General features: G+C 41.8%; 1 protein-coding gene across 3 annotated transcripts; it reads right to left on the bottom strand.

Moving 5' to 3' along the window:
• Nucleotides 1-47,648: 47,648 nt before the first annotated feature.
• On the bottom strand, nt 47,649-66,652 carry LOC117535476 (histone-lysine N-methyltransferase SUV39H1-like). 3 transcript variants are annotated; one of them, XM_034199954.1, is made up of 6 exons: nt 66,292-66,652; nt 63,610-63,771; nt 59,623-60,282; nt 50,165-50,311; nt 49,601-49,730; nt 47,649-48,662 (listed from the first exon to the last, which is right to left on the bottom strand). In XM_034199954.1, the coding sequence occupies exons 2-6, from the start codon at nt 63,733-63,735 to the stop codon at nt 48,529-48,531; spliced, it is 1,197 nt and encodes a 398-aa protein (XP_034055845.1). In that variant the 5' UTR covers nt 63,736-63,771; nt 66,292-66,652; the 3' UTR covers nt 47,649-48,528. The 3 variants fall into 3 exon arrangements, with proteins under 3 accessions (XP_034055845.1, XP_034055842.1, XP_034055844.1); XM_034199951.1 differs by having other exon boundaries at nt 63,610-63,755; XM_034199953.1 differs by having other exon boundaries at nt 59,623-60,279; nt 63,610-63,755.
• Nucleotides 66,653-72,089: the final 5,437 nt, after the last annotated feature.

Here is a 72,089-nt window from a genome sequence, read left to right as displayed (position 1 = left end):
ACTTTTGTGTGAAATTACACTTTTTGGTCACAAATTGAGAAAACATCAGTCTAAATTTGAATAATTTGGCCTGTAAAGTTTTGGAGAGGTTCTTTATAAATCAAAAACTGATAGAGGAGTCGGTATGTTAATGTGGCGACAAATGTTCCCCTTTCTGCTCTGTGTTGGTCTGTTTGACTTATTCAGCAGCATTCTCCACAGCCTGTGAACAAGTATTGTTCTCCTTTTACTCGTGTTTGGTTTGGCTCGAACGGATTAGACACCAGCTCAGTTTACACCAAAAGAGGGGAAAAACCTGATTTTATGCCCCATTGTCAGTGGGTATGTTGGTTATTTGCAACCTAAGTGACAAATTGAATGAAGGACAATTGTGTATATAGCACAAGAAGCCCTTTTAATATGTTATAACATTTCCAGTGTTAAGAGTTATTTTGCTCAATAGGGTAGAAAAACACAGAAGATGGTTTTAGCGGAATAAAAAACAGAACATAAAGGATGGACTGATAATAGAGGTTTACATATATTTTGATTCATGCAAGTCAGTTAGCTAGCATTTGTTTTTATTAATACGTACTTGGTCCATTATATCCTGTGCAACACATAAACATGTTCACCTTATGTAATAAATTGTAAAACAATGCATGTCATGTGTAAGAAACAGCTGTGAGCGAAACGACAGGACAGGATAATTCAAGGTTAGCAGGAAAAATATGAAACGTTTTGCACTCAAACATGATTTCTTTGATACTAAGTCGATTTTTAGATTTTCTTTGCCCTCCACATTTTGAGGAATGGGGGGTTTGCTCGTTCCATGGAGCGCTACCTTGTTCCATAGTGCCCAAGAGGGCCATATCTGTTAGCACATTCCAGTGTGCAGGCATTTTGTGATTTTGAGGCTATTTCAGTGAAGCAAGGCTGTTTTGAACATTTGACAGATTTATGCTTAAATTCTCTGAGAAAGTTACTGAAAGATACACTTTTGTGTATAAAAGCTGAAAAGTAGATAATAAAGTACTTTGTATTAGTAGATTTGGTTAAGATTCTCTCTAAATTTGATTCAGGGTTTGTTTTAAATGATTTGTGCTTTTTGTGTACAGACATACAGAAAAACCCTGAAAAACACAAAAAAAGAAGGACTGTAATACACATGTATCAGACACGCTCCCCCTTGCTATAATGAAGACAACAGTTTTTAAATGTAAAAAAACACTTTTTTATTTTTTCACACACAAAAATCAAATAGTTATACTGATTGCAACATCCGCAGGACCGTCTCCAGCTTAGAATTCCCCATATTACTGGAGATATCGTGATGGAGTTTTTTCACTTCAGTCAGAATATTCATGTGTATGCTGCTTTCTACACAGAGAATACACTGAGAGCACATGATACACTTTTGATGTTTGTTTCATTTCTGAGAAAGTTACTGAAGGATACACTTTTGTGTATAAAAGCTGAAAAGTAGATAATGAAGTACTTTGTGTCCGTAGATTTCGTTAAGAATCTTTGACAGATTTATGCTTAAATTCTCTGAGAAAGTTACTGAAGGATACACTTTTGTGTATAAAAGCTGAAAAGTAGATAATGAAGTACTTTGTATTAGTAGATTTGGTTAAGAATCTGACGCTAAAAGGCAGTTTGTATTTTTGAGACTTTTTACAGACACTCTGCAGATTTATGTGTAATTCTCTCACAAAGGAACAGTAAGTCTCTTACTTTTTTTATATGTATGACAACTTTACAACTGGTAGAAAGTTAAGTACTTTTTCTTTACTTTTTCTTTTCTTTTCTTCTAATTGTCGTTTGCGATCTTGGCTAGTGGTATGAGATATACTGTTTCTATACAGGTTATCTATAATACCATATTTTAAAGAAAGATATTCTTCATATGTCATGTTATCGTGGTCCTCTTTTGTCCTAAAGACCTTACATGGATATGATATAGAGGAAGGCTCTTCTTCGGGAACATCCTCTCCCCTACTTTGTAACATCCAGTCATTAAGCCCATATCCGTTATCCTGGTGATAATAAGGGGAGGCTACATCAGACTTGTTTTTTCTCAGATTCATGGCTACTTTTCAACGGTCGTCTTAGTGGGGGTCCTTAGTTTTATATGATTTGCTGAGTGGGGTGGGACTTATTATGTTGAGTGGGAGGAGTCATCTGTAGAAAATACTCTGTTTTATTAGATTCCGTAAAAGCATCTGACTCTTAATGGCAGTTTGTGATTTTGAGGCTATTTCAGTGAAACAAGGCAGTTTTGAACATTTGACAGATTTACGCTTAATTCTTTCAAAAATATACTGAAAGATACACTTTTATGTTTAAAAGCTGACCACTACCATGAAAGTACTCTGTTTTATTAGATTCCGTAAAGCATCTGACTCTTAATGGCAGTTTGTGATTTTGAGGCTATTTCAGTAAAACAAGGTTGTTTTTTGAAACATTTGGCAGATTTATGCTTAAATTCTCTGAGAAAGTTACTGAAGGATACACTTTTGTGTATAAAAGCTGAAAGTAGATAATTAAGTACTTTGTATTAGTAGATTTTGTTAAGAATCTGACTCTTAATGGCAGTTTGTGATTTTGAGACTTTTTACAGACACTCTGCAGATTTATGTGTAATTCTCTCACAAAGGAAACAGTAAGTCTCTTACTTTTTTTATATGTATGACAACTTACAACTGGTAGAAAGTTAAGTACTATTTCTGACCAGATTTTTCTTTAAGACTGTGACTCTTAACACACCATCCCCCGAGAGCCAAACATACTCACCCCTTTTCAACGCCCTCCCCCCGCAGCAGCTCAGGTGTGAAACCCCCCATACAGAATGTCAGTCCCTGTGTAAAACTTTTTAGTGACACTCTGCAGATTTGTGTGTAATTCTCTCACAAAAGGAACTGTAAGATACACTTTTTATGTATGCAAAACCTTAAACATTTCTGAAAATAAAATACTTTTATCTGAATACATTTTCTTTAGAGGCACTTTTTGATTTTAACGCTATTTCAATGGAGATTTTGAGACTTTTTACAGACACTCTGCAGATTTATGTGTAATTCTCTCACAAAGGAAACAGTAAGTCTCTTACTTTTTTTTATATGTATGACAACTTACAACTGGTAGAAAGTGAAGTACTTTTTCTGACCAGATTTTCTTTAAGACTGTGACTCTTAACACTGTTTCGATGAAACACAGCAGTCTTGATAACTTGACATGACTAACATTACTTTTCTAAAATATATGTTTTTTAGAAGCGTTACTTTGATTTCAAGGCTGTGATGGCGAGAGTTTAACAGTCAATGGCATCAAGATGGTGCTCAAGAAGGACATTGTCATCCACCTTATTGATCAAGTGCTCATGCCAGACTCAGGTTAGACTTGCACATTTTCCCCTTATTAATGATTACCCGATTTACTACATTAATACATATATTGTTTTTCTGTAATCCATATTTTTAATGGTGTTTAAATTCCCTTTGTGCCTCAAGCTAAACAGGTGATGGAACTGGTTGGAAGTTCCCAGTCAACCTTTGGAGACATGGTGTCTGAGCTAGGCCTTTCTGCTTCCATGCAATCTGCCGCTGAGTACACTTTGCTTGCCCCCCTCAACACTGTCTTCAATGGTGAGTAACATACTGGTGATTCAATAAAGCACGCCCCTATTTAGTTGGTGGCTGAAGACAAAGCCTGGGTCCATTCTCTAGACTCTATTCTAGTCACATTCTGGAATAATTGGTGATATTTAGATTTGTTTTGTATTTACCCCTCATGTGCTGAGTCATTAGTCAATATGTGTAAATGTATGGAGCTTTAGGGAAACTATACATTTATTGGCACACTGCAGAAGCTTTATGCCATGTAACAGCAAGTGCCCCACTCCCCCCGAGAACATTCCTGGACTTCACCCAAAGGGAGTAGAGATGATTTGTTTTTGCATTAAGAACGACAGAGAACATTTCTCTTTTAAATGGTTTTAAATGGGTCCCAAAAAGTTTCCCAATGACCCGGAATAGTACTGCCAGAACTAACGATATCCAAAATGTCTAACTACTAATTATTGTCGTCTTTCTTGAAACTGACGTGCTTAAATTCTCTGAGAAAGTTACTGAAGGATACACTTTTGTGTATAAAGCTGAAAAGTAGATAATGAAGTACTTTGTGTCCGTAGATTTCGTTAAGAATCTTTGACAGATTTATGCTTAAATTCTGGGAGAAAGTTACTGAAAGATACACTTTTGTGTATAAAAGCTGAAAAAGTAGATAATGAAGTAGACTTTGTGTCCGTGTGAAACCCCCATACAGAATGTCAGTCCCTGTGTACAACTTTTTAGTGACACTCTGCAGATGTGTGTGTAATTCTCTCACAAAAGGAACTGTAAGATACACTTTTTTATGTATGCAAACGTCTTTCTTGAAACTGACGTGCTGTCCGTTTTACAAAACAAGTTATGTTTTCTGCTTCTTCATCCTCTGAATTTTCCTCCCCCGTCCCTCTTCCTTCACCCCTCACAACAACAATCAAGGTGGATCTGTGAAATGAAACACCTCTTCCCAAAGCGTGACTTCCCTATTGAGACATACGTCTAGGGCAGTAGGGTCTAAATCGATTGACCAGATATACTAACATGCAGAACGTACGGTATGTTTGAAAAAAGACTAACCATGTATCCAGTTCAAGATGTCTTTAAGATGTGACATCGCGCACTGACTATTTCCCGTAAAATCGTGATAAACTATTACTTATTCTTAAATTTGATCTCTTGCTGCATGGTTGAAAATGATAGATGAAAAAATAACTTTTTTTAAAAGAGTCAAGTTTTTCAAGATCAGATACAGGTCAAGAAAATGCATAGAGGAGGTATGGTGCTGGCTCATTAGCCCTCTCACTCTTCTTAGAATGATCCTGTGCAATTATAGTTAATACAAGTAATTACACATTAGTTCACAAATCCATACAACTAAAAGAGAATATCCTTAGGTATCACTATTAAAACCTAAATAAGATCTTTTGAAAATAACCTCTTTGCAAAACAGATACTTCTTAACAGTTTCACAAACACTTGAAAAGAAACATCCTTAGCCAGCACAAACCATTTAAAAACAAACCCTGAATCAAATCTAGCGGTGTCTCGCAGATTACACCCATATCAAGACGTCTCTTTGTCATTTCTCTCGACTTGAAAAAATATTGAAGAGTGACAAAGACGACTGGCTCTTATTTATCCAACCCCCATAACGGAAGAGGGGGTGAGGGGCGGGGGATGTGTGTGTGTGTGTGTGTGTGTGTGTGTGTGTGTGTGTGTGTGTGTGTGTGTGTGTGTGTGTGTGTGTGTGTGTGTGTGTGTGTGTGTGTGTGTGTGTGTGTGTGTGTGTGTGTGTGTGTGTGTGTGTGTGTTCCCCCTCCCCATCGCCCGCCATTTGCCTGTAGAGGATGTCGGGGGTTTTATGATTTCTCTCACACGTGTCCTGGCTTGTCTTCAGACTGTTCACAAAACTTTTCACGGCACTCTTTAGAGCAGAGAGAGAGAGAGAGGGTTAGTGAGATTGACATTACTTTTTTAAATATATGGTTGCTATATTTCATGTTATTTGCAAGTATTTGTAAGTTACAGTCAATACTGTATACAGGATTAGGGGCACAGGAAGTGGTTAGGTGGCGGGACATTGCTCTTTAGAGCAGAGAGAGGGTTAGAGAGATTGACATGACTTTTTTAAATATATGGTTGCTATAGTTCATGTTATTTGTAAGTATTTGTAAAGTTACAGTCAATACTGTATACAGGATTAGGGGGACAGGAAGTGGTTAGGTGGCGGGACATTGATCCTATGCATACTATGTGATTCATTTTAAAATTATTATTTTGTAAAAAGTTCCTGTTGGACTACAAAACTAGTCAGTGTGCAGGTCTTTGTGTTACAATATAAGTGTCTCTTAGTGAATGTCCTATACTGCTCTTAAATCTCATCACATCAGCTTCTCCTTTCCCTCTTGGATGTTCTTCTGGACCCTCAGAGAAAGAGAACATGGTGAAGCAGTCTTGTCTCTCAGGCCTGTCCTTTCCTAACAGAAATATCAAAAAACACATTATTGCAGAGCAAGTGTGTTATTTAAGAAAGAGGTGTGTTTGTTTGTTCAGGGGCTATAAATATAATGATTTTTTTTTATTTGAATGTGTATTTTAAATCCAACAGTATACTACAAAGATAATCAGATTATGAATAAACCGTTCTAAATTCATCAACATTGAAATAAATGTATTATTAAAATAATATTTAACTGTTATCAAAACTTAGTGCAACTGTAGAAGCTTGCTATGTGCGGTTGTCTCACTGAAAGAATCACTTTTAACATGTTTTGTACAGTCAGTATGCAGAGACAAAGGGTCGCAGTTCTATGTTCAATAATATTTGCCTTAAATACATTGAAATGTGAAAGTTGAACAAAAAAGTGATGTTGCTTGGTAAAATGTAAATGTAACCTTTTGCTAAGAGAGTACACTCAACATCACTGATGTGTAGGTGATCTAGTATTCAGTCATGTTTAATGGCATGTATATCAGTGTATTAGAGTCATTACTTTATGCATTCTTTGTAAAGTATGAAAAAGGTGTACTTTGGAATCCGTGCTGAAGTTCTCTGCTGTTAGGAGTCCAGATCTGTCTCTCCTCCTCTGGTCCAGCCTGTCTGGATCACCTTAAGGACACTTTGAACAAACAGATGTAAAGTTACATGTGTGGGTTACAGACTTCTTTACATGCGAACAACTTTTTATCTTCTTTTAAAAACAGGTCATAATCTTATTGTTATACTTAAGAAATTGCTGGATATCACAGTCCTTATACTGTATCAGTTTGATTGAGTATTATTGTGTAGGTCCTTTTTATTTTACTGTTACTTTGGATGAGTTTTTCATGAGTCAGTCAAATTAATTTGTTTTCATATGCCATATTCATATGTATCACACACGTAAGGGTAAGACACAAATCTATTGAACAAATGCAATGCAATGGATAAGCTTAATTTTCACTGAAGTCACAGATAACGTCATATCTAATATTTAAACAAATCATTTGTCACTAAAGCATTGACTACGCTATTTATCGTCCTTAAATGCAGGCATTAAGTTACATGCTCCGTTCTACAGCCACGATAAGGCTGTTTCTCAAGTGTGAGGATAATACAATTAAAAGAGGCATTGGTAATAATATTAAAAACAACAATGTTTGGGTCGTTCGTCGGATAGGCGGTTAGCTGCAATAAATAACTCCAGTTCAACAAACCATATTACAGTAGGCTTGTTTGAGACAAGCGAGACCTGCGCAGACCTGCGCAGACCTGCGCAGTTGCGATCAACGTCTTGCTAGTGCGTTGCATGATGGTTAGTCACAAATGAGTTTCAACAGTCACATTAAAACAGTTACTAAATCAGCCTACTATCACCTAAAGAATATATCTAGGATTAAAAGACTAATGTCACAGCAGGATTTGGAAAAACTTGTCCATGCTTTTATCTTCAGTAGACTCGACTACTGCAATGGTGTCTTCACAGGTCTCACTAAAAAATCTATTAGAAAGCTGCAGCTAATTCAGAACGCTGCTGCTCGAGTCCTCACTAACACTAAGAAAGTGGATCACATCACTCCAGTTCTGAAGTCTTTACACTGGCTTCCTGTGTGTCAGAGAATAGATTTCAAAATACTGCTGCTGGTTTATAAAGCACTGAATGGTTTAGGCCCAAAATAGATTTCTGACCTCCTGCTAAATTATGAACCATCCAGATCTCTCAGGTCTCCAGGGACTGGTCAGCTTTCTGTCCCCAGAGTCAGAACTAAACATGGTAAAGCAGCGTTCAGTTATTATGCTCCAAATATCTGGAACAAACTCCCAGAAACCTGCAGGTCCGCTACAACTCTGACTACTTTTAAATCCAGGCTGAAGACTTTTCTTTTTGTCGCTGCTTTTAATTGAACTATTCATATCTTAGACTGCACTGTAACTTTTATCCATGTACTTTTTTTCTTTTAATGTTTAATTGACTGCACTGTAACTTTTATCCATGTATTTTTTTCTTTTAATGTTTATTTTATTAGCTTTTCTTTTTAATGACTGATTTTAAATGCCATTTTCTTAATCTCTTTCATTTTTGTAAAGCACTTTGAATTGCCTTGTGTTGAAAAGTGCTATATAAATAACTTGCCTTGCCCTGCCTGCCCTGCCTTGCCCTGCCTTGCCCTGCCTTGCCCTGCCTTGCCCTGCCCTGCCTTGCCCTGCCTTGCCTTGCCTTGCCTTGCCTTGCCTTGCCTGCCTGCCTGCCCTGCCTTGCCCTGCCTTGCCCTGCCTTGCCCTGCCTTGCCCTGCCTTGCCCTGCCTTGCCCTGCCTTGCCCTGCCTTGCCCTGCCTTGCCCTGCCTTGCCCTGCCTTGCCCTGCCTTGCCCTGCCTTGCCCTGCCTTGCCCTGCCTTGCCCTGCCTTGCCCTGCCTTGCCCTGCCTTGCCTTGCCTTGCCTTGCCTTGCCTTGCCTTGCCTTGCCTTGCCTTGCCTTGCCTTGCCTTGCCTTGCCTTGCCTTGCCTTGCCTTGCCTTGCCTTGCCTTGCCTTGCCTTAGTCATTTTGTCCGACTTGCTCTGGAGGCTCGCCTACATGAGACGTTGAAATCTCGCAGGACAAAGACGCCCGCAGCCTTGAGAGCAAGGCGAGGCGGCGCAGTTCCTCTCCACGGGCTGCGGAAGCGAAATGCTTGATGGGAAACGACTCGCTGGTATCTCGAGCTGAGCGCTCATTGGTGGTTTTTACCCCGTGCTGGTGATGAAACTCTCCAATTGGCTCAGCAAAAATGTGTTGTTGTTTTGTGTCAGTTTTACGCTTTTACGTCGCCACTTCCATTCACATTTTTTATCATTGTTCCACAATTTTTATCATCATGAAATTAATATCCATATATTTTATACTATACTTGCACTGCTTACCGTTTTCATACTTGATATATCTTAGCATATTCATACACACTGTTCATACTGCTCACAGGCTGATATCTAGTGTATGCATACCCCTCACTGTTTATTCATCATTCAATTCATTCTATATTTTATTCTGTAGATTTTGTACATTACTTTTCACTTTACTGCTTGTTGCACTCCTGGTTAGAAGCTAAACCGCATTTCGTTGTCTCAGTACCTGTAATATGTGCAATAACAATAAAGTTGAATCTAATCTTGAGCAGGAACTAATGTATTTACTTAGTATATATCTCACATTAACGATTAAACATGGATGTGTGCATTCTTTATAAATGCAAACAGAGTCAAGCCGACTCCGGAGGCAGCGGTATGCACCTTAAAGTTGTTTGCAATCCGCCAAAAAACCGAGAGAAGAAGAAGAAGGTGAAGAGAAGATGAAGAAGAAGAAGCCGACTCGGAGCTGTTCGACTTCAGGCGAGCTTTTTGAGACCTCCCCCGGCTGCGATCGGCTATTCTCATCTACTTTCGAGGCGAGCCGCAACGCGTCTCAAACAAGCCTAATATCTAAGGGAGCGTTATTTCGTTTGGAACTAATTGAAGCAGGTCACCATTGTAAAAGAGGTCTATGATCTCAATGGGTTTTATCTGTATAAATAAAGGTTTTTAATTGAATTGAATTGAATTTCTGGACCATCTTGAAATGTGACGTTCATATTTTAAAGATACACACATTTTATTGTGAGGTTGATTTAATATACACTAAGCCTCTCTTCAACAATACGTTGACGTTAGCTAGTCTATTTTATGCTATAGTAGAGCATAGCGAATTTAAATGAACCTTAACAATGCATACAGTAACCTAACTAGCAAACTAACTATCTAACGTACAAGGATGACCTTATGTTACCAACCTCGCACAGAAGCCTTTTGGTATACAGTAGCATCCCACTTAATGTTTTATACTTCTCTATTACGTTTAACTTGGATGCTACGCATAGCATCGTTAGCACAGATGGAGCTACCGATTGCTCAAATGCTAACCCAACTCTAAACATTCATTAACGTTAGCTTAATAAAATCTCCGCATGAGCTGAGCCCCTGTAGCATCAAAGAACCGTGGTAAATTTGGTTTTATATTGGACGTTGGATATTCGACACATTCGAAAAATCTATTTAACACTGGCTTTGATGGACGAATTTTTGTCAAACCAACTTCGATGTGTTAATACAAGGCCTGCCTATATAATACAAAGCTTCTTTTGTCAAAAAACCCACCTTTTGATTTTATACTTTTTTTTTAATGTTAAAAAATACTATAAATCTATTATGCGGCTTGGCCTTTTCACCTACCCATGTCAAAACACATCTGATGAACCCAGCTAACTGCCCTACACTTAACACAAAGCTTTTTATGTCAAAAAAACACCCTTTGATTTGATATCAATCAATGTTTATTTATATAGCCCAATATCACAAATGTTACATTTGTCTCAGTGGTCTTCACAGTGTGTACAGAATATCAGTATGACAATATGACACCCTCTGTCCTTAGACCCTCACATCGTACAAGGAAAAACTTCCGGAGAAAACCGACAGTTTAAAGGGAAAAATGGGAGAAACCTCAGGGAGAGCAACAGAGGAGGGATCCCTCTCCCAGGACGGACAGACGTGCAATAGATGCCGTGTGTAAATTGAAAAGATAATACATTTGCAACATAGGTAGTCCAAATGTTTGGAAATGCATGTGTGTATAATAGGAAGATGAATCCACGAGGATATCCATCCAGGACCTATGATCCAGGACCACAGCCACGACTCAAGATCCAGGGCTCGCGATCCAGGACACAGGACCGCAGGATCATCCATGACTCCGGATCCCGGCGTATATAGACACCAAAAAGAAAGAAATTTGGGGAAGCTGGGTTAATCGGAACATGAGAGTACACAGGTATAGACAGAGAGAAGGAAGAAGTAAGATGTCCCCCGACAAACTAAGCCTATATCAGCAAAACTAGGGGCTGAATCTAATCAGCCCTAACTATAAGCTTTATCAAAAAGGAAGGTCTTAACCGCACTCTTAAAAACGGATAGGGTGTCTGCCGCCCGAACACAAACTGGAAGCTGATTCCACAAATGTGGAGCTTGATAAGAAAAGGCTCTGGCTCCCATTGTACTTTTAGAGACTCTAGGAACAACCAACAACCCTGCATTCTTGGAACGCAATGCCCTAATAGGACAGTAGGGTATAATGAGTTCTTTAAGGTAAAATGGCACCTGCCCATTAAGGGCTTTGTAGGCGAGAAGAAGAATTTTAAATTATATCCTGTGTTCTATAGGGAGCCAGTGTAAGGCAGCCAGAACAGGAGTAATGTGGTCCCTTTTCCTAACTCTGGTTAGTACACGAGCTGCAGCATTTTGAATCAGCTGAAGCGACTTGACTGACTTCTTGGTACACCCTGATAATAAGGAGTTACAATAATCCAGCCTTGAAGTAACAAATGCATGGACTAGTTTCTCTGCATCGTTTTGTGGCAAGATATGTCTGATTTTTGCAATGTTACGTAGATGGAAGTAGGCGGTCCTTGAAATTGATTTTATGTGGGCGTCAAAGGATAAATCCTGATCAAATATAACACCAAGAAGTCCAAGATTCCTTACAGTCTCACTGGAGGCCAAATGAATGCCATCCATAGTTAGTATATCCTTAGATAATTTGTTTCGTAGATTCTTCGGGCCAAGTACAATAACTTTTGGTCGTGTTTAACATTAAAAAATGTAAGGTCATCCATGTTTTTAAGTCTTTAAGGCAGTCTTGAATTTTATTTAGATGATTAATTTCATCAGGCTTGATTGATAAATATAGTTGAGTATCATCCGCATAACAATGAAAGTTTACAGAATGATTCCTTATAATATTGCCTAACGGAAGCATATATAATGTGAACAAAATAGGTCCGAGCACTGAACCCTGTGGCACTCCATGGCTAACTTTGGTGTGCGTGGAAGATTCATCGTTAACACGTACAAACTGAGAGCGTTCAGATAGATAGGACCTAAACCAGCCTAAAGCAGTTCCCTGTATGCCAACTAAGTGCTCTAGTCTTTGCAATAGGATATCATGGTCGATAGTATCAAATGCAGCACTGAGATCGAGCAAAACAAGAATAGAGACAAGTCCCTTGTCTGAGGCTATTAGAATGTAATTTGTGACTTTAACCAGAGCTGTCTCTGTGCTATGATGTGTTCTAAAGCCAGACTGAAAATCTTCAAATAAATCATTGTTTTTTAAGTAATCACACAGCTGTTTTGCGACCGCTTTCTCAAGAATTTTTGAGAGGAACGGAAGATTAGAAATAGGTCTATAGTTGGCTAAAACCTCTAGATCGAGGTTGTGCTTTTTAAGAAGAGGTTTTATCACTGCTACTTTGAATGATTGTGGAACATAGCTTTATAATAAAGACATATTCATAATATGTAATAAAGAAGTGCTAATTAATGGAAAAACTTCCTTCAACAGCTTAGTTGGAATTGGGTCTAACATGCACGTTGATGGTTTAGAAGAGAGAATCATTGAATTTAATTGTTCAAGGTTAATGGCTGAAAAGCATTCTAGTTTACTATCTAGTGTAATATTAGAACTTACGTTTCCGGGAGCTGTTGATAACACTATACTGGTCAAAGGCAAGAGGTCATTAATTTTGTTTCTAAGAGTAACAATTTTATCGTTAAAAAAGCACATCAAATCATTACTACTGAGTGCTATGGGAATAGAAGGCTCAATCGAACTGTGGCTCTCTGTCAGCCTGGCTACAGTGCTGAAAATAAATCTTGCTTTATTCTTATTCTCATCTATTAATGAAGAGTAGTAGGCTGCCCTCGCTTTACGCAGTGCTTTCTTATATTCATTGAGAGTAATATGCCAAATTAAACGAGATTCTTCAAGTTTAGTGGAACGCCATATCCTTTCAAGTTGTCTCGACTTTTGCTTTATTTTGCGGGTTTCGGCATTATGCCATGGAGCTAATCTATGTTGTTTTATTTTCTTCTTTTTCAAAGGAGCAACAGAGTCTAATTTTATTCGCAGCGCATCTGTAGCACTATCAACAACATGATCAATTTGGGGTGGTGTACATTTTGTATAAGTTTCCTCCCTTACATGCAGACATGCTATCGAGTTAAGTATTGGTGGAATCTCTTCCTTAAATTTGGCTATAGCACTAACAGATAGGTTTCTGCTGCAAGAGCTTTTGACTAATGCTTTGTAGTCTAGTAACAGTACTTCAAAAGTTACTAAGAAATGGTCGGATAAAGCAGGATTATGCGGTTCGACTAATAGTTGCTCAATTTCAATACCATAAGTCAGAACAAGGTCGAGAGTGTGATTATAGCAGTGGGTTGGTTTATTTACACTGACAGAAACCAACAGAATCTAATATAGAGTTAAATGCAACAGTAAGGCTATTTTTATCATCGTCAACATGAATATTAAAGTCACCTACGATAATTACTTTATCTGTTTTAAGTACCAAAGTTGATAAAAACTCAGAGAATTCTGATAAGAATTCTGAATAAGGACCTGGTGCACGGTACACTGTAACAAATAAGATTGGCTGCAAAGTTTTCCAGGTCGGATGCGTAAGACTAAAAACGAGGCTTTCAAAGGAGGTATAATTTAATTTTGGTTTAGTATTGATAAGTAAACTTGAGTCAAAGATTGCTGCGACTCCACCTCCTCGGCCCGTGCCTCGGGCAATATGAGTATTGATATGGCTGGGTGGAGTGGCCTCATTTATGCTGACATATTCTTCATGTCTCAACCAAGTTTCAGTGAGACAGCATATCAATATTATAATCTGATATTAAATCATTTACCAATATTGCTTTAGATGCTAGAGATCCTATGTTTAAGAGACCACATTTAATATTCCTGTTTTGTTGCACTGTAGTAGTTGTTACATTTACTTTTATTAGGTTATTATGTATGACACCTCTATTAGGTTTTACCTTAAATTGTCCTTGGGCAGACACACACACCGTTAATATTGGGTATTTTATATTGGGTTCGGGATTCCTATGGATGACTGCCTAGGAGAGAGCGCAGAGAAGCGTGTAAGACTGCGACTCCGCCTCCTGGTCTCAACTCCAGTTTGTCATGGATTAAGTCCACAAAGCCCTGAAATATTTGCCGAAATGAGATCTGCACCATCCAAAGTAGGATGAATGCCGTCTCTCTTAATCAGACCAGGTTTTCGCCAGAAGGCTGTCCAACTATTTATTTATACAATTTTTTAATGTTAAATGCTATAAATCTATTATGCGGCTTGACCTTTTCACCTACCGATATCAAAACATACCTGTGAACTATATATTATACGAGTTTAGGCAGGCTATACTTGATTTATGTCTACTTTTTACACACACTAAGTAATTCAATAAATACAACTTACAACGATGTGAAATCTTTACATATGAACAGGAAATCAAATAGATATATTGGTTATCGCACAGGGTACATTGCCATTGTGCCAGTTCTTTCGGAACATGTACCATCTGGGTTGCTGTTAGGCACATGTCATGGAACCACCTTCCACATGAGTCACACTGGGTCTACGAAGAAAAACAAATTGAACATTTCATATTGGTGATATGATTTTTTTTGTGCATAATGTAAATGACAACATTTTTAAAAAATCACAGATTTGTCATTTTTTGTCCAGAATATTTTTTAATAACAATAATATATTTTGCACAATATCAGCATAGTGTAATTTTGTGAAGGTGCATATGTATCCTATCTTTTTATGTAACTACTTCTGCTCCTTTAACAAAGTGTTCCTTTAACAACAGTTCAAACCGGAGAGACGTGATGTATGGAATACATATTTATTGTTACACGTCATATGAATGAAATGATTGCTATGATAATACAACAGGAGAATGGAATGGTGTTTGGCGATTAGGCCCCGGTTTGCAGGATAATCATTCAGGAGGGAAAGAACCGCTCCGATGAAATCCCCAAAACCAGTGAAGTATAGAATACTGAGATAAACTGAGTTTCTTACCTTGTAGGGTGACTGTGGTGATCTGGGGATGAAATAATAGATTCCGGCAGGAGGCCGGAATCACTGCCGGAGCTTACGGGTCATGCTGAGACTCTGACGGCCGAAATCAGTGCCGGTCTTATCTGAAAACGACCTGAGGGTCGCCTGCCTGGCTAGCAGGGCTTGACTACGCCGCCCGAAGGTCGAACGTCCTGCCGAAGCAGGGATCTTGTTTTTTAACAGAGACCGAAGTCTACGGGGACCCACAGTCCACAAGACCGAAGTCTACGGGGACCCACAGTCCACAAGACCGAAGTCTACGGGGACCCGCAGTCCACAAGACCGAAGTCTACGGGGACACACAGTCCACAACCTGACGTCTCAGGGTATACATTTTACACAGACACATTTGAGCACGGGCCTGGATTTAGATACCTGCGTGCAGGAGGATGTAGCCCGTGACATGTAGATGCAACGTGAGACGAGACATTATTCCCTGTGGGCGGGGGCCCGTGGACTAGGACAGGAATGCAGTTTGAAATCCGATACCATAATGAGACATGTATAAGTGTAAACGTGTTATGAACCACCACCAGTTATATGCATAGATACCATAGTTAGGGTCTGAGAGATCTTTGGGAAGCCAGTACGGCGCTGATGTCCGGGCGAATGTAGGTTGTGAAGGAGGAGGAGGACCACCGTCCTAGTTGTTGTAGGGATGAGGTAGAGAGACCTTGATTAGCAGCAGAGGTGGCTGCACCTATCCTGAAGGAATGTCCCGAGTATGATATAGGTGATAGGCCGGATTTAATGAGAACTGCTTGAGGTAGATTATGGAGGACCGCGTGATGCTTCTCATGAATGGCATAATGTCACTGCACTGGGAGCGCGCCTTGTTAATGATTCCAACCACTGATTGGTTGTCGCACGCACCGAGATGCGTTTACGGAACCAAAGGTGACCCTATGCGTGGCATGCAACGGCGATCGGAAAGATCTTGTGCAGAGCGGAGGATGAAGCATGATTAGGGAATGACGGGGGCCATGACCCTGCAAACCACTCTCCCTGGAAGAAACCCCAAAACCCACGGATGGAGCGGCATCCGTGAAAAACCTCATTGAGTCGGAGGAACACACAAGGTCATCGTAAAAGAAAGTAACTCCGTTCCAGTGGGCGAGCAGGAGGGACCAGAAACGTAGGTCTGAGCGGCAGCTTGCGTCTAAGAAAACGCAGTCATGGAGGTTGTCGACCGCCGATGCTGCGTCCAGGAGGCGGGAGATGAACGAGCGCCCCTGGGGGATGACGCGCATGGCGAAGTTGAGGTGTCCGAGAAGGGAGAGCAACTGTTGTTTTGTGATAACTTGTTGCTCGCAGTATGACTTGGTGATGTTAATGGGGGTGGAGGGGTGATATTTCAAAATGTTTTTCCACCACGAGGTTTCTGGCGCGGAGCTACTGTGAGGCTGCGGCTGCGCCTGGGGCAAACGGACTCCGGGTGTGCATCCCTGCAGGAACTGCAGATATGAAGAAATGTACAGTAGGGGTGAGTGCAAACATTTTCGATAAAACTAGTACAAATCCTATCTTCGTGTCTAATCTGCACCTGACGGCTTGGTCTATCGTTCCCAGCATACTGCATGTGGGAGGCTCTGGGCGCGGAGAAAGGCACTGAGGGGCAGAGGGGAGCGATATGGCCCTGCGCTCCGCAGCTGTTGCATGAGATAGCAGATTGGCCGCCGGTGGCCATCACGAGTAGCTCAATGTCCATCACTGACCAATCCAGGCGGATATTGCTATGTGCTAGGTGGAGCACTGCTTTGCTTGAAAAGCTTTTGTGGTACTGATAGAAGACAGATTTCCCGTATATAATGTTAATGTCGCCGATAATGGCCATGTACGCATCTAATTCTACTCTTCTCTCAGGGTAGACGGAGCAGAGAACGTCACGGAAGATGCCGAAAGCGACCATAAATTGCCCTAAGCTGATATCTCTGATAAGCCTGGGGTCTGCGGCCTTAAAGACGGCAGTGATATTTCCTCCTGTGGCGATGGCTTTATCGCACTCCGGGGAGGGCAGAATAAGGCTAAGCAGATTAACATCCTTCCCTTCAAGAATTTTCGATCTAAGCCGTGAGGAGATGTTGGCGGCTTGGGAAATAAAAGGCCTACCTGAAGTGGGGGCTGGGAGGGCCGAAGCCAGAGAATAAGGGGGAGCTACTGCTGGAATGCGTGGAACGCCCTGACCCGGCAACCCCGGCGGGACTGAGGCAGAAAGCGCTGCTCTGAGTGCAACAGAAGTTGAAGCTCCTATGCCGGAGTCTTCCAGGGCCTGGAGGCGAGCATCGATAGCTATCATGGAGCTAGCCAGGGATTGCAGGGAGCCGGCCACGCTACTCTCCATGAGGGGCGTGTTGGTGACACTCCCGGCCTGGCGAGCCTGGGAAGGGGTGGATTTTGGAGGCGGACGGGATCCTGGAGGGCTCGACTTCCTGCCCTTTTTACCTCCGCGGCTGTGGCCGCGTCCTCGCCCTGATCTCTCTGGGGAGCTGACTGGAGCTGCTGCCCCGGACTGGGGAGCTACGCTGGAGACCTGGTCTGAGAGCTCTCGGAGCTGAGAGAGAGTGAGGCCTGGGGCTGTGGGAATGCCCTGCTGCAGGAGCTGGGCGATGAGGAAGTCTGCCTCTGTTGATAAGCCGCTGTGGGCAGCCGAACCGGGATCGAAGACTTCCCGAGAAGGTTCGTGTTCCGAATTGTCCGAGTTGGACATCTTGAGCTAATTGATCCTTACGGTTTTTCTCACGAGGAGGAGTATTGTGGTACTACCACGGCGTGTGGTCACCTGAAATGACAACTGACAGGAAGGAAGAGCAGACATTTAAGGAATTTAACATGTGCAGCAATTGGCTGCTGTGGGGTGACGCCCAGGGCCGCCCCTCCCTACAGGCCAATCACGCAGGCTGCATGGGGCCCCGCCTTGCGCAGGGGGCCCCGCCCAGAGGGCCTCAGCTGCTGTGCGCAGTTCTCCGCTCAGTTCTCCACTCAGTTCTCCGCGCACCCCCCGCGAGAGTGAGAGGTGACAAGGGGAGCACGTGTGTAACCCGACACCGTTGCAATGAATCGACATCTGACCAATCACGGCTTTGATACGGCCACTAGTGCAGGTGAAGACATGTCGGTGAAAAGACAGTTTCAGTCCGGGGCAAGCAAGAGGGTAAAAAAACAAAACTTGAAGAAACTAGAGCATCACTCGAAGGTGGGTTATTGTATGAGTCAAATGTACAACTTGTGAATGTTGTATAAGTCAAATTGCCAATTGCCATATTAAAACATCAGCTGCAATTCACGACATGAAGAAGGCAGTCTCTGCATAGCATACAGGCTAATGGAGATGCAGTTATTTCCAGCATTCTTTATTTAACATTAATTCAAGTATGTTATGCCTTTTATCTGCTAATGTACAAGAGGAAGAGTGATACACTGTCTGTCTAGTTGGCTTACATAACAGTTAAAGTTTGCAGCCTAAAAAACATGGAGCATTTTTTCCCCTTTTATTCATTTTTATGTCAATTTGCACATTTCATGGTGACGCTCAGCCTCTCCCCTTAAGGCAAGGCAAGTTTATTTATATAGCACCTTTCAACACAAGGCAATTCAAGGTGCTTTACAAAAATGAAAGACATTCAGACAAAGGCATTTAAAAACAGTAAAATATAATAAAAGAAACATTAAAAGAAAAAAATACATGAATAAAAAGTAAACTTTTACTCCTAACAGTCATCATCATGTCAACCACAACACAGAGAAATACTGATAGAAATGTGTGTGTAGTTGTTGATACGTTGCTGACAGAGGGAACTACATTTGAATACAGATTTAAGAAATATCAGTTTTTGAGCATGTCATAAGCATGTTTTGTCTTGACTATATTACAACAATATTATAATAAAAGAATATATTTATATTATTGAATTGATTATGATTATTATTATTAGTAGAAGTAGTTTATTTGCATTAATTATATTTTAATCTTTTTGAGGCTAGTATTTGGCAGGAAATGCAGACGTATTCACCTGTAAACGCATACTGAACTACATGCACATTTACCATTTACCTTACAAAAGTAACTGTGTTGATAATAATAATAAACAGGAATTATATTTGCAAAGTAGCCTACTTTGTTTCCAAAAACAACTGTCGGTTGGGGGGGGGGGCCTCATCTCACAATGTCGCTTGGGGCCCCAAGTTGGCCAGGGGCGGCCCTGGTGACGCCCATGCATTTAATGAGGGGGGAGAGAGTAATAGAGTGACGTGTAAGTGACTCATTGTTAGGTCTTCCTTATTGAACTTGCGCTAAGCTTTCATGTTATTCCAACGACTAATGCTTTCTGATTTCTTTCTAATCTCCAATACACATTCCTGCATTTAAAATGTTCGTGTTGTTGGATTTCAGGCACCTACCCAGTCAATTACTACTGCCTCAATGTCTTTGTCTCTTGGCACCTCCTTCAGGCCGCACATTGAACAGTAGTCTTTCTCTACAAGAACAACAACAACATTCATTTATGTAGTGCTTTAAAATTGACTCCCACACTGCATTACTGAAGGGGAGAACCTCAATAACCAAGTACCAGCATGCAGCAGCTTCTGAGTTACATAGCAGTCAGTTAAAAACATTTATTTAGCAGAATTAAGCAATAGCTCTTAATGATAACCCTAATAATTGTATGTATTTACCTGATGTGGACAGTAGCTCCTCTGCCATCTCTTCCCGGAGACTACACATATCCCTTGGCGAGTTCTTCATATTGAATGAAGGAATCGCCGGGAAAGACTGGATTGCCTCTTTAGCCATCTGATAGACATGTCAAAATAATATGCGTTACTGGAGTGTAGTCAAGTACTTGTCAAGCGTGCTTAGGTGTGTTCTGAATCTTCTTGTAATACCTGCATCACAAATACCCCGCAGCTTGTTGTGTCCTGCTGAACTGTGTGTGGAATTGTTGCAGCTTTCCACTTGAGGCTGCCCCACACCTGTTTGCCATAAAGGTTTTGACGCATCCGAAAGTAGCGGCTGGAAGACACAATGCAATGCACCAATGTCTAATTTTCTGTAGTCTTAGAACTCTGGCATGTATGCAGATATTATGACAGTGTCATCCAGATACTGTTGAAACATGAGTCATGATGTCCAAGTTTGTGCTCATTTCTGACGACTTTACAGATCTAGAACCATTTGACAAGGTTTATTTCTGAATCGCAAAGTATGTTGAACTGTGACACATCACATCTATTTCAGTTTGCGGTTGTATTTTGGTTAATTTATTTCCACCCACAATTGAAATGATGCTTCACTGGTAGTCGGACAGGTAAGTTATATTTTGCATTATTTTCTTACTTGTAGCATTGAACAGCAGTTGTGGAGAGGTGAAGATCTTGTTCTGCAGCAGCAGGATCCATCACAAATAAACTCCTTGAAGGCACATGAAAATACTGGGAAAACATAAGGAAAAAGCAGAAGCACATTACGAAATCCACAATTATCCTCTGCTAACGTTCTTTGCAAATCTTTGTGTTGTTGTAGCCTACTCACCACGAACCGCCAGTGGTTCCATCCATCCATCTTCTCCCGCTTATCCGTGGTCGGGTCGCGGGGGTAGCAGTTCCAGCAGAGAGCCCCAAACTTTATTTTCCCTGGCGACATCAACCAGCTCTGACTGGGGGATCCCAAGGCGCTCCCAGGCCAGCGAAGAGATATAATCCCTCCACCTGGTCCTAGGTCTACCCCTTGGTCTCTTCCCAGTTGGACGTGCCTGGAACACCTCCCTAGGGAGGCGCCCAGGTGGCATCCTAACTAGGTGCCCGAACCACCTCAACTGGCTCCTTTCGACGCGAAGGAGGAGCGGCTCAACTCCGAGTCCCTCCCTGATGACCGAACTTCTCACCTTATCCCTAAGGGAGACACCAGCCACCCTGCGGAGAAAACCCATCTCGGCAGCTCCCTTTTTCGTCACAACGGTGCGGTAAAGCGACTGCAGTACCGCTCCCGCTGCTCCGATTCTCCAGCCCATCTCACGCTCCATTGTTCCCTCACTCGAGAACAAGACCCAGAGATACTTGAACTCCTTCACTTAAGGGGGGTAAGGACTCATTCCCTACCGCCAGTGGTTGTTATTTACATTCACAAATGACACAGCAGCATCAAAGGTATCCAGGTTCACCTGTGTAAAAATTAGCACAACAGCATGAGGCATACTATGTCTGATACAGATGTAGCGCTCCATTTCAGACGCCTACCCGTGCGGGTCCGTGATCGGCACGGGGTGGGCCCCTGCTGAAAAGGAAAACCCCCCCGCAGGACTTGAAACGCCCCCTTGATAAATACATTTAATTATAATGAAACCAGCTGCAATGGATCATGGATCCACCAGGGGGAGCCTTGAAAAGCTGCCACACTGGAACTCATGTGAAATAAACAGCTGATCTTCAGGTATCTGATATAGCGGATATTTGTTAAGATCCATATGTCACGGATAGGATCATATTCTGTGCTAAATAAGAGACATGTAATCATTTACTAAACATCCCCATGTTTTTATTTAACAAAATAATGTTTAATTCACGTTGGCGTAAGTACAAAACCATCGCTATGTTTTTAGATCAGGAAATGCATCCAGGCTCAAACAAACGATTTCCAATCATCATCCTCACGATCATTTAATGTATCATATGTTCGCGAGTTGAAATGAATGCACTCAATTTAATCCACGTGAGTTTACAACAACAAAAATAATCGCTTTGTTTTTATATCACATCCGACCGGAGGAAAATGCAGCACGGGTCTCACTACCGATCATCCTAATCCCACGGGCAAACAATAATATGTACAGTGTTAATAGTTTACTGTATTATTAGTGTCTAATATTACTGGGGATTTCAGAATGGTAGCCTACTGGATTTTGATTTATTGTATCGGCTTCATATCGTAATATATTCCCGAAGTCTGAAATGCAAAAATGTCCCACATTAGGGCAATTCACCCTACATTTAATCATTCAAACAAAATCATATTTCGTTTCTTTTTAACGAAATAAATGTGGTTTAATCCACATAATTTACTGTGTTAATTGTTTACTGTAGTATTGTGCACATTACTTTTCGCTGCTTGTTGCACCCCTGGTTAGAAGCTAAACTGCATTTCGTTGTCTCAGTACCTGCAATATGTGCAATAACAATAAAGTTGAATCTAATCTTGAGCAGGAACAAATGTATTTAGGCTACTTAGTACATATCTGACATAAACGATTAAACACATTTGTGCATTCTTTAAACCGAGTCAAGCCGAGTCCGGAGGTGGGCACATTAAAGTTTGCACCTGATTGTTTAACTTGAAGGTGCCTGATGACATTTAATCATTCAAACTAAATCATATTTCGTTTATTTTTAACGAAATAAATGTGGTTTAATCCACATAATTTAGGCCTACTGTGTTAATTGTTTACTGTAGTATTGTTTAACTTGAAGGTGCCTGATGTGAACATTTCCAGAAGAACTCTAGCTTGAATGGCCTTTGTATGTATACAGTAGGCCTACAGTATAGCCCAACCATGTACACCTTCCTTTTTTCCCATCCAAAGTTTGAATTGGATAAAGGTAATGGTTATCGATGGTGCTTTTATAGCCTATTGTATAATAACTGTGTGATTTATATTGCTTTTCAAATGCATATGGCCACCCATTTACACTGCTCTTCCCGTCAAGAATATGAATATAACTTAGTTAGATCACAAATTTACATTTCTGCAAATACATTTTTAATCACACACGTCTCCCCACGTCTCCCCGTCCCGAAAATGATAAATCAAATAAAAAGAGGAAACAATTTTCAAGTTCAGTTTTCAACGTTTTATTTAAAATAACTGACATAACAGACACCATACTGTAGGCCTATCTGCTGCGGAAACCAGGACGAGCTATTTCGGGATCTGTTTTCCGGGGGCTCCTCAGTCTCTCATTTACCCGGTTCCTGATCTTATGCCACTGGTCAATGTTCAGATTTGGTAACCAATTGGAAACATAGGACTCAATCTTTTTCAACCTCTTGACGGGAAAAAAGGAAGGTGTAAATGGTTGAATGATTAATAAACAGTGAGGAGGGGTACAGTATGAATACACTAGATATACACAGCAGCCCAGCCTGTGAGCAGTATGAACACCAATGAGCGCTCAGCTCGAGATACCAGCGAGTCGAGAGAGAGAATGCTATCTGCATTTTCTCTTTTGGTTTGATTAGGACACATCCTGGGGATTGTGTTTACAAACATTGACCAGACCGTTCACCAGCCCCCACCCCCCATGTTGCCCATGCTGTCCTGTGTTGCGAACTCTTTGTTTAAAACGAATTGGCCATCGGAATGTGTGGAGGAATTCTCCCAAGGGTCACATTCCACAGCTCCCCCCCCCCCCCAACACTCCTGTGATCTCCCATCCCCCAGTCTGTAGGTTTGTGTTTGCATATTTATATGCCGTAATTCCTACTGGTCCTCTCACGCACATACATTCTCCTTACAGTATACATACATAGGCTATATGAGTCCGTGTATCTACGGACCATTTGTTTTCTTTATTAAAAAAGTTAACGGAAGAGCGTCTGAGAGGCGTTTTTGCCCTTTTGCTTGTTACCTTACTAAATGGTCTAATGGTCAGTGGAGCGAGGGGGGAGGCCCGCGAAACTCGCGGAAGTGATTTCAAAACAAAAAGCACTCGTTTGCTTGGAACAAAGAAAACGGCCAAGACACACATTGAGTCCAGAAAATGAATGTCATTAAGGGCTGTAAATATAATAAGCCTGTGTCTAAAATTGACAACAGGCTTATTATATTTACAGCCCTTAAGATACACTTTTGTGTTTAACAGCTGACCACTACCATGACATACTTTGTTTTAGTACATTTCGCATGAGAGCAAAATGTATAAATATGAGCATTAAATTATATGAATATGAGAACAAAATGCATGAATGTGTGCATTGAAATATGATAATATGAGAGCAAAATGTATGAATGTGTGAGTGTAAATATATACGTGTGTGAGAGTTAAAATGTATTTATGTAAAAGGAGAATATATGTGTGTGAGAGTGAAAATGTATGTATGTAAAAGGAGAATATATGTGTGTAAGAGTGAAAATGTATGTATGTAAAAGGAGAATATATGTGTGTAAGAGTGAAAATATGCTGCATTTTGAATGTCCGATAGTCCACCATTTCCACCGGAAATATCAAACATTTAATAAAAGTGAAAAACAATGAACAAGACTTAACGTATTCATCATAATTAATTATATTTATTTCGTTTGGATGTAGGATGTTTGACTTTGTTTAGAGCAGTGATCTTCTACTATATGAACATTTTGGACCCAAAATCACAAAAAAAACGTAAAAACAGATTTTGAAAATGATATTATTTTTCATATGCAACACAAACATACACAACGAAACCATTTAAAAGCTGGAAATATATACATGGGATGTCACTATGATAATGTGAAAGTTTGATTTAGGTAGCATGGGATTTCATTCTGATAAGGCAAAAGTGTTATTATAAATATAATACAAATATATATATACACATTATGTACAAAAATCAGTTTTTTCTGTCTTTATCTGTGCCACGCTTCAAAGCGGTTTCTGTCAACTACGACACAGAGGGCAACATCACAGGTTCCTCCATGTCAAAAAACAAGCTTAAAGCTTGACTCACGTTCAGAGTTCTCTTCATCATAGTTGAATCTTCAAAACTCTAAATCTATCTAACTATATCTAAATTCTCAATGTTTGTCTGTCACTTTGCTTCAATCGCAGTCTCCCGCCGTCTCTTTTCGTCTCCCGCCGCCTGTCTTCGTATATCTTCGTCTCTCTCCATTTCCCGCCGTCTCTCTTCGGTTCCCGCCATCCCTCTTCGTCTCTTTTCGTCTCGTATCACTCCGTTTACATGATTACCTCACCCCCTCCCTGGTAAATACATCCTGTTGAGCAGAATCTATAGTTTCCAGTATTTTCCGTTTCGTAAAATGATAAAATACGGCGAAGATATTAAAATATGTGCTTCCATTATTCATACTTCTGAAATATATCTGTATTAACTTTATATCATCATATGTCCGTGTTTATTGGGTCTTTTTGCATGAAACAAAGACTGGCATATAGTTTCAAGCCAGTACTTTCGACAGAAATACACATATACATCCTGTTGAGCAGAATCTACAGTTTCCAGTATTTTCCGTTTCGTAAAATGATCAAATACGGCGAAGATATTAAAATATGTGCTTCCATTATTCATACTTCTGAAATATATCTGTATTAACTTTATATCATCGTATGTCCGTGTTTATTGGGTATTTTTGCATGAAACAAAGACTGGCATATAGTTTCAAGCCAGTACTTTCGACAGAAATACACATATACATCCTGTTGAGCAGAATCTACAGTTTCCAGTATTTTCCGTTTCGTAAAATGATCAAATACGGCGAAGATATTAAAATATGTGCTTCCATTATTCATACTTCTGAAATATATCTGTATTAACTTTATATCATCGTATGTCCGTGTTTATTGGGTCTTTTTGCAAGAAACAAAGACTGGCATATAGTTTCAAGCCAGTACTTTCGACAGAAATACACATATACATCCTGTTGAGCAGGATCTACAGTTTCCAGTATTTTCCGTTTCGTAAAATGATAAAATACGGCGAAGATATTCAAATATGTGCTTCCATTTTTCATACTTTTGAAATGTATTAACTTTATATCATCGTATGTCCGTGTTTATTGGGTCTTTTTGCAGTAGCGTGGCGTGGGGAAAAATGTAGGGGAAGCCCATTTTTTGGGTCGGGGGGCGGTCAATAACGTAACCAGATGAATGATTACAGCGCCCGGTATCATTTTACACACATTTGTATCACACAGATGCAGGACTTGCACACGCCTGTTATCTAACCGACAGGTCCGCACGCACTCTCCAGCTGAAACTCTCTCCTTATTAATTTAAGCATTTTACTTATTAATGTATGCAGACAATCACACAATCTATGTGATTTTTGGATTTACCGTGCCTCTCAATTGCCCGTGACAGGTTGGCAAGGTCGATGAATCCTGAAGTTGCCCAAGGATTGTTCAGGGAGCACGAATCCTTGTCAAAAAGAAGACATGGCCAGCAAAATAGACGCTGAAGTTTAGCGCTTCCAGTTAGCCACTCCGTGCGGACATAATTGTCCTCATTGAACGTCCGATTCTCTCCCTTTTTCCTCTGTGTACACACAGCTCGAGTGCGGGCATTGGCCTGTCATCTGATTTAATTTTCAGTTGCTGCTGTAGCGGAAGTTTAGTAAAGTTATGTTTGATTAAGTACGCCAAATCTCCACCCTCCATAATGCTTCATTTGCTTGATAATTTCTGACGGCGGTGATGACAGTTACAGTATTAAAACTGATGTTGATGTGATTTGATTGGATGGCAGTGTCCAATCAAATCGCCAGCCGCCAGCCGCCCCTGAAGGGAAGCTAGAGGCGGCTGGCTTCCCTTGGCATGGCCCTGACCAATCACAGGTTGGCAGGGGCATCACGTGGGCCTCATCTGATTGGTCAATCCCTCCATTTTTTTTCACCAAAGGAAGCCAGATTCGGCTGGCCTCCTCTCGCAACAGAGAGTGCAATCTACTGTTTCACCATAACATCTAGAGGGGCGCTGTTTCACTCTTTGTAAAGTACTCAATGAGAATGGGGGAGAGACGGCCGGCAGCAACACACAGCAAAGGAGAATTATCGAAACAAAACAAAGTGTTTTTATTTATTTATTTAAATTATAACTACAATCCGAAAAAACAGGGGAAGCCTGGCTTCCCTTGGCCTCCGGGAGAAAACGCCACTGTCTTTTTGCATGAAACAAAGACTGGGATATAGTTTCAAGCCAGTACTTTCGACAGAAACACACAGCAATGTTGTCCGGACTATTGTTTTTATGCGGCACCGGCTTGAACAGGTCATGTGATCTGATCACGCCGGCGTGACGGTGGACTCCAAAGGGTTAATATTAAATACATATAAGTATTTTTACAACTTGTATTTAGAAATACTCTGTTGTAATTATTGATGCATAAATGTGTTCATCCATTCAATGTGGCATCTGCTATAATGGGGTTAATGTATGATATTACTTAATAATACAATACATTATAATATATGATATGATAATTACATTTTAGTTTTATTCATTTCTTATTTCATAGTTTCTCATTATTATTATTTTTATCGCTCATCTTATTTTTGATTTTATTAATCTGTGTGAATCTGTGCTGTCCTGTTTTTCACTCTTACCCTGTTGCTGTTTGAACTACTGAATTTCCCCACGGGATTAATAAAGGTCCATCTTATATTATCTTAATGTATAAGTTGATTTACTTCAATCTAATGTACTGTGTAAAAACACCCCAACAATATTACAAGAAATATACTGCATAAAGCAAACTATATACTTTATTTGATCTAAAACATTGATGTTTTTTCATTATAGTAGCTTGTGAAAACCATACAGTAACAAAGAAGTGATTAAATGCTACAGTATTCAGCAAACACAACTGCAGAGCTGCAAACATTGCAAACAGACTAAGTTCTACAACACCCAGTTGTCTTTGTGTATTTTGTGAATGAAGCGCCATCTCATGGTTAAATCCTGTAATTGAACAAATGGGGAAATTGGGCAACGCCCTCTAGCAATTTGGCAACACCCCCAGCCACTGGCATCCGCTGGGCTTTTGACTGGGACACACCCATCTGAGTCTGATCTGGAGTGCTCCATCTGTATGTTATTGTTTTTATAGTGAATTTATTTTGTTGGTCAAATTGGCAGTAAGCATCAATCAACGCGTGTTACGGTGGCCTTACATTTCGCATCAGGTGGCGACTCATTTGCTCCCTGGAACCTTGCAATATCAAAGGGATTCATGTCATGATTTTGGTTTGGACTTGAACACACTGGCCACCCTGCTGGCCTCCACCATTCTCCTTATTTGGTCTTTGCTTCCTGTCTCTGCTTGTTCCCTGGTTCCCTCCATTTTGTGTTCTCACCTGATCCGTTTTGTCTCAGAATCGCTTGTTCATATACAATTGTATTAAATACTTACTTCTGGAATCAGCTGTGGGAGAGACTGTTGAAGTCTATACCAGTATTTCTGCATGAGTGTCTTTTCTGTTTGAGTAAAGTCTGGATTGATTTAAGCCTTGTTTCACTGATCATACATTTGGGTCCTCCTTCCTAAAATCCTGACAATGAAATCCTAATTTCATATTTCATATTCAGTTTGCGCGTGCACGCTCTAGTTGCATTGCGTTACGTTAGGCAAGCGCTCACCTGCTACCTTGATCAAGCTTTACGTAGGTTGATTCCCAAAATGAAGCGGTCTAAACCCTCTGGTGCACAGGGTCGAAAACGGAAAAAGGAAGAAGATAAAGCATTTTTTGTATGCAATTTATTAGAGTGTATCATTCAAGTCATAATTTGCCTGTTGAAGTGTTGAAGTGACTATAAGAACATTTTTGTTTGTATAATTTCTGGAGTTCATCCATTCTTTGAGTTGTAATTTGTTAAATATTCTCGAGTATCCTTTACTTACCACAGTGGAAGACGATGCATCATGACCAGGACTTGGGATGTTTTCGTTTCGGGAGTCGGCAGAATTGGGGCTTGCATCAGGGGGCTGTTTATTCAACCAACTCAGCATTTCTTTCTTCTTTTTTTAACTGTCGTGACCGTTGCATTGGCGCGAGTCTAGCAGCAGTCAGCAGCAGAGTGGATGACGTAGAATGCATTCTATGATTTGACAGCCCAATGACTTTGCAAATAACACCCATTTTGAAGTTTACTTTTAATTTTTTTTTCACTGTCCCGAAATAGTCCCAGACAAAATAGATTTGTGTCCCAGTAGGAATTGTTATGGTCCCCGGGACATCGGGACATCGTTAATTGCGAGCCCTGCCCTCAGCCACACGTTTACTTGTCAATCTGATTATTAGATTGATTTGATGAATATTGGCGATCATTACCTAATGGGGGGGGGGGGGGGGGGGGGGGGGGGTAGTTTGCGCACGCACGCTCTAGTTGCATTGCGTTACGTTAGGCAAGCGCTCACCTGCTGCCTTGATCAAGCTTTACCTAGGTTGATTCCCAAAATGAAGCGGTCTAAACCCTCTGGTGCACAGGGTCGAAAACGGAAAAAGGAAGAAGATAAAGCATTTTTTGTATGCAATTTATTAGAGTGTATCATTCAAGTCATAATTGGCCTGTTGAAGTGTTGGAGTGACTATAAGAACATTTTTGTTTGTATAGTTTCTGGAGTTCATCCATTCTTTGAGTTGTAATTTGTTAAATATTCTTGAGTATCCTTTATAGTATTTTTGTATACAAGTCATTAGAGGTGACCCTTTTCAGTCATAATTTGCTTATTTTTTCAGTGTCCTTAGAAGCACTTTTATTTCCATAGTTAAGAGTTAATTTCATGTTAAATATCCTTTAGAGGCGGACGTCGCTTTTGCTGAGGTCAAGGCCGCGTTGGCTCAGGCGGCTTTGCTGGCACACCCATCATCTACGGCTCCCATCTCCATCACCACGGACGCGTCGGACTACGCGGTCGGTGCGGTGCACGAGTAGTGGGTGAAGGGCGCTAGGCAGCCGCTCGCCTTTTTCAGCCGCTAGCTGACGCCCAGAGAACGCAGGTACAGCGCTTTTGACCGTGAGCTCCTGGGTCTTTATTTGGCCGTGCGGCACTTCCGTTTCATGCTGGAAGGCAGGGAGTTTACGGCGTTTGTCGACCACAAGCCACTCACTTTCGCCATGTCTGAAGTGGCGGAGCCTTGGTCGGCACGTCAGCAGCGGCAGCTTTCCTACATCTCTGAGTTCACCACAGACATTAAGCACGTGGCTAGCAAGTCGAACCTGGTTGCAGATTGCCTCTCCAGAGTCGTCATCGGAGCCGTCCAGTTGGGCCTGGACTATACCCGCATGGCGGCGGACCAGGTCACAGACCCCGGCGTCCAGGCTCTGAAGGTGGAGCTGCGCTTGGAGGACGTGGTGTTCGGCGACGCGGGCATTACCCTCCTGTGTGACGTCTCCACAGGCCTGTCGCGGCCAGTCGTTCCCGCCAGCTGGAGGCGCTCTGTGTTCGAGGCAGTGCACGGACTGTCACACCCTGGCGTTAAGCCTTCGGTGCGCTTGATGGCCGCGAAGTTCGTCTGGCATGGGCTGAAAAAGGACGTGAGGACTTGGGCTGGTGAGTGCGTGGCTTGTCAGCGCGCTAAGGTGCACCGCCACACGAAGGCCCCTTTGGAGCATTTCCTGGTGCCTGAGAGGAGGTTTGACCACGTCAACATCGACCTGGTTGGTCCATTGCCCTCCTCTCAGGGCTTTTCCTACCTCCTCACCATGGTGGACAGAACGACCCGTTGGCCGGAGGCGGTCCCGCTCGTTTCGACGTCGGCCGCGGACGTTGCCCGGGCCTTCATTGCAACGTGGGTGTGTCGTTTTGGCACCCCGTCGGACATTTCCTCAGACAGGGTCTCTCAGTTCACGTCCAAACTCTGGAACGCCGTGGCAGGCGGTTTGGGGGTTAAGCTGCACAGGACTACCGCTTACCACCCTCAGGCTAACGGCCTCTGCGAGCGCTGCCATCGCTCCATGAAGGCGGCCCTCAAAGCCGGCCTTAAGGACGGGAATTGGGTCGACAAGCTGCCCTGGGTGATGCTGGGCCTGAGGACTGCGCCTAAAGAAGACCTGCAGTGCTCTACGGCTGAGATGGTTTACGCGCAGCCGTTGAGAGTTCCAGGGGATTTCCTCCCTAACGCATCGGCTCCCTGGTCGGCGTCGGCCCAGAGGGCTTTCCTGCAGGACGCCGCTGAGGCCTTTGCTCCGATCCCTACTACTCAGCACGGTACTCAGGTGTCCCAGGTTCCCGCAGAGCTCCGCTCGGCGGAGCACGTGTTCATCCGGCACGATGCGCACAGAGGCCCCCTGCAGCCCTCTTATGATGGGTCTTTCCGGGTCTTGGAGCACGGGGACAAGCACCTGGTGGTCGACCTGGGTGGCAAGGCCGAGCACGTCTCGGTGGACCGGATGAAGGCAGCTCACCTGGACTTGGACCAGCCTGTGGTGCTGGCTTGACCTCCGCGACGGGGCCGCCCCCCGGCCTCGTCCCCTGTCTCCTGTATCTTCACTTCTAAAAGGGGTAAATTAATAATCTTTTCTCTCAAAGCAAGGTTACATCTGTGAGTTGGATGTAGAAGTGTCAGAATCAATATAGATGTTTTTATTTTAAAGTAAATTCAGATGGAACAAAGTAAAAACATGTAAATTCTAATGTCCGCCTAAAAAAAAAACATTACTTGAAACCACCCTTGAATGATGGGCTAGTAGACTAAAAGCTTTAGGAATCCAAACTATAACATATAATAAGTACCCTGTATCAAAATTGATGCAAAACAAGTGAAATTTGACCTTTTTAGAGAGGTTTAGAAAAATAAGGTCCAAGCGGACTCACCTCTGGGTAATTTGGGAACCATCAGTTCCATTTCAACTTTTTCACTGTAAAAATCATTTTATTACTTTGAATTATCACTATAGGTATTCATTCCATCCAAATACAACTGTTGTGAAAAAAAAAACAAAAAAAAAAAAAACATAGGCCTACTCTGTTATCCTCTGAGCCTCTGAATTAGCCCCGAGCGAAAAATGCTAACCTATTACTGCACCGGAAATCACTCCTAGCTCCCTTATTACTTATCCTAGCTGCACATCCAACACATTGTTTATGATCGTAAAGACACAGAATCTAACGGTGCCCACCTCAACACTGAAAGATACAAACTCGCGACGTTAATAAACAAAAACGTACATCAAAACAAATGGCACTAGCGCTAATGCGTTAGGCTAACATGGCTTACCTTCCTCTTTGTCTGGTCTAAACTGGTCTTCAATGGCATTATAACGATAACAACGATGATGTAGTTAATCCATAGGTTAATATCCAATGTGGCTGTGTCCCCTTTGAAATGTTCTGATAATCTATAAGCAATAAAACTGCAATTCCGTTATCTGCTGTCCGCTCCGTGCTCAGAGCGGGTCCTGCTTCCTTACCAGAGATGGGGTCGTTACTAAAAAAAAGTAATATATTACATATTACATTTTTAAAAAGTAATATATTACACTACTTCGTTACTCTCTACATAAAGTAACTCGTTACTTTACTCGTTACTTTACTCGTTACTTTACTCGTTACTTTACTCGCAGGGCCGGCCCGCCCCTCCCTACAGGCAGATCACGCAGACTGCGGCGCACCTACAGTGTGCGTGCCACAGTTTTGCCTCTGCGAGACTCCACTTGCACCCGCAATTACTATTGCATTAAGGAAGACATAACACAAGTCTTTCTTTTGATATGCTCTAAAATAGGCTACCAGCCTACCACAACAAGCTAACAGTCTGTGAAACGTCAAGACACTAATTAATGAAACCAGTTCAAGACGCATTATTCTTATCATTATTTTTGAGCGCAGTAACGGTAAGGTATCTAATTACTTATTTATTTAGTATTCCATAACTTAGTAACAGAGATGGTCAAACTAAAGTGGTAGAGACATGGCAGAATTCCTACAATGAAGCGGGGCATTGAACTGTTCACCCGTGAGAGGGCGATCAACAAAAGAGAGCGAGCGGCCCCGTTGAGGGAGTTTACAGATGAGAAGACTCAGCCATGTTTATGCAGCACTGCTGCACGTGGAGATGTGGTCTCGCAAATCGCGCAGATTACATAGGCCTACATGTATATAAACCTGCGGCGGAAACCCCTCTTGTCTGTCAGTGAGTGTGATTATTTTATAAAAGTAACGAAGTAACGCGTGTCGGGGCAATGTTAGTAACTGTAGTGTGATTACTGAATTATAAAAGTAACACGTTACACTACTCCGTTACCGACAAAAGTAATATTATTATACACCCAACTCTGTTCCTTACGTAGTAAACAATAAGTAAAGTCTCCTGCGTAATGTACTTAAGCTGGCTGGCATTCTTTATACTTTACGCAGGACCATATCTCTGGAACCCATTGGTCGATTTGGGTGATTTACACCTTTTTCTTAACCATTAGATCCAATAGAATCGATGGGCAGTTCCCAAATCCACGTAAACATTACCATTGCGGACGTAATAGAGAAGCAAACGAAACATATCTGAAAGTACAAGCCTCGACGGCAAAACTTTATACCCAGTATATTGCCATAAATATGATGATGGATTATCAGTACAAATTTCTACGTGACACAAAGACATTGGATTAACCTTGAGCGGCGTTTTTATTCCGTTGAACACAACTTTTGATCACAAATAAAAAAAGGTAAGACGTAATTATTGTAATATTTTTGAAACCGGATGTTGTTTACTTTCTCTTTTCTGGCTGATAGCTCCAGGAATTCGAGGTCGGACAGTGATGACATTACATGTGTGGAATCTGTGGAGTCTCAGCTTTAAATCGTATATCTTGTTTGTACAGTTAAGATAGTAGTAAGGGCATTTCTACCGTGAGTTCTGTGTAAAAAAGCGTTAGCATTAGTTAGCATTTTTTCGCTCAATGCTAATTCAAAGGCTTGGTATTACTCTTGTGTTTTTTTTAGCTGACAATTGTTCTTATTGTCAGTTAGCGGAGTTTCTTACCTTTAAAAGGGTATGAAACATTAATAGTTTCATAAATGTTAAGAAGCCCTGAGACATAGTCTCGTAAAAAAACGGTGGGAGGGGTCCACTGGGGGGACCTTCGGGCTTAAGAGGTTAATCAATTATTTTGTATATGTCATTGTAATGTAGAGACAAGGCTTTTAGTGACAATCATGTATTGCCTTACAAATATATGTAAAAAAAAAAAATTTAAAAAAAAAGTCTAAATATGAAACAAAGTTTGTTCTGTCCTTTAAGTAGGATTCAAACCAATTTAGAACTGTTGCCGAAAGTCCCACCCAGTTTTCTAGTCGGTCTAGTAATATGTTGTGGTCAACAGTGTCAAACGCAGCACTGAGATCTAATAATACTAACACTGTCTGTGTTTAAGTGGATGTCATTGACAACCTTCACAAGAGCAGTCTCAGACCCCATTTACACGGGAGCGCAAACGCAAACGGACTGAATTCGTTATCAAAACAGTCTTCCGTTCACACGCATTCGCCTAATTTAACGTGTCCGTTCACACGAGACCACTGGAAACATATGCCGGGCCTGTAAGTGGCGATGTACTTCTGCCACAAAATACACCAAAAGCAGCGAAGAAGACCCCCGAGCATGGTTGCCCTTCTGTTTATGCCCCGCGGTAAATTTAGCAGCATGTAGTTCATGTAATTCTCCATGTCCACTTGTTGCTGATGGTTGTGGTAGAGGAGCTGTAGATTTTGCACTAACATCTGTAACATGGTCAAGCTGTAGATTTTGCACTAACATTTGTAGCATGGTCAGTAGCAGTAGCACTAGCGGTAGCTACTGACAGTACTGACCATGCTACAGCAGTGAGCAGCAGAGGTGGGGCTATGGCTTCATCGTTATCAGGAAATGATCGTATAGGGCCGCGGTTCTGTTACGGCCTCGTGTGAACTAACGGGCTATACGCGAGAGAAAAGTAGCAGATACAACCCGTTTCGTTCTCGTGTAAACACTGCCTCAGTGCTGTGGTTTGGACGAAAGCCTGACTGGCATACATCGAAACAGTTATTTAATTGCAAGACATTACTCAACTTTTGAAAAACAACTTTTTCAATGATTTTACCTAGAAATGGCCAGTTTGATATGGGCCTGTAATTGTTCATTACTGAAGCATCTAGATTATTCTTATTTAAGAGCGGTTTAATGACTGCAGTTTTCAGGACCTGTGGAAAAACACCTGAGTGATGAGACTTGTTTACTATATGAAGTAGATCTGATGCCATGCAATGACATTTATTTTTGAAAAATCCTTTTGGAATAATATCAAGGCAGCATGAGGAGGATTTCAAATGTTTTATAATGTCCTCTAGGTTTTTATAGTTTAGTTCTACTTCATAGTGACTTCCCTAATAACAGCTTCAGATTCATGTGTACAGTTGTATATGGCTCAGTCATTTGTAAATACATTTAAAAAGGTGCATTAGAGACATGGATCTAGTGGGGAAGGGGGCCCACAGAGATAGCTTATGTATAGGGCCCGGAGTTGTACACCTTTCCATCAAGTATTATACGTTTTAGTGACTTGTGGGCTACTTAACATGAATAATCACAGTTACTATCCTTTTACTCCATCACATTTCAAAAAGAAATAGGCTATTGTTATTTTAACTCCACCACAGTAATCCATCATCAGCTTTACTTTTTAGATGAAGTTTTAACTCACAATTGATCATAACAGGCTTCAACATATACATTTTTATATATTACCAAGTGGTTTCATGTACAACCCACACAAGTATCATGCTAAATGAAGCTCTGTTGCTTGGATATCACTAGATCCTGATGTCAGCGTAATATAAAAGTACATAACGATTGATGTGTAACTTAGCATAATTTACTAGCTAGCCGCTAGCTGCTAACTGCCGCCTCGTTAATATAAATCCAGTACCATGCTGTCATGAACGCGCGGCGCAAATTCACGTGCTTAATGTGAACGAGCCTTTTGGGCGGCATGGTTAAAGTTGCGCATGCTCTATGAGTGCACATACGGGTACTTCTCAGGCATGCCGGGTAATCTGTGACGTTTCGCTCTCTCAAAAGTTGGGCCATTTTGTCATCATGCGCCATTGAGCAACTCTCATAGGAATGAATGAGGCCCCGCCTCCCACGCTGTATCCAGTTCTTATTATACATCCATGGAACCAACCAGTAGTGGTAAAATGCTAACTCGCTTCCGGGTTTTAGGACTCGTCACTGCACCACTCTATATGGTCTGTGTTTACATTAGCAAGCATCACTAACACTCAGAGCCAGTGTTTCCGCCAGGGGGGCGTCTTGCTGTCATTTGAAGCCCTTATTCAGCTCGGAACGCCCTGAACTCGAGCTGAGGACGTCCAGAAAAAAAAGAAGAGTTTTTATCGCTTGAAATGACGAAAAGGAAAAAGGAAAGGACAAGGACATCCCTTTGCTGGAGGGGCAAAGGAGCCTGGTGGGATTATTTTCGGAGTATTGTAGATTGTTTCCTCGACATTGGCCTCTTTTCAGCTTTTCTAAGGCCAACAGGGTGGGTGGAGGGGGTCTGGAGGACGGGCTTGGGCTGACAGCGGAGGACCCGGAAGGGGTCTCGGGCGTACGGCCCAGGGGCAAGGCAGAAATCAAGGATGGGGTCTCGGGCGGACGGCCCGGGGGCAAGGCAGAGTTCAAAAAGGGGAACTTGGGCGGATGGCCCGGGGGCAAGGCAGAGTTCAAGGAAGGGATCTCGGGCGGACGGACCTGGGGCAAGGCAGAGTTCAAAAAGGGGGACTCGGGCGGACAGCCCGGGGGCAAGTTAGAGTTCAGGGTGGGGCGAAGGCCAAACAGCTCCGGAGGCCGGGCAGGACCCGGTGTCGGCCGAACAGGAACCGGAGCCGGTGGGACAGGCTTCGGCAGGATCCCCCACGGAAGAGTACCAGGAGTTGGCAGCACCCCCGGCGAGACAGATGATGGCGGAGCCTCCAACGGAACTGGACAAGGGGTTGGCAGTACCCCTGGCAGGACAGGAGATGGTGGGGCCTCCAACTGGACTGGACATAGAGCTGGCAGGATCCCCAGCGGAACCTCCAAAGGCACGGGACATAGAGTTGGCAGGACCCCCGATAGAAGAGTAGTTGGCGGGACCTCCAACGGGACAGGACAAAGGGTTGGCAGGACCCCCAGCGGAACCTCCAACGAAACAGGACAAGGGATTGGCAGGACCCCCGGCAGGAGAGTAGTCGGCGGGGCCTCCAACGGCACAGGACTTAGGGTTGGCAGGACCCCCGGTAGGGGAGTAGTCGGCGGGACCCCCAACGGGACAGGACATAGGGTTGGCAGGACCCCCGGCAGGAGAGTAGTCGGCGGGACCCCCAACGGGACAGGACATAGGGTTGGCAGGACCCCCGGCAGGAGAGTAGTCGGCGGGACCCCCAACGGGACAGGACAAAGGGTTGGCAGGACCCCCAGCGGAACCTCCAACGGTACAGGACATAGGGTTGGCAGGACCCCCGGCAGAAGAGCAGTCTGCGGGACCTCCAACGGCACAGGACATGGGGTTGGCAGGACCCCCGGCAGAAGAGCAGTCTGCGGGACCTCCAACGGCTTAGGACATGGGGTTGGCAGGACCCCCGGCAGAAGAGTAGTCTGCGGGACCTCCAACGGCACATGAGTAGGGACTTGAGTGGGAACTCGAGAGAGGGCTTGAGAGGGAACTCGAGAGGAAACTTGAGAGTTGACTTGAGAGGTGACTTGAAAGGAATCTCGAGAGGGAACTTGAACGGAGACTCGAGAGGTGACTTGAGAGGGGACCCGATAGGGAACTCGAGAGGGGACTCGAGAGAGGGCTTGAGAGGGGACTCGAGAGAGGGCTTGAGAGGGAACTCGAGAGGAGACTCGAGAGGGGACTAGAGAGGGAACTCGAGAGGTGACTTGAGAGGGGACTCGAGAGGAGACTTGAGAGGTGACTCGAGAGGTGACTTGAGAGGGGACTCGAGAGGTGACTTGAGAGGTGACTTGAGAGGAATTTGGAGAGGGAACTCGAGAGGAGACTCGAGAGGGGACTCGAGAGGTGACTTGAGAGGGAACTCGAGAGGAGACTCGAGAGGGGACTTGAGAGGGAACTTGAGAGGTGACTTGAGAGGGGACTCGATAGGGAACTGGAGAGGGGACTCGAGAGAGGGCTTGAGAGGGAACTCGAGAGGAGACTCGAGAGGAGACTCGAGAGGAGACTCGAGAGGGAACTTGAGAGAGGCCTCGAGAGGGGACTCGAGAGGGGATTTGAGAGGAAACTTGAGGGGGGAGTTGGGTAGGAACTTGAGAGGGGACTAGAGAGGAAACTTGTGTCGGTCGGTACACCGACAGGACACGGGGAGCTGGCGTTGGCTGGAGAGCCAGCAGGAGACGAGGTGCTGGAGTCGGCCGGTATGCCGACAGGACTCGGGGATCTGGTGTCGGCCGATGAGTCAACAGGTGACGAGGAGCTGGAGTCGGGACCATGACTGCTGGGGCCTGTACTTGAGCCGGAACCATGGCTGCTGGGCCCAGTACTTGAGCCGGAATCATGGCTGCATGGGCCGGTTCTGGAGCCGGAAACATGGCTGTAAGATCCAGTTCTGGAGCCGGAAACATGGCTGTAAGGTCCGGAGCTGAAGCCTGGATCATGGCTGTGTGGGCCGGCTTTGGAGCCGGAATTGAAGCCGGAACCATGGCTGCCGAGGCCGGAACTGGGGCCGGAACCATAGCTGCTGGGGCCAGAACTGGGGCTGGAACCATGGCTGCTGGGGACAGAACTGGGGCTGGAACCATGGCTACTGGGGCCAGAACAGGGGCCGGAACCATTCAATTCAATTCAATTCAAAACCTTTATTTATACAGATAAAACCCATTGAGATCATAGACCTCTTTTACAATGGTGACCTGCTTCAATTAGTTCCAAACATTAATACAAACATGACAGAAAACAAAGGACATTATATGATACTACAGTTTGTATACTAGTAGCATTTACAGACACCAATATTTTCTGATTGTATAGCGTCTATCCTAGCTTTAAAAACATGAAATGGAATCAAACTGCTTAGCTTCCATTCCTTTTGTAGACTGTTCCATGCTAGCGGCGCTGCGCATCTAAAAGCTGTATTTCCTAATACAGTCCTAGCAGTTGGCACATGTAATACAACCACAGCTTTAGATCTCAGGCAGTAGCCATTTACAATACGCTGTGAGATCAGGGAACAGATGTAAGACGGAAGTTTCCCTAACATTGCTTTATAAATAAAAAGATACCAGTGATTTAGCCGCCGTACAGTAAGTGAAAGCAACCCTGCCCTTGTATACAGGGTACAATGATGAGTCAAAGTCTTACAGTCTGTCACAAACCTTAGTGCACTATGATAGGCGGCATCTATCTTGGTGAGGTAATTGGCCGGCGCATTCATATAAAATAGATCACCATAGTCCAGCACAGGTAAAAAAGGTCACAGTGACTAGCCTTTTCCTGGCCTCAAGAGAGAAACAGGACTTGTTTCTATAAAAAAAAACCTAGCCTAACCCTCAGTTTTTTAAGCATGGCTGCTGGGGCCAGCACTGGGGCCGGAACCATGGCTGCTGGGGCCGGAACAATGGCTGCTGGGGCCAGAACTGGGTCTGGAACCATGGCAGCTGGGCCCAGAACTGGGGCTGGAACCATGGCTGCTGGGGCCAGAACTGGGGCTGGAACCATGGCTGCTGGGGCCAGAACAGGGGCTGGAACCATGGCTACTGGGGCCAGAACTGGGGACGGAACCATAGCTGCTGGGGCCAGAACTGGGGCTGGAACCATGGCTGCTGGGGCCAGAACTGGGGCTGGAACCATGGCACTTTGGGCTTGTGCTGCCAACCTGGCCGACTCCTTCTTTTAGGAGCCGTTTGGAGGCTCCGTGGACCTCCAAAAGCCAAAGGAGTACCGGCGAATGGCTCCTGGACTGTAGCAAACACTGGGTGAGAAACAGGGGCTGACTCCAGACGGACCACAACGATGCGTGTGGTATCAAAAAGGGAATTGGGAGACCTGGGTCTATCAGGATCGGGAAAACAAACCGTGAGGTAATCCAAAAGCCAGGCAGGTAAGAATTTAACCAAATCTTGATTCTTCATTGTAAGGTTGAATGCTTCTGCCAGAGCAGCATCTTGCTGTTGAACCCTGACCGCTCCTATCCGTCGATGAGCGCAGTCAGACAAAGAAAAGGTATAATCCAATAGTTCCTGCTCAAACGGATCTGCTGGGCCCATATCTCAGATCGGTTCGTAATGTTACTGTCAAGATCTGTCTGTGTTGTATTTTGTCTTGTCTTTTTCTGTCTTTTGTTTCATGTTTTATTTTGAAAGGTCTTCACCTCCTGTCTTGCCTGTTTCTGTCTGTCTGTGTTGTGTTTTGTCTTGTCTAGATCTGTTTTTGGTTTTCTGTCTGCGTTGTGTCTTGTCTAGATCTGTCTTTGGTTTTCTGTCTGCGTTGTGTTTTGTCTTTAGATCTGTCTGTGGTTCCCTGTCGTTAGTTTCCCTGGTGAGTCTTATTACCCGATTGTGTGCACCTGGTGTCCCTGTGTTTTCTCCTCCCTCCTCACCTGTGTCAAAAACCCAAGCCACAGCTTTGCTATCATTGCAGTTTAGTCGTGTTTATATCCTACATTGGATTTTTAAGCATATAATGCTTCACCGAACACAGGAGGGGGCTTGGCTGTCTACAAATAAAGACGGCTTATTTTAATTCTCCCCAAATATATTGAGGCTGAACCTGAACTCTGAACTCTGCTCCCATCATAATCTTGGCGATCTTGTTAAAATTGTGAATGCAGAATTAAAAATACTATGTAACTGGTTTGCAGTTAATAAATGATCCCTTAATGTGGCCAAAACAAATGACATGTTATTCAATACAAAGTCTGAGAGTAGAAATGACTGCATTATACGGATTTGCAATACAGAGATAGAAAAAGTTGGTGCATGTACATTTGTAGGACTGCTTGTTGACAAATAACTCAATTGGAAGCACTATATAAATTATGTACAGACTAAACTGTCAAAAACAATATGTATTTTGTATCATACTAAGAACATTCTTGAAGAAAGATACTCTTTATAACAGTCTATTTCTCCCTTACCTTTACTACTGCTCCGAAATATGGGGAAACACGTACTCAACAAATAAAAAATAATAACATCCCAAAAAAAAGTATTACGCATAGTATGTGGTGTTGGTAAATATGAACACACAACTCCCATATTTAAAAAAACTCAATCTATTAAAATGTGTTGAGATAGTACAGCTTAAAACAGTACTGATTATGCACAACATTTTCCATAAGAAAATGCCTAATAACATTCAAAAGCAGTTCCAAACCACAGCGTGTAAAAGTCACTTGGAAATAAGTGTTCACAATGTTTATATGCAATTATGCATATATTATTATATGCATATATTATTATTATTATTATTATTCATTTGCCAAGTACATGTGTACATATGTATATATTTATATATAGTATTTTCATTTCCAAAAAAAGTTAGTTAAAACTGCTATTGACATGTGCAGAAAATGACCCTATCTATTTTTCGTATATATATATATATATATATATATATTATTTTCCTGCCCTAACTTTTATTTAATTGTTTCTCCTGTTTTCTTTATTTCTTTGTACTCCTTCATTTCTATACGTTTTTGACGCAATAATGCAGATGTCTCTGCCCCCCGCTTTGCTGTTTTGGACCGTTTTGAGCCTATGACTCTGTCCTCTGTGCAGGAGATTGTCTCCAAAATAAAGCCCTCTGGTCTCCAATCGACCCTGTCCCTCCTCGATTTTTTAAAGAGGTATTCCCCACTATAGGACGTTGTACAGGCACTTATTAAGAAACCTAATCTGGATCCCACAGTTCTTGCAAACTTTAGGCCCATTTCCAAATTGCCTTTTATGTCCAAAATCCTAGAGAAGATTGTATACAGTCAACTTCTCGCTTTTCTGGAAGAGCACAAGGTACTCGAGGTCTTCCAATCTGGTTTTAAAACCTTGCACAGCACGGAATCAGCTCTTTTAAGAGTTTTTAATGATATCCTTTTAGCAACAGACACAGGTGAATGCATTATCCTTTTACCCCTTGATTTAACAGCCACTTTTGATACAGTGGACCATGAGATCTTGATAGCTCGTTTGGAGCAGTGGGTGGGCATTAGGGGCAAAGCCCTCGAATGGTTTAGGTCGTATCTGACTGGTAGGACTTTCTGCGTCAGCCTTGGGGACTCTGAGTCCTCGTCTGCTCCTCTCCTTTGTGGGGTTCCACAGGGCTCAGTGTTAGGCCCCCTATTGTTCTCCCTCTATTTGCTCCCTCTTGGGTCCATTCTTAGGAAGCACGGTATCGCTTTCCATTGCTATGCAGACGATTACCAAATATATGTGCCACTTAAAAAGAACGACTCATATTCAATTAAACCGCTGTTAAACTGCCTTGAAGACATTCAATCCTGGATGTCATGCAACTTTTTAAAATTAAAGGATGACAAAACCGAAGTGATGGTTTTTGGTGCCCCTCGGACCACTCCTATAGACCTAGGATCCCTGGGCCACTCCACTAGGCCTACCATCACAAATCTTGGGATAAAGATGGACCCTGAACTCAAGCTTGACAGCCAGATCAAGGCAGTTGTAAAAAACAGCTTCTTCCACCTCAGGCAGCTAGCCAAAATAAAGCCTTTTTTAAATAGTGACCTCTTTGAAACGGTAATCCATACCTTCGTCACCTCCCGCTTGGATTATTGTAATGCACTATATATGGGGATAAGTGCATCCTCCCTTGCTCGCCTGCAGATGGTGCAAAATGCAGCAGCACAGCTACTAACTGGCACACGCAAATACGAGCACATTTCCCCCATTTTATCTTCACTCCACTGGCTGCCCGTTCATTTGAGGATTCATTTTTAAACTCTTTTATTTACTTTTAAAGCCCTCAATGGCCTGGCCCCACCCTACCTCTCTGAGCTGTTACACAGCTACACGCCCACTCGCACTCTCAGGTCAGCTGACCAGTTGCTCCTGAGGGTGCCAAAAACAAGAGCCTCATCCCAATACCCCTCCTCGACTCCTCTCTTCCCCTCCTCCACTCCTCTCTTCCCCTCCTCCGGGACTTGACCCGGAAATCGATCAACACACACCATTTTGAAGGACGTCCCAATAGCTGAAATGCACACGGAGGAGTCGAGGAGGGGTGAGGGAGGAGGGGTGCGGGAGGAGACGAAAGGGAGGATACACGCGAGCAGACTACGCGGAAGTGTTTTCACTACTCGCGTATAAAAGCCCCGCCCCCACCTTCACAGCTGGTCCATTTCATCAGAGGAAAACCGACAACTGGAAGATGAGTGGAAAAGCGTCACATACATGTATAAGTGCTCACAGCTCCGTGGGAATTATTATGGGCAATTCATTTTACACCAAAACGGAACACAAAAGCAGGACCAACCATCATCAATTCCTTGACTAACAAGAGAAAGATTCATTCATTTAAATAAATATTTAACAACAAATGGGCCGGTTCTAAGGGGTTATTCAGTTAAGCTCGATGAGAGGGGATACAGCTGTGCACATGTTATCATTAACAGACGTCGTTTAAGAGTGACGTTTGAGTGAACGAGGGCATCCCAATTCATACCTGAGGACTCCTCTGTCCTCGCGTCACCTCCTCGTGTCTCGGGAGGGCATACTACTTTCCATAAGCTATGCTTCAGCCCTCCCGCTTCTACTAATTTTGTTCATCTTTGTGTGTATGAATTATACTTTTTTTGGATGAATAAAAAAGAAAAAATAACTTTCAGCTTGGGGGGCTCCTAGTGGCCGCGGGGCCCCTATGCATCTGCATAGTCCGCCTATAGGAAGAAACGGACCACACCACAATAGAGGTTTCTCAATACTCAAATTTCCCCTCCTCGACTCCTCGACTCCTCGGTCCTCCGGTAGTAACCCGGAAATGAATTTCAGCGCGCCATGTTGAAGGACATCTCATTTCTCTAAATGCACTTCGAGGACCGAGCATCGAGGAGGCTCTCTGGAGGAGCTCTAACCGAGGAGACACTGATGCATCCTCCACGGCTCCTCCACGCAGGCCCACCCAGTTTACTCATTGGCCCACCCTGAGAAAGCTTCGGTGTCATTTAAATGTTTGTATTATTTTATTATTATTATAAAAAAATGTATTCACCCATTGAGAATATCCAATAATTCAAAGTGAAATTCAAGTGAACAAATATCGAGTTTAATTAATGTTGTATGTGCTTTATCCATGGCTTTATCCTCTGAACCAAACTCATTTACGGTAAAAACTGATTGTTGGTTCCGGCGCGCGCCATAATAACGTGAGAGAGGCAGAGAGCTGCCTGCAAAATAAATGATGGCTCAAAGTTCACTAATGAACTTTGTTTTTGTTTTTAAACGGAAACTCTGCCGCACGGTTCCCTCGTCCCTTGGAAGAGGCGGAGAGGTGTGTGTTTTTCATCTGCTGGTGGACTATCGAAGAGATATACACAGGGTTGGGTTGTAACGGAATACATGTAACGGCGTTACGTAATCAGAATACAAAAATCAAGTGTATTCAGCTGGCGTTACATTTGAAAAACGAGTAATCTCATTACAGTTACTTTTGTAAACCTGAAGTGAATACATTTTGGAATACTTATTGGAATTATTGGTGGAAAAGTTTTCCTCACAAAATGTAATATTCATTGCCGGCAGAACTGTGTGCACACTGCACAGCGCTGCATGTCTGTGAGCGAGAGAGATGCAGCGTGTCTGTGAGGCACGCAGATGAGAGAGAGAGATATCTTTGAAAATATATCAAAAGTTAGAAACGGAGATGGTTAGATAAAATGTGCAAGATAACGTTTATGTAGCATTTCTTTATTGTCGAAATGATGACATTTCATAACAGGATAAAATCAAAGTGAATGGCCTGCTGCTGCTGAATGCACGGGGCAAGTGACTGGAAAAAGTTAAAAAAGTTATTGCATCGTTTCAGATAATAATAATAATAATAATACATAATAATGATAATTCATTCTATTTAGGGGTGCCTTTCAAAGCACAACATATTCCAAGGAAAGCTTTTAAGACAGTACAAAGAATGCAGTCCGGGTGATGTTTTTTATGTGTGGTGCAGATGAGAGAGTTGTCCAGAATGACACCAAGATGTTGTGTTTGTGCTCTTGATAAGCCATTAGAACAGTAAAATATGTGTCTCCTGTTCACCAAAACATACCCATCTGTTATGGAAAAAGAAAGTATTCCAAAAGTATTCTAAAAGTAAATCTGCCACCAGCGGGGATTGTTGTTAGCTTCTGATGCGCAGAAGACAAATCTGGCCCACCCTATTTTTTACAGGCCCACCCTAAAGTACATATCTGCCTACGCTACTGCCTCCACGGATGCATTTCCGGGAACGGTGGAGGCGTGACGCACGGCCGGACTTATCTCAGCCAATGACAGCTCTGCATGCATCCCTTGGATATTATATTAGTAACTGCTTTCATCGCAACGCGATGTTTACAGTGAGAACAGCTGTGAGGTCCGTGCAGAAAGCAGAGCAGTGTGTAAAATATATATCACTCAGTATAACAGGCCTACATTACTTTCTGTATTTGTATGCTGCAGTTTAGTAGATATCTACAAACAAAGAGTCGATATTTTTCTAAGACCATTTAGTGCTTCACATAATAAAATACACAACGGCTGTAGCCTGATTATGCTTTAGGAGCAGTAGGTGTGTGTGTTGTACAGTGCGTAGATGCGGCGGACAGACGGGTCTCAGTTGGTTTGGTGTCCTCTGCTTACTTTTAATACTTGTACAACTTTTGGCCCGTAATTTCAATTCCCCATTTCAGCGACCAGAGAGAGGGGTGGGGGGGATATATCCAGTCTCTGATTGTGTTACGTTATTATGAGAGTGCTCTCATACTTGTTTGATTCTGAAATTGTATATATTTATATAAATATATGTGTGTGTATATGTCCGCATCTGTAGCCTGTTATTGTCTCATTATACCGCACTGTGAATGAATTAAAAGTAAATATATAAGTGGTCATGAACACATCTGTCCATCAGACAGAGGGCTGCTGTGCCTCCTGTCATCATTAATGTACGTCTCTTTAAAATGACCGCTCAGAGGAGAGGAGTTCTCATTTCTGCAACCGCCTGCTGCTTCCACTCCTCTCTCCTCAGTCCTCCGCTCGCATCTCCTGTGGGCGAGGCACCAAGTCTCGAGGAGGGGAGTAGAGGATAGGAGTAGAGGAGGGGAAATTTGAGTATTGAGAAACCTCTAATGCAGGGGTGGGGAACTTCCGGCCCCCCGCGAGACCATTTGGTGTGGCCCTCGAGGTAATTTATAAACACACACAAAAAAGAAAAAAATTAAAGAAATCTAGACCGCAAAATAAATAAACAAGTGAGTGCCTGTTTTTCCTGGCCAAGGTCAGGGTCCTTGAACACAACACCAGCCTATCGTGTCATCACGTGGTATATGTCTCGTCTGACAGGGGTGTAGTTCGGGGAGCACCAGAACGCCAATCCGCTCCGGCACTTCCAAAAATTGCAGTACCCATAAGGAGCCGTACACATGCTGCAGTTTTTGCGTGGCTGTGTCTTTAGTTGAAAGCCCAGTGGCGATCTGTCATACTGATCATACAGTCAATAACTTTGTTGTTATTAGCATCTGGTTAGCTAGCTATGCTAACGAATATAAGAAGCTTTTTCTACAACCAGTGAGGTAAAGGCACATCTTTATATGATCATTAGTTATAAAAAAATAAGAGAATAAAGTAAACAGGTATAAAATACTATATGACAGTAAAAAAAAAGTTGTTATTAATAAACAAGAATACAGTTTGAAAGGGGAGTGATTTGTAAAATATCCATAAAGAAAAATAAAATCTGCTTACAGCTGTTTCATATGGGTGCTGAGAGATGTATCCATAGATCTCCTAGAGTTGCTCTCAAAGTGCACCAGATTGATGCTTTGAACTTCAACATTTAAAAAAAAAATCTTTAGTGGTTAGGTCCCTCCCCACTTGATTACAACTATAAGGCGTTGCCTGGTTACAGGGAGTGGCTCAACTTACCCCCTTCTCCCCTACTGGAGAGAGTATTTGTAAAAAAAAAAAAATCAGGATATAAAAAGGTACCCACCTTGTGCATTTGAGCTCCATACTGCAATAATCATTGAAGTGGTTTGGAACATGATATGGCACTTAATCACGGGAGCATTTAGCTGCATCTGAGCAGAGCAGACAGCTCGTCACAGAACTGCAGCAGCAGCTACAGACCCAGAATCAGCCATTCTCTAACAGGCCTGAAATAGAGGGATATGAGGGATGTCTACAATGCATGATCTGTTTGATATGTTGAGCAAAACACACCAGACATGTTTTGTATATATCCGAGACGCATAATATAGGCATCAAAATAGCAGCATGATAGGAGATCTTTAATGCATCACTAATTATAAAACATATCATATATATTATTCTGAAATGGAACAATCTGCACAATGACTACTTTTACTTTTGTATCTTTAATTATTTTGATGATAATACTTTTCAACTTTTACTCGAGTAACATTTTGAATGCAGGACTTTTACTGTAACAGAGTACCCCTGCACTCTAAGTACTTCTACCACCTCTGTTCATACTGATACAGTCTGACGTTTGGCTGAAAGTAACACCACATACATTCTTACCTTTGTGCAGCCGGAAGTGAGACTCAAACATGTTCTGACAGCTGAAAGTGATCTCAAGCACCATCTAGTGTTATAATGTTGCTCGGAATAGCCATACAAAAAACGCAGCCCTCTACATCCGGCACATATTAAATAAAGTAAAACTACAACAATGAAAACATGACAGCAACCGGTAAAAGACATTTATTTACATTGTTTTGCTCTCCACCTATCAGTCAGCAACGAAGAATCACTCAAATGTTAAAATATATACACTGTAAAAGATCCAATAGAAAGAGTCATTTTGATCTTCCCCATTTTAATATAAAAAACATAGTTCACTATAATCAGAGAAGCATTTTCTTACTCCTCCCTGGTGGTGTGCAGCCATGTGAATAATGAAAAATGCTAGCTGCTGAGGTCAGAGGACGTTTTAAAGCCAAGCAGAGGTTGGACATTTTCTAACAATCTGGATAAAATGTTTGTCCATGACTTCTACCAGTGGACACCGAGATAATAGTTGAGATGTGGGAACTCTAAAAAGGATCTCAAGAGGTGAAGACTCGAGCAGTCAGAACATCAGCCGAGGGGGGGGGAGACACACACGATACACCAAATCTGGACGTATACTCACTAGTACTACAGTAAGCTCAGAAGGTCCAGACTGAAGCAGGAATGGATCTGCAAACTGTGGAACAATTTTACAACAGTAAGTTTGTCATCACCTAAAGGCCCATTCATGCTTCTGCGTGTTTAGTCTTTTTGGCCCTCGTGACAATGTCTTCTCCCGCGGTGACGGTGTACATGACGCTCGCCATGTGCAGCTCCATGATGACCTATCCATTTTGTTAGAAAGATATTGAAACTGTGTTTCTTTAAGTACTCAAATAATCCACTGATGCAGTTTCTATTTTAAATTTTAGATCATTTTGATATTGGAGGATTTCACATATAAAACGTTTCTGGCTAAATTTCAGATTTCATAGACAATAAGAAAAGAAAAATTCATACAAAAATCTGTACAATTTTCAACGTCTCTCCATAGATGACAGTGTTACCAGTCCTTTGTCAGAACAGGTATTTTCGACAGGAGTCGGACCCACAGCGACACTCCACTCGGATCCTCTTCTTCGGGGAGCCGGGGAGCCCCGCCAGGTTGAAGCTGGAGTCCATCTTGGTGCTCTCCGTGTCCACCGGGTCAACTGCAGACAAACACAGGGCAGGATGGAGAGGGCTCAGAAGAGAAACCAGCAACTTTCTATACTATGCCCTTCACCAAATGTTTCTCCTGCATTCTGGTATGTTACCATTTAAACCATTGTTCTTTGTCCAGTTTGATCTTTGAAACCTAAGGAAAACTGAACAAAACTCTAGCCTGGCCTATGGCCTTTTCCTGCGTAAGGTGCTTTAGCCGCAGTTGGATTTTTAAGTTTTTATTTGATTATGTTTGCTTTTTGTTTAGGGACATAAATAGCATATATGCTGATAGGCTTGTTCCTCATCACGGAATGAACATAACCACTAAATGTTTGATGATTGGATAAATCGTTGTTGAGTTGTGAGCATGTAATTCTAAGCCACATCTTTGGCAGATGTTTTGATTAATGGCAGCTATCTCGTTTTAAGGTCTTGCTTATGTCTACCAAAAATGTGTATCCCCCTCCTTGCTGTACACCATATTTGGTGTTGACAAATCAAAATATCCATTTCCCATTGTACAATTTAGTAAAACATCTAGTTCGGCAGACTTTAGTGCTTCTTGAGGCTTTTTGTAGATCCCGTTTAGTTGGATAAGTTTTGAGTCAGTTACACTCACAGGCCTTTTGAAAAACACATTTTTGGTGGTTGATTGCAATTGAGATTCTTTAAAAATAAAACACTTTCTACATGTAACTGCTCACAACAAGGTCAGTGTATCTTCTTGAGTAATCGGGTGATGACTTCTGCAAAGACACATTGCTGTTGAGATTTTCTGATGCATTTTTTTTCCTTTCCTTCAGAGACGGTAGCTCACAATAAACTGTTCTGATAACTAGCCCTGCAGGCAGAGAAATAACTGTTATTTTGGTTTTGTGGCGAGCTGGCACCTAAAGATGATTTTGGAGACAGTGTTAATTAAAACTAAATCAGCGGCCCTTACTCTGCATCCTGTAGTCAAAGGTGAGCTCCTCTCCGCTCCGGATAGCTCGTGTTGAGAATAAAGCGATTCTTGGGAGCCTCTCATCAATGTTGTTGATGAACACATTAAATACCTGCAGGTTGGGGTTACACTGCAAAAAGAACACAACTTGTGTCAGGAGATTTTCTGAATCTGCTTAACTATAGCAGACATCAAAATAAACTTTACATTTCCAAATAATACAAATATATTTCATGTATATAGCGCTTATCTAGGTACTCAAAGTAGCTTAATATATACACAGCATATTGTATGTGCTGAGTAAGGGAGGAGCTATGCAAAGACTGCAAGTGACATCAACAAGTCACTGCACATGTATCGGATTTATTTTACAGGGTTACAGAGACTTATGGATACAAATGTAATGCATTTAAAATACTCTGCAGTATGACTTACCAAAGTTAACTTGACTGTATAGTGTAATTGATTAGATGGTTACTGAATGTACCATGTACACAAGTGCCTTCAGTACCTTTTACAGCACTAAACAAAGACAGTAATGTTATCCTCTTTTATCACACTCACGCTGTGGTTGACAAAGTGGGAGATGTTGCCTTGGTGAGCTGCGTCCACGGTGTACACATCCTCCACATAGTCCAGGTCAAACAGGTACGTGGAGCCCTGGCAGTCGTACACAAGACCCCTCCTCTCGGCTTCCTCATTCGTGATGATCTGCAGGAAACAGGACAACACAGGAAATCACTGCACCAAACATTGTTTTTTGGATGCAACACAACAATAACAATTGATTAAAAGAAACTCAAATACCCTTTTCAGATATATATCAATTTCAGCATGAGCAAGCTCAGCCATAAAACATGATATGTATTCTAAAACACTGATCTGAGCCCCATTCATAGAAGAGAAGGACAGTTACATCAGCACAAACAGAGGGATTACAAACCTCAGTGTTTCCCCTATATACAAATAGCGGCGGCGCAGCGTAGTATTTGTGTTAGTGTATGTTCAATAAAGGTGTATTTTTGCTAAACCTTGAGACATTGCCACTGTAGCAGGGCCGATTTTTGGCATAGGGGCGCCAGATCTGGGAGGTGCTGCGCTGGTAGCTCTGGGAGGGGAAAAAACATTTTTGCCCGTTGGGGCTCATCCTAATTTTCGGCCTTGATGTAACAATATTCACAATTAAGTAAATGTAACACCCTTTTCACCCTGGTTACACGTTTCATTTGCCCTGTACGATGGGCGCTGTAAGTGATGAAAGTGGGGGATGTTGGCTTATCAGGCGCCTGCAGCTCACAGCCAAAGTGCGAGCGAGGGAGAGAGAGAGAGGGTGCACCGGTACCGGCGCTGTTGTTATTAGAATCTGGTGCTAGCTGCGCTAACGGATATAAGAAGTAGATCCACAACCAGGGTGGAGGAGAGCTCTCCTGTCAGACTGAAAGGCTTTAGATAGTTAATTTTAGTCTAAGTTATCTCAGTGGGTCTCAAACAAATATGTGTTTACAAATTATGTAAACACATATTTCCAAGGCACTCCTATATTATAATTATTAGGATAAATAAAAACAGGTTTGAAATCATTCCAATGTATACTATAGGACAGTAAACCAAAAATATTGTTTAAAGTTGGAGAGATACAAAAATATGCATAAATAAATGGTAAAATAAGATATAAATGAACAACTAAAATAAATTACATTTATTTGTTATTGGCTATGGTAGGTTATTGGTTATGTTCACATACTTATTTGATTATTAAAATGCAAATCGATCTTTTTCAGATGGGTGTTTAGAGTTGTACCCCCTAGATCTCTAGGTCTCTAGTAATTGTGTGCTCAATGTGCACCAGATCGAAGTATACCCCCGGAGCCCCTTAGAGGAGGTGATGTCCACCCCCCAATTAAAACATGTACATACAATACTGAATACATTTGAAGCCATTTTGACGTCTATTACCTATGTCAATAAGTTTCTGTTTTTGTAGTGTATTTGTCTTTAGTAGAGATTTTTCATTTATTCTTTACATATAAAATCTCGCCTAGGGCAGCAAATTGTCTAGAACCAGCCCTGGTGCTAGGCCTCAAGAGCCTTTCTTGTGCTGGCAGACTCATAGAAACAAATTGACGGGGCGCACTTTGCACGCACTAAAAAATTCCACGCGCTCCGCGCTCACATTATTCTGGGCCCATGTGCCTTAGCACCGCTGCTATGACTCCATCCTAGGGGAAACACTGAACCTATAAACAAGAGCACTGCAGTAAATCCTGTCTTAGCTTTTCTTAGAGGTGTCATAAGAGTGCCTGTCTAGAATTAACAAAGACAACATTTCAGCCTGATTTTTTAAATAGTTTTGGCTCCAGGAGAACACAGGCTTTCAATCATGAAGAATTAACATGCAGAAAATAATTGTATATTTTTTTATGTTGCCTGAACGTAATATGTCAAATCCGTCTTTAGTCATTTGGCCGGGCTAATACACTACATTAGTTCAAATGGTTTTCTCCTAAAGCAGAGTGGCAGAGGATGGGACTGTGTTACTATTAGGGATGGGAACGATTAATCGAATATTAAAAAAAAAAATTGATTATCAAATGGAATAATTCAATGTATACGACAGTGCCATAGCTAAGTATGTTAGGTCTAAAGGTGTGTTTTGCTCCGCTCACCGGTCCCTCACAGCGGGCAGAGCTGCAGGTGCTGATCTTTCTCTCTCGCGTCCGGTTATACTTCACTCGCGTTTATGTCCAAATCCATCAGATCTAGCTAGTTCTAGCCAATGATATGGCTGCTGCCCCTCCTAGATCACGCAGACTCAAACCTCATCTTAGGCCCAAATCCCAGCTGAGAGGTTCTTCTCTACAGCTGGCCCGATTGTGAATCGCCTCCGCACCCGCCTCTCCCCTGAGTAGACATGCTCATATTCTTAAACAAGAATGAGTATTGAATAGCTGCATTCTGTGCATAGGCCCTGTTATAAGTTGCTGATCTCTGTTGTAATAGGGTTACGTTACCCTAACCCGTTATGTTGTTCGTGTTTGATCCCTCTTTCATTTAAAAACCAAGTTATGTTTTAAGCATGAAAGCTGTAGGCCTATAGCTGTCAACTGTTCAAACTGTGATCACCAGTGCAATACATTTGACAAATTCGACTTGTTTTCTATACTTATTCGAACATGTAAATTTATTTTTTTATTTTTTTATATATATATTAGGGATGCACGATATTGGTTTTTTGAAACCGATACCGATAACTTCCTGCTTCTCAAGACCGATAACAAAAAAAAATTACGCCACTAATTATTTTAACGCGATTAACGCATGTGTATTTTTTTTCCTTGGCCACCCCGTAGTTTCAGAGCGCATCGAGTTTAAAATACCATCTACAAGCTGATGCTGACAGCCCCGCTCCTGCCGCCCGCTTGTGGCAGACCACACTTCCACGCTCACCGGCAGGCACCGACTGGCTGTTGGGAGGACCGGGAGGGTGTGTATGTGTGGCCCGAGCGAGCGAGAGAGAGACCTTACGTGCATTGTTGTTGTTAGCATCTGGTGCTAGCTAGCTGCGCTAACGGATATAAGGAGCTGTTTAAATGAAAACAGAGGAGCGACATTTCGCCACAACTGCGCCGAGCACTTGACTTTATGCAGGAAGCCAGACAGTGGGACATTGTACGAAAAGTCAGCACACTCAGCTCGGATAGTGCGCAACATGATTGCAGCGTCCAGGCAGCTCCGGTTCGAGCATATGCCTTGAGTTGCACATAGCTCCAACGCCCATACCACCGACGACATGTTTGTTTACTGTCCTGGCTTCACGGCCGCACACCATTTGCGTCACAGCCAGGCATGAGTTAGGGAGCGCTAGATTTGTGAAGAACTCCCCTCTTCCTAAACCACTAATACCACAGTACTGGCAAAACGGGAGGAGCCGAGTGAAAAACAAGCGCCCCTCATCCCAATCCACCCACACCGCAGTATTTTTTTCTTTTTTTTACCCAAAAAATATATTGTATATTATCGGGGCTATTAATACTGGTATCGGGTTTATCGGAATGACGTCATAATTCCTAATATCGGACCGATAATTATCGTGCATCCCTAATATATATAGGCATGGGAATTTGAAAGCAAATGTAGCAAGGTATAGCAAGGTATAGCATGTATATATAAGTTTAATTTGGCATAGTTTGACCTCTACACCGCACTCACTAACCTGGTCGAAATATTTCCACACATTACTCCTTTTTGACGCCATGTCTGTTGTGTAGGACTCTTCTTAGAGTGTAAATAATTACCGGACTATGACTGGTAAAATATGTTGAATACCGGCAAAACTAAATCTCTCCTGTCAAAATGTCTATGTACTTTGCCGCCACACACGGTTGCCAAGCAGCGCTTATTGTTGTTTAGGCTGGCCACTCATGTGTCGCAAGTGTTGACAGGGGGCGGGGGAGCACGCTCATGAACTGTTGGCGCCGGAACCTCGCAACGGCTGCGGAGCGCATTTGCGCCACATTTGGGCATATGATGAGGTTTGAGTCTGCGTGATCTGCGTGTAGGGAGGGGCAGCAGCCATATCATTGGCTAGAACTAGCTAGATCTGATGGATTTGGACATAAACACGAGTGAAGTATAACCGGACGCGAGAGAGAGAGATCAGCACCTGCAGCACTGCCCGCTGTGAGGGACCGGTGAGCGGAGCAAAACACACCTTTAGACGTCACCTAACACATTTAGCTATGGCACTGTTGTATATATATATATACATTGAATTATTCAATTTGATAATATGTAATCAACTTAGGCATCCCTCCCATCCCCAACATTTTTTTATTCATAACTTATATTCGAATACATGAATAATTATTCGAATACCTGAATAATTTCGAATATTCGATTAATCGTTCCCATCCCTAATATATATAAATATATTAGGGATGTCAAACGATTACAATTTTTAATCAGATTAATCACAGCTTAAAAATGAATTAATCATGATTAATCACTAGTGGTGCACGATAATTATCGGGCCGATAATTATCGGTCCGATATTAGGAATTATGACGTCATCCCGATAAACCCGATAAAAGTATTAATAGCCAATAATATACAATAATAATAATAATATACAATATATTTTTTGGGTAAAAAAAAAGAAAAAATACTGCGGTGTGGGTGGATTGGGATGAGGGGCGCTTGTTTTTCACTCGGCTCCTCCCGTTTTGCCAGTACTGTGGTTTAGGAAGAGGGGAGTTTTCACAAATCCAGCACTCCCTAACTCATGCCTGGCTGTGACGTAAATGGTGTGCGGCCGTGAAGCCAGGACAGTAAACAAACATGTCGTTGGTAGTATGGGACTATTTCAAAGTTTCAGAGTTAGATAGTTCGCTTGCTATTTGTATTAACAAATGCAATGCAGAAGTTCCACGAGGAGGGAATAAGGCAACGAGCTATAATACTTCCAACCTGATTAGTCACCTGAAACATCGCCATCGCTACGATGGTGTGTTAAAAGCGTACGAAGACGCCTGCGCTGCTAAACTAGCGGCGAATCCAAAGCCAGCTGCAAAGGTACCACCGGTATCGGTCTTGAGAAGCAGGAAGTTATCGGTATCGGTTTCAAAAAACCAATATCGTGCATCCCTATTAATCACCATTCGAACTATGTCCAAAATATGCCATTTCTATATGTATATTGTTGTGGGAATGGAAAGATAAATGAAAGAAGGCGGATATATCCATTTAACATACATGTATTAGGGGTGTAACGGTTCACAAACATTTCGGTTCGGTACGTACCTCGGTTTTTTGGTCACGGTTCGGTTCGGTACGTTTTCGGTACAGCAGAATTTGTTTTCACAAAACAAAACATATATATATATATATATTTATTATTATTAAACTGTGAATAATGTATTCACTCAAATAAATACAAAATATAATAAAATAAACATTAAGGTGCAGCATTTCGATGAACTGAAATAATCTGTATTTGAACTTTACTGTACTAGTACTCACAAAACATAAACTATTAGTTTTGGGTTTTTAATTATTATTAAACTGTGAATATTCACTCAAATAAATACAAAATATAATTAAATGAACATTAAGATGCAGCATTTCGATGAACTGAAATAATCTGTATTTGAACTGTACTGTACTAGCACCTAAGCAGCCAGCTTGACATTATGACTTGCTTGTCATTGTATTTTCATGTTGTTTAAAGAAAAATGAACTTGTCCACATTGCTGCTGAAAGGGCAGATCTGCTGGCACTAACAATGTCTCCTGCTGTGGAGAACACCCTCTCGCTAGGGACAGAGGTAGCAGATACAGCCAGGTAGCGCTTTGCTAACATGGCAACATAAGGATATTTGGCGTTTGTAATAGCTTTGGCTCGGTCTGAACTCTTTGCGAGTGGTGGAGGCTTACATGCTAGCGGGAGTTGGGTTTGCACTTCAGTCTTTTTTCTTTTGGTACCGGTGATATTCACGTTCGAGTGATGCCTTTTCAAGAGTGTGCAAGTTTGATGTATTGCCAGCCGCGTAACCAATTTTAGTTGAACAATGCCGACAAACAGCTTTGGTTCGGTCCACCTGTCTTTGTCCGTCATCCTTGTTCGTAACTGCAAAACCAAAATGTTCCCAAACCGTCGACTTCAATGATGCTGGAGGATTTTCGAGCTCAACTTTATCTGCGTTCGTCATTAATTTTCGACAGTTCCTCAAATTACTGACTACATTTGAACGCATCCCTCTGACCCGCTCTCATAGTATGCCTCTCATCCAATGAAATGACCTGCTCGCTCTATGACGCGTTGAACCCAATGTGAGCAAATTACTCTGAATGCTGCGACGCAGCACCTGAAATTACTTCCAAAAAGTTGTTCACGTTTTCAATTTTTTACGTTTAACGTTATATTCGTTCGGTACACTTCGGTACACACCTGTACCGAACCGAAGGGCCCGTACCGAATAATTTCGGTACGGGTATGTGTACCGTTACACCCCTAACATGTATGTATGTATGTTTATTATAACATTGTTCTGTGTGTCAAAATGAAAGACAGCACCTATCAATCATCAAACCGTGGGGTCTTATTTCATTACGTGTTGATTTCTATCAACGTTCTGATCAGCTGTTTTAGCGTAGTTCTCCAGTGAAGGGGGGAAGTCTCCCTCCGCAGCCGGTTGGCGTAGTTTTGGCACAATTCCGTTGTACAGACCGACGTTAACATCAGCCCTGTCTGTGCACACGGAGACCGACTCTGTCGTCCGGTGATCTAACCGCCTTCTGGAAAAGCTTCACAAGTAGTCGGTACGCAAATGCGCTTTGTGACCTTTATACACGCACGCGTACCTGCGTACCAGTTATGTGCTACCTGTACTACAGCAAAAGTATTCTCCGTCGGGACTTCCTGCAACAACACCACGCCGTTATCTTGATTCTGATTGGCCAGAAGACATTATCAAAGATGTTCTATTGAGAAGACGATCACTACGTGACAAAAGTTTTTCAAAACCGTTTCTAGTCTTCGGTATTTCCAGACAAGTGGCTACTGAAATCAATCTTACTAACTGCTGTCTGTGCAATTCTCGGCGCGAGTTGGCGGACTTTATTTTGCTTACTTTAACATCATTTTTCATGGTGGGGCTATAGCCTACCCCAGTATACCCTGGTGCTGCCACTGGTGGGATGTATGGGGCGGGCCATTCTGCACATGCGTTGACGTCGACTTCAAAATATCGTCGACGACATATTTCCGCGTCGACGCGTCGCCACCATAGACTGTATATATGGTCGCCACACACACGTGGGTCACCCAAAGCAACAAGCAGTTCGCAATCGCACTTCTAACACAATGGAGACTGAAACGGCTACCAACTCCTCCTCACAGGATTGCGCACGAAGCCCTCAAACGAAAACATCTCGCCCTAGGTCTTCAAAAGCATGGGAATATTTTAAAGTTAGTCCAAAACGCAAAGATATTTATATATTTATATCTCACTGAGACTGCTGCTTGACCGGAAGCAGCAGCTAGCTGTGGTGGCAACCATTAGCAGCTAGCATTTGCTCTCCGATTTTTACATTAAAATGGAATTATGGATTATAAATTCAATCATGTTTTTATACATAGACGTTAAAAACCTATGGATTAACCGATTCAGCCGCGTTTTTTCTCATTTTAATGCCATTGAACACGTCTTTTGATCAGATTGACAGCTACGGCGGTGAGACGATCTCCCTAGAAGCTCTGTGAAGGTACGTGTTGTGATGACTGTATTTGCTTCCCCTGTCGCGAGTCCGGATCACTCAGTGATGATACTATGTACCTACATAATCTGTGGAGTCTCAGCTTTAATCGGATATCTTGTATGTGCAGCTATGATAAGTAATAAGGGTACTTTTATCTTGAGATCTGTGCCAATGTCCGTTAGCATTTTTCGCTCAGGGGTAATTTAGATGCTTCTTATGAGACTTGTGTTTTGTTTTGGTAAACATGGTTTGTATCGTCAGTTAGCTGAGATTATTTCCGTTAACCTGGTATAACACATTAATAGGTTCTTAAATATTAAGATCCCCTGAGACACAGTATCGTGAAAAAAAAAAATGTTACATTACGTTTTTTTTACATTACGTGAATTGAACAACAGAAAAATAAATCGTTAGATTAGTCGACTAATCGATCAAATAATCGCCCGATTAATCGTTTTCAAAATAATCGTTTCCCCCCAGCACTATTAAATATATTAACGCAATTAATTCAAAAAATTAATTACCGCCGTTAACGCGATAATTTTGACAGCATTAATATATATATATATATATATATATATATGTATATATAGGATATTTACATTTCGGTTAACCATTTTTTTTGGGGGGTCGAATATACATTTGCTTTCAAATTCCCATCCCTAGTTACTATATTAAAAACTTGTTCCCCTTAACAACTCTTAAGGACCTAAGCTGAATCCTTCAAACTGGAGCTATGAGTGTGCAGATCGGTTTTTATTTACAAGAGATATTTGAAACACCTTTCAATATAATACCTATACCGGGGTTTCTTGAGCTAACAAATCTGTAGTTGACTAATTGATTTGTTGACTTAAATCAACAGACGTGTAAAACTACAGTGACAGAGACTACTAATGCCAGGTTTTGGAAAAACTGTTTCCACCTCGGCAGTTATTTACATTACAGTAAATCTGAAAAGGGTCCTGATGCACACCTGCAGACTGTCCCCTTCACTACACCCAGAACACACATGTTTACCTAACCCTAACCACAGATACTGTGTGACAGCAGATGCTAGGTGAATCCAGCGGGCTGCAAGGAACCGTGATTTAGGCATGGAAGAATTAAGTACCAGACCTTTCAACTGTAGGATTTGTTGCCAGTTTTAAAAAAGAAAGAAATAGTATATATATATATTTTTTTTCCCGGTGTTCTTCTATTTGCCTACTACTAAAATACAAATTATATTAAAATTGCACAGACTGCAACTACAGCAGTTAATACACACACACACACTATAGAGAAATACCTCAGTATTGAACCAGCATGCAAACAAATTGACCAGCATTTTCTCTCATCTGCACCTGAGAGTTCATGCTGGTGTCTATCTGCTGGGCCAGAGACTTTCTGTTGCAGAGGATGGTTGCCCCAAGATTTCTCCTGTCGTCGGCAGGTTATTTTTAAATTAAATTATGGATGTATCTGTTTCTCATTTGTGTGTTTCAAACCGAGGGGGCTTACAAGTGCAAGTGAAATAAATATGAAATCATTGTCAGGTTTGAACATATATTTGTTTTCTTTACCGTGTTGCTGATTGTATTTAGTATTGTTTCCACTATATTCTCAATGATTATACTTCACTTGTGAGTGAATATTTGCATGTTTTGTCTTCTTTAAGAATAATGAATCATAACGAAAAAAAACTATTTGGTGAAATAAGCATGTAACCCCGCCCATTATGGAAGTGGAATCAAGAAGGGAGAGCTGTGTGTGAGCAGGTCTTACCTCCCCCACATACTCCATGATGAAGGTGTTCTTCTTGATGTGCTGCAGCGTGCGTACCCCCCACCCCCGGCCGTTCTCCGTCTTAAAGATGCACAGGTCAACCTGGATGCCCTTCTGCACTACTCTGTTGGGACACTCAGAGCTGCAGCTGCATTGGGAGTTACACTCGTATATGGGCTGTCCCGGCCGGATCCGGACCAGGCCCTTGTCATTGTAGGCCATGCGGTGCAGCGAGGCCCCGGGGCAGCAGCCGTTTATTGGTTCCTCCAAACAGTTTTTACAGTCACAACCCACCGCCATCTCATCTAACACAATCCCTTGGCCTACTTTGTAGTTGTTGATGTAGGTGAAGTTCTTTGGAGGGCCCTCAAGGTCCACTTCGTTTGCAACAAAAATGCGGCCCGGGTGGTTGCGAGTCTGGTTCAGATGGGCCTCCCAGCGCTTCAGACTCTGACGGAGCTTGGCTTTTTGGACCAGGAAGGAGGAAATTTCCTTATCCAGTTTTTTTGGGGTGTTGCGTCTCTTGTGGCGCCTCAGCTGCTGATCCAGGTCCAGGTGGAACTGCTTGATCAGTTTGTGGCATTTAAGGTTCCTCTTGGGTTCCCAGCTGTTATCCGACTCCGGGAAGCCCTTCCACTTCAACAGGTAGAACTCCTCCTGCTGAAACACAAAGCACTTTTAAATAGGGGCAAAGATTTCTGCGAAGATGTCTGATGTACGCAGCCCAAAAACAGAATGCCAGGTATGTGCTTAGATGTCTCATAATAATTTGTGTGAACATAAAAATAATTTGTGTGTAAATATGTGATTTGTAAATGTAAAACACCATCCACAAATGCATTTAAAAGATTTGCAAACTCATAAATAAATGTGCAAATGTAAAACGGATCTGCAAATACGCATAATATTTTTACTACAAAAAAAAATATCTTTGAATATCCCTTTAACATTTACAACTTTCGATCACAGATTTGTGAAACTAGGCCGATTAATAAGATGTGAAGTGCTTTGTAACTTTGACCCGCTTGACTGAATACACAAAAAACAATGAAGAAAGTTGAACCAACAAACTAACACAAACTAACTGCATCACTATAACATGATGATGATGATGATGATGATGATGATGATGATAAAGAATGCATCAAACGATCCGCTGTTCATTAAAAAAAACAGCGCATTAAAGGTGGGGTAGATAATTTTGGAGAAACCAGCTCCAGTGTGCTAGCATTTGAAAATACACAGCCGGAAAAAATCTGCCCCTTCCTTACAGAGTCCCTCCTCCAACACACACGAACGCACACATGACCAATGAGGGCACGAGATAAGTCTGTGCACAGATGGAAGGCTGACAGGCAGGTAGGCCATCCAGTTATTTTAGCCGGGCTGGCTCAGATGATTGGTCGTGCTTGTTACAGCGCCACGGCTTCCACAGATGACATTTCTTTATGGATTTATTGTCAAAGCACTTAAGATATTCATTGCTATCGGGATGTTAAGAGCATTCCATGGAATATAACAACAAGTGTATCTCGAGCCGGTTTCTCAAACTTACCTACCCCACCTTTAAACAAACCATCATGCTCTTACTTTGAAAACCATGCGGAAATGTCGTCATCAGCAGGCCATCACGTGGTTTCCGAAAATAACCGAGTAACACGAGTAGATTTTAGCCGAGACCGGCGGAAAGTTTGTCACCAAACTCCGTGTGTGTAAAGAGACGATTCACAAGCAGAGATTTGAGATCCACAAGCACATTTTTGGTCGACAAATACAAAATGGATTCACAAATCCGTGATAGAAAGTTGTAAATGTTAACCTGTTAAACCCCGAGCCTGTTTTTCAGGTTTCAGGCTCGAAAATGACATTCCCAGAACAAATGTTCCCTTCTAAAAAGGGTTAAATTAATAATCTTTTTTCTCAAAGTAATGATAAACCTGTGAGTTGGATGTAGAAAAGTCAGATTCAATATAGATGTTTTTTATTTTAAAGAAAATTCAGATTGAACATGGTAAAAAACTGTAAATTGACCGTCCAAAATATATTTTGTACTTATAGTGAAAACTAACCTTGGATGATGGGTTAGTAGACTAAAAGCTTTAGGAATCCAAAGTACAACATATAATAAGTACCCTGTATCAAGATTGATGCAAAACAAGTGATATTTGACCTTTTTAGACAGATTTAGCAAAAAAAAACCTCTTCTGGGGCCATTTGGGTGGATTTCCCATATCTCTGGCCCCCCCTTGTTGGATTTTGACATGTGACATCTCTTTCTGACCGTTAGAGCCAATGGAATTGAGGGGAACTCCCACATAGTCCTTATTTGGTAATGTGTGTGTGTGAGACTGCCGCATAGCCTAGACCGGAAGCAGCAGCCACTCTGGTGGCTACCATTAGCAGCTAACATTTGCTCTCCGATTTTTACATAAAAATGGAATTATGGATTATAAATTAAATCATTTTTTGTATACAGAGACGTTAAAAACCTATGGATTAACCGATTCACTCGTTTTAATGCCATTTAATACGTCTTTTGATCGGATTGACAGCTACGGTGAGAAGATCTCCCTAGAAGCTCCGTAAAGGTACGTGTTGTGATGTCTGTGTTTGCTTCCCCTGTCGCGAGTTCGGATGACTCAGTGATGATACTATATACCTAAATAATCTGTGGAACCTCAGCTTTAATCGGATATCTTGTATGTGCAGCTACGATAAGTAATAAGGGTACTTTTATCTTGAGTTCTGTGCCAATGTCCGTTAGCATTTTTCGCTCAGGGGTCATTTAGATGCTTCTTATGAGACTTGTGTTTTGTTTTGGTAAAAATGGTTTGTATCGTCAGTTAGCTGAGATTATTTCCGTTAACCTGGTATAACACATTAATAGGTTCTTAAATATTAAGATCCCCTGAGACACAGTGTCGTGAAAAAAAAAAACAGGGTCCCCGTCGACGGGACCTTGGGGTTTAAGAGATATTCAAAGATCTTTTTTTTATTTGTAAAAATATTTTGCGCATTTGCAGATCCGTTTTACATTTGCACATTTATTTGTGAGTTTGCAAATCTTTTAAATGCATTTGTGGATGGTGTTTTACATTTACAAATCACATATAATCACAAATCACACAAATAATTATGAGACATATCTAAGCCCATAGCCAGGCTTCGTGTTTAATATATAGTTCCAATGAGTCAAACAATTTGCAGCCAATATTTAATGTTTCTGTTACGTTCTATGTTCCTGCATTATACACTGGTAGATAACTGGTAATAACAAGGTAACCTGGAATAACCAGCTGCAACATTTATATTATTTCATAAATGGCATCACTGTACACGCATTTTAGAGGACGGAAAAGGGTTTTTTGTTAGACATGTTTAAGACAAAAATTCTAAGGTTAAGGAGATCAGCAGGGAGGAAGTGAGACTTGATCAGACCCTTATTGAAACAGGGCCTTGTTCTGATGTGAATTTAATACAAATCTTAATAAACTATTTTGCATTTTCCTCGAGGACCCTTTGTGTGGAGAACCCCTGACGTTGATGAGATAGAGCTGTTAATATAACAAAGCCGTGTGTTATGATCAGAGGTGAAAGAAGTACTCGGATCTTGTTCTTAAGTAGAAGTACAAGAGTGTATGAATACTCTGTTACGAGTAAAGGTACTGCATTCAAAATGTTACTCAAGTAAAAGTAAAAAAGTATTAGCATCATATGTTTCTATACTCATTCTGCTGATTGGTCCATTTCAGAATAATATATATGATATGTTGTGATTTTGGTGTTGATTATATTTCACATCATTAATCCAAATCTGTAAAGTAACTAAATGTATTAAATAAATGCAGTGGGGTAAAAATACACGGTTTACCTCTGAATTAAAGTGGGGTAGAAGTACAAAGTAGCAAGAACTCAAGTAAAGTAGCTCAACATTTTACTTAAATACAGTACATGTACACACCAATGGTTATAGTACTCGTGGTTTACCTTAGTCTTCTTGTAGTCGCAGATGAATTCCACATCATAGACATTGGTGCTGCCTCGGTTCACCCCTAGCTGTTTGCAGTAGAGCTTCTCTCCGCGGCACAGAGCCTGCAGGTCCTCCCAGGACATCTTGCAGGACACACTGCAACCTGACACACACACGCACTTTAACTCAGTGTTAAAGGTCCCATGTCATTCTTTTCCGGTTATTACCCGTCCCCTTGTGTGTTATGAAGGGTTTTATGCATGTAAACGGTCTGCATAGTCAAAACCCTCAAAGTACACCCTGTATCGAGTACAACTAACACAGAAAATACCTCCCCAAAACACCTCGTTGGAGATACGTCATTGTCCATTGTTTACTTCCTGCGTATTGTGACGTAGGAATGGCCAGTAGCCGCGCCCAGAGCTATGACGCGATACTGTCATGCGTTACCTGGAACCAAATGGACCAATCCGTGGAGCCGTTACGTTACGTCCGCGGAGCCGTTACGTTAAGCTCCCGCTGATTGGTCCAAATTGACCAATCCACGGACTTCTTCACACACACACTGGCCGTTTCTCAATCGCAAGTACACCTGCTGCAGAGCAACTATTTCAAGTATACTACGTCATCGAGTGGGGAAGAATGCTGGGCATTTAACATGCATTTAAACAGTCCTTCGGCGCCACTCGATGACATAGTATACTTGAAATAGTTGCTCTGCAGCAGGTGTACTCGCGGTTGAGAAACGGCCACTCAGTGCAGGCAGCTATGCTGATTTCTCCTCCCTGGCTGCAGGCTGATAACAGACAGTTGGGATCGTGGCGAAATTCTCTCTGCAGACCCATTCTCACAGCGTTTATCAACCTTTTTCTTACTCAATATCAAGCCACACTTATTGTTTTTACTTCGGCTGTGAGTTTGTGTGTGCGCTCAGGATGAGTTTGGCTGTGTTTCGCTAAACAAGGAAACCACACCTCCACGGAGCTCAGCGCGATTCACAACGTCCCGACCAATCAGAGCAGTAGTGATGGGAATTCCAGCTCTTCTTGGTGAGCCGGATCATTTGGCTCGGCTCACCAAAAAGAACCGGCTCTTTCGGCTCCCAAACGGCTCTTCAGTTTACCACATATACCTTTTATAATTAAATCAAATGTAGCCCTGTTTTGACTAATGAATGATTTATATGTGTACACATATATCACTTAAATTATTCAATACATCCTTTGTACTGAAGTATTCAAAAGTAAAAATTACATGTTTAATATAAATGATTTGCTGTGGCCAAATGTTTTCATTGCATTTACAGACCCGTGTAACTCTCTGATACCACCCAATGAATGCACTGACTTGATGTAGAACCACGCTACACAAAGCAGATAGCAACACCTATAAAAACTTAAGCATAGACATTTTTTAAAAAGGGGCAACTGTATGGACATTTTCAAATTATATTTAAAGAAAAGGACCTGACAAAACAGCAGGGCTCTGTTGATTAATAACTATTAACTATAGAAAAAAAGACAGCAACAGCTGACATCAAATCTTTGCTGAGCCTAAGGATAATCATAAATAAATAACAGTGAAAATAAATATATTGCAATGCTCAAAACAGCAGCATCCAACCGTCTCTAATCATAAAAAACACAACACAAATAAATATATTGCAATGCTCAAAACAGCAGCATCAACAGTCATCATCATCATTCTGTCTTGTATTACTTAACAAAAACAAAAAGAAAAGACCGCTTGTTCGCGGGTGCGAGCCGGCTCCCGTCGTTCACTTAAAAGTTCGCGACCGACACATCAGAGCACACTGTGCTCACAGGGAGGGTGGGGGCTGGAGCTATTGGAGCTACAACGAGCCGTTAAAGGCAGAGAGTGAAATTCAGTGAATACACGTAGTTTACAGAGATGCTGTATGAGGAACCAATGTGAGTTTGGAAAATTGCACAATATAAATCTATTCTAGTAGACCTCAACAATGGAATTATGATCAGTGGAAATGGCCATGACATGGGACCTTTACGGCATGGAAGCTACACCAAACCCACTTAAAGTAAATCCATTAGAACTGGATCTGCTATGCGAGGGATCTGCAAATCAATATTACAAGACTACTAACAGTTCTTCATGCAAACGTTAGTCAACATATCTCAATGAAATCGAACGATCAATTTTACCGCCAAACACAGCCGTAGAGGAGATAATGAGATATTCAAAAGCGAGACAGCAACATTGTTTGGGATTCTGATAGTCGAATACATACCCTTCAGAGCAACATAAAATATGAGTCAAAAACAGATAAAGTTCCATTTAAACATTACCGTGGCGCTGCATGGCGCGTGAAACGTACCTAACAATACAACGGTTCCTCCGCTTATCCTGCAGCCTGCCCCTAAAAACAGAGCGCTACACTAACATAATAAGTAATACTTTCTACAACATAAAATATATTCCTATTGCTGATACAGTCAAAATTATTTCAAATTCACAAGCAGAATGTTGTCACAAAAGAGGCTGCCAGTGACGTTACTCCGGACAAATGACTTCCTAGTCACCATAAAGTGCCACCCACGCGCCCACAAACTCCATGACAACAAACATAGTGTATATTTAAGCTATTTTAAAAGTGTAACGCTCGACTTCACTAAATAAATACAATAAATAAGCATAACGGAATATCAAATCTTATGAGTTACCTTTCAAATATTCCGCCATGTTTTCCACACAGCCGCCAAAATGGAGATACAACATTGGTAGGAGGATCCTGCTGCAGGGAGACAGCAGCGGCTTATGATTGGATGAACGTCATCTATTTGTCCTCTCATTGGGTCAGGAGTGTCTGCCGGAAGACAATAGCTGTTTACGAAGCTAGTTTTCACGAAGAAGTTAGGAACGTATCTAGTTATAATAGCCTGCCTGCTGTTAGTTAGGAAGCAACTATTGTTGTGTTCTGGTACTGTATGTACAATCAATACTCCAGACTACGACGTGCTATATTCAACGTGTATTGGTATACCGGAGGCGTCTATCGTTTTTCCAACCCAGTTTAGATTTAACCACGCCCACTTCCGCATTACGCAAGCATCGACGTCGCTCTACGCGATAGCGTCACAAAGCAGAATACTGACGAAGTCCCTCCCTTTCCAAAGGATTTGTTGACTGAAAGTAAACGATTCTATAATCAAAGCCATATCAAAGAGTCCTGAGATTGTATCACTGGTGTTTTATCATCTATAAATAGCCTGTGAGTATCCTCAAATTTCGTTTTCAGGACAAACTAAATACGTTTTAAATTATCTTATCAGCTGGTGTAAGTGTAAGCAGAATATTGAATATAACCTTGACTATTACTGTGTATTACATTTATCTGAGAGCATTATTTAATGATACTATTTTATATATATATACACTTTTATTAATTCATTTATATACACACATATACTGTTTTTATATATGTGTGTATGTGTGTATATATAGCCTATACCGTATATACACACATTTATTCATTTATAAACATATATATATACATAAATACACACTTATATGTACTCACACATGTATTTATTCATTTATACACACAGATGTATTAATTCATTTATATAAATAAACACACACTAACGAAACAACACAATATAATTAAAACAGTTGCAATAATAATAATATAATATGGTATGATCAATTCTACCCTTTTGTTTTTGCTCCCATATTTCAATTAAAACATATTTGTCAAAATCAATATTGGTGGGGGCTGTTTTGCAAAGATAATCAATAACACCACCTGACAGTTGTTGCAGATTAAACAGCCTTACTTGTTACTTACACACATGTGTCTTAGGATGGTCCCAAAAAAGCCAAAGTCTGCACTGTAAAAAAAATATATATACATTTATTAGGCACTCTGAATAAGGGTTGACTGTGTAATAATCATGCCTTTTAATGTATATGTCTCACCAGGTAAAGGCTGGGACAGTGGGAGGGGTGAAGTAGGAGCAGGGGACTGCTGAATGCTGAGCTGACTTGGGACTGTCCCAGGATACAGTCCCAAGTTGACTGCATGATCCACTTACCTGTTTGCATCAACTGCAGGAGGTCAAGCATCAACTGCAGGTGGTCAGGCAGGGGTCATGTGATGTCCTTTAGGTTGGATCAACACCAGCCTCTGGAAAGATTATATATTATTATATAATGTGTGTGTGTGTGTGTCAGTGGCGAACCGTGTCTATCACAACTGGACCTTCTGTAGACACAGACACCCGCGGCATTATAATGTCCGTCTTTTCACTGAATTGTCGTCTTGAAAAGGGTACTCACAACAATTCCGCAACAACTTCATCTTCACCTGTTTTACTTGTCATTTCAACGTTAAAAACAATAAAACGGCATGAATTGCTTCGTCGCATTCATCAGATCAGAGGTGCCCAACCTTTTTTGAACCGAGAGCTACTTTTAAAGTTGCCAGTCTGCCGAGATCTACCAGTCCAAATAGAGAGGCGTAGCCATTACTGACAGCCTACTACCAGGTAAATACACACTTCTACCTGTATAAAACTGACCTTTGTATGATTGATACTCCATAAAATACTGCAGATCCTTTATCTTACCTCTTTCTAATCTACACACATACAAGTATTTAACTGAAGTTACACAACAGTGTTGTTGATACAGAGTTTGAGTTTATTCACACGTCACTACAGTGGGTAATGTTTTCAAGAAACATTGAACAGTGCTGCCACATATGACACAGGAAAAAAGAAAAGACTCTGAACCCTTTCTTTGCCATTTATATAAAAATAGTGTTGCTACAAAAGTATAAATTAGGCTTACTAATAAGACAACTCAGATCTGAAGCTACACAGGAATCTGCTGCCAAAGTGCAATAAAAAAGACAACATTAATAAAATCAAACCCTTTTTTTGTTGCATTTTAGTAGATTATAAAAAGAAATGCCTTTAAAATAGGATGCAAGCAACACTAGTTTCTTAACCTGAATTGATGATAGACTATAATCAATTTAAGTTTGCATTCTTATACCATTTTGTACAATAATTATAATGAATAAGTTCAAACAAACTAAAACTTACAGCTGATTAATAACGGTATCTAACTAGAGTTTTTATTATATCAAAAACCTGTTGAAATGCTGCTGTTATTTTTACTGTCCACCAAAAAGCGCGCCGGCAGCCTCCAGGAATGCTTCTTTCACAACTTCGCCGTCTTTGAAAGACTTCATGTGCATACATGCCAACCTTTCCAAATCCAAAAGAGGTAGGTTTGCGCGCGGCAAATGTGTACGCCCAAATTAGGTAATCAGAAGAAATGGAACCCTAGTAATTACAGGTATAAACAGGGGTGCACATAACTTTTTTGCCCTGGTTCTCAAAGGAGCACCTGGAGATGTTGCTTGGTGCTCATCCATAAAATGAAATAAATCGTAACTTTTGAGGGGGTCTTGACTTTATTTGCCTGACACACGGCACTGAACACACGTGCAGAGGTGAACACAGAACACACATGCAGAGGTGAACACTGAACACACATGCAGAGGTGAACACAGAACACACATGCAGAGGTGAACACTGAACACACATGCAGAGGTGAACACAAGACAACATTAGCACAACCAGTAATCCTACAAGCTGTCATCACTACCCTCCCGACTGTTCTCCTCACTGTCTTCCTCTCTGTCAGACATGGTAGCTGATGATGTAGGCCTACTACTTCCTCTCTGGTTGAGTCTGCGATTAGCTGCTTGCATCCACAAGTCAACAGCTGGTTTTGTGATCATCTTAGACAAGTGGATGTAATCAAATAAGTATGTGAACATAACCAATAACCTACCATAGCCAATAACAAATGAATGTAAATTATTTTATTTGTGTTGTTCATTCATATCTTATTTTACCTTAACATTTATTTATTTATGCATTTTTTTATCTCTCCAGTTTTAAAGGATATTTTTGGTTACTGTCCTATAGTATACATTGGAATGATTTCAAACCTGTTTATCCCAATAATTATAAAGGAGTGCCTTGGAAATATGTGTTTACATAAATTGTGACCAAACCGTTTGAACTTAGACTAAGAGTCCTTACCTCACTGAGCTGTAGTATCAGCATCTCAGTCTGACTGGAGAGGACTCTCCCTCCACATTATTGGAGACACATCTTCTTCTTATATCCGTTAGAGCAGCTAGCACCAGATTCTAATAACAACAGTGCCGGTACCGGTGCACCCTCCCTCTCTCCCTAGCTCACTCGCACTTTGGTTGTGCGCCAGATAAGCAAACATCCCCCATTTTAATCACTTACAGCGCCCATCGTACAGGGCAAATTAAACGTGTAACCGGGGTGAAAAGGGTGTTACATTTACTTAATTATGAATATTGTTACATCAAGGCCGAAAATTAGGATGAGCCCCAACGGTCAAAAATTTTTTTTGGCAGAACTGCCAGCGCAGCGCCTCCACAGATCTGGCGCCCTAGGCGAACATCTAAAATGCCAGTGCCACGGGCCGGCCCTGAGTTCATATGCAACTCGCAAATATCTTTTTCTCTTTCTCTCTTCTCTCTTCTCTCTTCTCTCTTCTCTCTTCTCTCTTCTCTCTTTTCCCTTCTCTCTCTCCCTCTCTCTCTCTCTCTCAATGTTGGTGCGCAAATGCGCCTTTTATCAAATGACCCGGTGCTCTTTTTTTGGCGGAGGTGCGCATGCGCACCTGCGCACCAGTTATGTGCAGCCCTGGGTATAAACCATGTATTGCATCATTTTATGCATTTTTCAGAAAAAGCGGTAGTTTGGTAAACAGTAACATCAACGACATGTTTGGTCTATTTTTCATTGCTGTTGCCGGCCACTATTGCTCATGTAAACCTACTACTGCTGCGCCCCCTGTAATCTCAGAGACACCCTGAGTCATTTTGTTCTGGAGCCGGGCCTGTACACGGCCATATACTAAACACACTACAGAGCCCATTCCGTGTCCTGTTAGTGTTTACTTCCTCTCTGCCTTCTTCTGGTGATTTATCTGACGTCCAGCGCTCCGTCTTTTAACCTCTTTTCCTTTCTCTTTCTTGATCCTCTTTAGCAACCTTCATTATAGTCCTTGACAGTGGTCTGTACTGCTGTATTAACAACGTGTCACATGTTAAGAATTTACAATCAGAATTGAGTATTCAACTAAGCCGTGTAATACAAGTTGTTAGTAGCCTTAAGGGCCTACATAGTTGTTATGCTATACCACATTGCCCTTCACTGGATGTATAATGAGCTGCACTAAACTACATTTTAGCATTTAAAATACCTAGCCATTCTTTTGCGGTTATTTTGGTGAAAGTAACTAAAAAGTAGTGTAACTCATTATATTTCAGAGACAATAATATGACTTTCAAAAGACAGTAATAAGTAATATGTAATATATTACATTTTGGAAGTAACTTGCCCAACACTGCTCCCAATTGAGTTTAAGGGAACAGAGACGAGGCATTTGAGTCCTGCAGGGTTTCCCCGTTAGTATCAGTGTCTCGAAAACACATGTTGGCGACTGAAAGACATCCAGTGTTTGGTCTTTTCCTGAAGCATCCTTCACCTACAGTGTCTCAACTGAAAGAGGACCACAAACACACACAAAATATGATACAATTTTGAGATTTGGGGATATTTATCTCCCAGTCTTTCAATTTTTCTGACATTTTCAACACCAAACATGTCGTTAATGTCTCTGTTTAGTGAACTACAGCAATCTGAAAGCCTGTACATTATTTATATCACACTTTATCAGTAGAGAAATGCAGGAAATGACTTTTTTAATGCAGTATTTTCTGATTTATGGCGCAACACAAAGATATTTCGCTCTGTGCAAACCTTTGACTCTAATATGTCAACAACATGAAACAGGAATATGAACCTAGCTTTATCCAATGTTCACACACGAGTTCTACATCCTGACACATCTACACTGTCTCAACTGAAAGAGGACCAGAAACACATTAAAAATATAATAAAATGTGGAGACTTTGGGATATTTGTCTCCCATTCTTTTACTTTTCTGGCATTTTACAGACCAGACATGTCGTTGATGTCACTGTTTACCAAACTACCGCTTTTTCTGAAAAATGCATAAAATGATGCAATATATGTTAAATACATTACTGTAATTACTGGTTCCATTTCTTCTGATTACCTAATTTGGGCGTGTAAATTTGCCGCGCGCAAACCTACCTCTTTTGGATTTGGAAAGGTAAAAGTAATATATTACTGTAACTCCGTTACTTTTGTAACGCGTTACACCCAACACTGTTTGGGAGTGATTACCCATCAGCCCCGGGGGTGCACGTTGTTTCTCTTTCAGAAACACAGAGGACTGTAGAGGTTTCTCAATACTCAAATTTCCCCTCCTCGACTCCTATCCTCGATTCCCCTCCTCGAGACTTGGTGCCGCCCACAGGAGATGCGAGCGGAGGACTGAGGAGGGGAACCGAGGAGAGAGGAGGGGAAGCAGC

Source organism: Gymnodraco acuticeps, unplaced genomic scaffold (genome assembly GCF_902827175.1).
Source record: "Gymnodraco acuticeps unplaced genomic scaffold, fGymAcu1.1, whole genome shotgun sequence".
Classification (NCBI taxonomy): Eukaryota; Metazoa; Chordata; class Actinopteri; order Perciformes; family Bathydraconidae; genus Gymnodraco; species Gymnodraco acuticeps.
This window is presented reverse-complemented; position numbering and strand designations above follow the sequence as displayed.

Bases quoted from the DNA above. Each gene is read 5' to 3' on its own strand.
- LOC117535476 (XM_034199951.1), bottom strand. From the start codon at position 66,346: ATGTTGTATCTCCATTTTGGCGGCTGTGTGGAAAACATGGCGGAATAT. The intron at 50,312-59,622 runs GTAAGACCTGCT...TGTTTCCTGCAG, and splicing joins TCATGGAGTATGTGGGGGAG to ATCATCACGAATGAGGAAGC. The intron at 48,663-49,600 runs GTAAGGGCCGCT...GTTTGTCTGCAG, and splicing joins CTTTGACTACAGGATGCAGA to TTGACCCGGTGGACACGGAG.